This window comes from Bidens hawaiensis, unplaced genomic scaffold, assembly GCF_021521415.1.
Source record: "Bidens hawaiensis isolate Kalapana, Puna unplaced genomic scaffold, B.hawaiensis_p1.1 tig00007641_1, whole genome shotgun sequence".
In the NCBI taxonomy this organism is placed as follows: domain Eukaryota; kingdom Viridiplantae; phylum Streptophyta; class Magnoliopsida; order Asterales; family Asteraceae; genus Bidens; species Bidens hawaiensis.
Window position 1 is genome coordinate 133646 of NW_027491532.1, and position 65035 is coordinate 198680.

At 36.0% G+C, this 65035-nt stretch overlaps 5 protein-coding genes across 5 annotated transcripts; 4 read left to right on the top strand and 1 right to left on the bottom strand.

The window, feature by feature from the left end:
- The first annotated feature begins 12219 nt into the window (after window positions 1–12219).
- LOC143635631 (putative Ufm1-specific protease) lies at window positions 12220–15258 on the top strand. The gene is made up of 5 exons (XM_077103414.1): window positions 12220–12280; window positions 14075–14416; window positions 14602–14828; window positions 14966–15053; window positions 15131–15258. The coding sequence occupies exons 1-5, from the start codon at window positions 12220–12222 to the stop codon at window positions 15256–15258; spliced, it is 846 nt and encodes a 281-aa protein (XP_076959529.1).
- LOC143635632 (putative Ufm1-specific protease) lies at window positions 14950–18032 on the top strand. The gene is made up of 10 exons (XM_077103415.1): window positions 14950–15053; window positions 15131–15299; window positions 15374–15464; window positions 16079–16204; window positions 16280–16327; window positions 16427–16503; window positions 16582–16670; window positions 16738–16849; window positions 16964–17066; window positions 17887–18032. The coding sequence occupies exons 2-10, from the start codon at window positions 15264–15266 to the stop codon at window positions 18030–18032; spliced, it is 828 nt and encodes a 275-aa protein (XP_076959530.1). The 5' UTR covers window positions 14950–15053; window positions 15131–15263.
- A 15007-nt stretch (window positions 18033–33039) lies between these two features.
- On the top strand, window positions 33040–36400 carry LOC143635682 (MA3 DOMAIN-CONTAINING TRANSLATION REGULATORY FACTOR 1-like). The gene is made up of 4 exons (XM_077103451.1): window positions 33040–33362; window positions 34042–34136; window positions 34255–36041; window positions 36175–36400. The coding sequence occupies exons 1-3, from the start codon at window positions 33140–33142 to the stop codon at window positions 36022–36024; spliced, it is 2088 nt and encodes a 695-aa protein (XP_076959566.1). The 5' UTR covers window positions 33040–33139; the 3' UTR covers window positions 36025–36041; window positions 36175–36400.
- LOC143635683 (CBBY-like protein) lies at window positions 36095–39396 on the bottom strand. Its single transcript, XM_077103452.1, has 8 exons — window positions 39070–39396; window positions 38199–38269; window positions 37935–38093; window positions 37775–37841; window positions 37345–37440; window positions 37229–37275; window positions 36904–36984; window positions 36095–36299 (listed from the first exon to the last, which is right to left on the bottom strand). The coding sequence occupies exons 1-8, from the start codon at window positions 39391–39393 to the stop codon at window positions 36179–36181; spliced, it is 966 nt and encodes a 321-aa protein (XP_076959567.1). The 5' UTR covers window positions 39394–39396; the 3' UTR covers window positions 36095–36178.
- A 9648-nt stretch (window positions 39397–49044) lies between these two features.
- Window positions 49045–51204, top strand: LOC143635660 (GDSL esterase/lipase At3g48460-like). Its single transcript, XM_077103433.1, has 2 exons — window positions 49045–49668; window positions 50698–51204. The coding sequence occupies exons 1-2, from the start codon at window positions 49045–49047 to the stop codon at window positions 51202–51204; spliced, it is 1131 nt and encodes a 376-aa protein (XP_076959548.1).
- The last annotated feature ends 13831 nt before the right edge of the window (window positions 51205–65035 follow it).

Here is a 65035-nt window from a genome sequence, read left to right on the forward strand (position 1 = left end):
AAACACCTACGTACACAAGCAACAATGCTAATAAAGAATGTGGATGATCACTATCTTTAAAATAATTAGTACCTATTATATCATAGATTAGTTAGCGACTAAGACTCTTCTAGGATATCTTTGAAACATTTTGTATGAGCACTTATTTAAGGACTTACGGGGTGTTTATATATATCTTTTCCTTTTATAAAACGTGTAGTAAAGTCTTAGCTTGCTTTCTTAATATATGAAGTGTGACACAATAGATGAGAACTAGACCTATAACTACCACATAAACAAATTATAGTGTCTTGAGTGAATGTTAATGTGTCCATGTTATGCAAACTTCTTGGTCTTCACCAATAAATTTTCTCCACATTCGTCCTTGTAAACGATAATAATCACCGAGTATATAATCTTCTCGATAGTAATTAAGGAGGTGATCACCAATTCACTTATGAGTAATACATTGGTAATCATCTTGAACATATCTCCTCTCTAAGATGATAATCTCAATATTTTGTTAGAAATCACCAATACTTTTAGCTAGTTACGTACAATATGAAAGGCATGCACACTAACTTTCAGTTTCTAGACAGTTATTACCTATTACATTTTTTAAAACCGGTTAATGAAATGAATGTTTGTTTGGCTTTGATTTGATTCTATCTTATCTTTATTCTTCTATTGAGATTTGAAGTTCAAATTATCTATAAATCAATCACTCAATAATATGTGTTTGGTGTATTATTTGAATTTCAATTATCTATGAATTAATCACTCAATAATATGTGTTTGGTGTATTATGAATTTTATGTATACAACAGTTGGTTAAAGTATTGAATGGAATGATGTTTAGATACAGGAGATGAAAAATGACGACAAACGCGTGTTAGCTTGAAACACTTTACACTTGGTCACATCTTACTTCGACCGGTGCTTCAATACATAGATTCGCTATGAAAAAAATTTATCTGTATGTTTAAATAACTCAGAATTATTTAAGCCAATATATACTACACTATAATAATATAATTGAAAATTTAAAAGTGGGTTTTGCTTGATAAGAATGGGATGTCACGTCTTTCCTTGTTAAGATTGGTTTAAGTTCTTTCCAAAATATTGGTAACGATTAAGAGAGAAAAGTGAGGTGGTTCCGTAACCATTTTAAGCATCATATTCAAAGCTCTATGTAGAGATGTATATTGTGGTTGTCATAGTTCTTAACATATTATTGTTTTTTTTTATATAACCGCTCATCTCTAATAACTAATGCTATACATAAATGACTTTTCCAGCTTTCCTCATAGTGTTCATTGTGCGGGTTTGTAATTTGTATACCTAATACCTCTTTAAGTTTACTGTTTTAGTAGAACTATGTTAGTACTATTGTTTTACAAAATACTACTTAATGCCAATAATTTCACAATAAACATTTGACAGAAATAAAATTATGCTAATTAGAGAAAAAGGATAATGCAATTGACATTTTCCAAAATAAAAAAGATATTATGTCCCATAATTACTAAGAAAACATTTTCTTAAAGAGGAGATATATGTACAAGATGACAGTAATTCATTACTATACTCTCATATTTTATCTGTTTGTCAATTAAAAGAAAAAAAAATAAAAAAATAAAACACGAACATTTTCATGTTTTGGTTGTAATTTCAAATGTTATTTAAAAAAACAAAACATATTGTCCCGTAACTATTAAATGTAATTTTTTAACGGCTAATCTAGATCATTGATGGGTCACTGACCCATCTAGTATCTCCATTCCGCTATTAGGAGGAAATCCACCTATGGATGAGAAAACCCATTGGCACAACCAATCTTATCATAACCACTTAGACTAGGGATAATTAAATTGCATGTCTAATCAGCATTAAACATTTTCTTTAATAATTCAATTATTCATTAATGGTAATTTAGAGTTTAGACATTCTTTTCAACTTAATTTCTTTTAATAAAATATTAACAGTTTAAGGAAGTTTAATTACTGAATAAATAAGTCATGCTCTCAAGTCTCAACGTACCTGGCAGACATTATATAATGTATAACACTAATTAAATCTTTAACCAATGAAAGTAGTGCCTTGGAGATAAATCATTTTGATGGAAGTTATTCTATAAAATAAGACAAAAATGAGAATTATTTATGATAAAAGAGAGGCTCTTAATAAAATAATAAAAAAAATTATAACTCAAAACAAAAAAAACAAAAAAGTTTCCCTTTGTCTTCCTCGTTATAAAAAAACACAATGTTAAGAAAAAATATCATTGTGTATTTTTATTTATTTTTCTGTTTTTTTTTTTTGGTTCTAATCTTAATGTTTGGCCCATTAAGCCTAAAAACGATTTTTAACATGTTTCCGATATATGTTAAGTGTTTTATGACCTTATGCATGTATGAAATACTTATATGACTTATGTAAATCATTTTGACCGAGGTTCGATCGATAAATGCTTGGTTACTCGCTTAAATGTACTAAACGAAGTTAAACGAGTGTTAGAACATGACTACCTTACTTCCAAGCTATATCAGAACCTAGGGATGATTGGGAATGATAATTTTTAATGCTACTGGAACACTTGATCAACCCTTCAACTTAATCAAAACCTTCTCCTCTTCTTAAACTTGCTTAACCAAACTAAGAATACTAGTTTAACTTGTTTTGGGAGTGCAGAATGATTATGAGATTGTTTGTGCATGAAATGGTCATTGGATGGGAGGTATTTGTAGGCTGAAGATCATGGATGAGTCACAAAACGGGGATCTTTTTTCAACATTTTTGCTAACAGGGTGACAATATAGACCGTGTGAAGATGAGACGGTACATCTCATCAACTTCGATGTTAAGACTTGGTTAGATTGCCTCGTCTTAAAATGGTTGGCGAGTGAGATGCTCCGTCACAAATAAAAACTTAATATCCAAGTCACATTTGATACGAACCGTATCACACTGAGACGGTCTGTCTCATTTGAAATTTTCTTATTTACAGATTAGACTCTGAACTTTAAGTTTGAAAAATGACCAAATTGTCCCTCAACTTCTAAAGTTAGCAAAATGACATGGAAGTTTTCAAGATGTTACAACAATACCAACAAATAGTTCTTTTTGGAATGACTAACTCACAAGTCTTCTAAACATATTCTTAAACGTACATCGATATCTATTAGGCAACTTGGAAATAAATTATCCCACATTTTGTGTCTTGGCCGACCATAATCCCATTTTTAAAAATCACTACCAACGATCCAACTATTCAACTATTTTTGTCTCAATGGACCTCCGCCAAAAAATACTTAACGTTGTTAAGTTTTTTTCGAGTTTCAAACCGATGTTTTATGGCTTTTGATCGGAAGAAGGATACGAGCCCACTAATGTAAAACTTGTCTTGAAACGGTTATTCAAATGGCTTGATATTTGTTGATTGGAAATTCAAACATATGAATTGAAACACTGTTTCATCATTTGGATCACTGTTTCCAAATCAGTTGTACGCTAGTCGACTCATATCCTTCTTCTGATCATAAGCCCTATAAAACATAAGTTTAAAACTCGAAAAAAAGCTCAACGGCGTTAAGTGTTTTTTAACGCATGTCCATTGAGACGAAAATAGTTGTAAGGTTGGATCATTGGTAGCAGGGGTGCGGCTCTTTGGGGACCCTGTTTTTTCAGTTAATAGGGTAAATTTCGTGATTTTTCCTGAAAATTTTTATATGTATTAAGCGCGGTCACCCCGAGATATTTTTCTGAAAAGTTACGGTCACCACTGATTTATAAATATATAATACCCCGTCGTTTGATTTTTTTTTTATAAAACCTCTTAGTTTTATAAACAAAAGTTACAAAATAATAGTCGAATAGTAAAAAGTTTTGTTTTTATAAAACTCAAAATTGTAGGTGCTATTTGTAAAAAAAAAAACTTGTTTAAACAACAACATAAAAAAAAGAGTGGAGATTGATTAGGGTTTGGATTTTGGAAATTAATAAACATGTTACCTCACCTCACATGTGCCCCTGTTCCCACCGGAGAGCACCCGCCATTGTCGTCGGCTGTCCACCGCCTACCGCCCGTTGCTCAGCCCTGTCAGCAAGGTAATACTTCATCTTTGTGTTGTTGTTAAACATTGTATTGCATTTATATTGATTAATGTTCAAGGTTATAATATTAGGGTTTGTAATTGTGGAATTGGGAAATTGATCAATTAAGCTTGTAATTGGTATTGTATAGTGAAATTTTAGTTTAACTCACCCTATTGAATCTTCTTAATTAGGTAAGATGCCAGAAGAGTATCTCGTGAATAGTTTGGTGGTTTATATAGAAAAAGAAATTGCTGAAATATTTTATTTGGAATCCATAATTGAGGAATTCAAAGGTCGTCGAGTTGCTTTGTAATTCTTCTTCTAGGTACTTACTCTTCCCTTCGCATTATTATGAATATTTTAGGTATTTGTTGGTTAAAAAATTATCTAGTTTTTTTCTTCGTCGTTTTTTTTCAAAATAACTCGGGATTTAATCCCATAGAGATGATAAATCTTTCACCTGTCAATTCAATGAATGCATTACCTATCGATGATCTTGAATCGGATCAATATCATGAATAACAATATCTGAGCTATTAAATTAATTCGTCGTCGAGAATTGAATAGTGTAACATACGAACATCTTTTATCCATACTTAATCCAAAATGGGATTCCCAGACCAATCAAAAACCCCTTTACTTTATTTATCCTTCTTTTCTTTATTTTCTATAACCTACCTTCCTTAGGCCTTCCTTATAGAACCATCAAACGAACTCTAACCACCCGCCCGAACTACAAAAGCCCAACAAACAATACAAGCGAAGTGGAAAAAGAGAGGAATTAGGTTCTAAATTTTAATGATCTAAATTTCTTTGGAAGACAAATAAGTATGAGAAAGATGAGTCGCAGGAGAAAAGATGGAATATTCTATCAACTTCACTATTTTAGTTATTTTTTAGTTTAGGGTTTGTTCTTTCTTTGACAGAATCCTGAAAAAAAGAAGGGAAACCCCTTCGGAATTCAATTATGCTCTCCGTCCCTTCTTTCTCAGAAAATCGAGAGGCGAATTGATGTACTTATTGGATCCGTCGGGACTGACAGGGCTCGAACCCGCAACATTTTTGTATTGTAAGAACAATCGTTTGAATGAATGAAAAAAAATAGATATATACATGTCATATTGTTTGATCCGACCCGAACCGGATCACCGACACGAACCGAATCGTCGACCCGAAAATTTTTGGATCTGTGACTTCGGTCACCCCCGTGACGAAGCCCAAGATTCGCCACTGATTGGTAGTGATTTTTAAATGTGAGATTATTATCGGCCAATAAACAAAAGATGACATACTTTCATTCCTTTCGTTTTTGAAAGTCGGTTATCTGTGTATGTGAATTTACTACTTTGGCTAAATAGACTCACTGAACGTTATATGACTTGATAACTATATTAGTTTTTTTTTTTGAAAATTGACTTTCATTAAAAACAAACACAACCAACGACTCTCCCCAAGACGGAGAAAGACGCCGAAATTCAAAAACCAAAAACAACAATCACGTTACATCAAATAAACACCATCTTTTCCAATCCACTACCCCTATCTTAGATCTATTTTTGTACCAAAGAAAACCCAAAGATTTTATATCCGCAACCATTTCTACCACCTTAGTGTTCTTGCCCGAAAAAATCTTTTCATTCCTAGCCCGCCAAATCCTCCAACAAGTAATGATAACTATATTAGTTATTACATGATTAATCAACATTAGTTATTTTAAGAACTAACTGTAATTACATGATTAATCAACATTATGCATTTACTATAACAATCTAACTAATCATTAATGGTAGTTTAGACAACACAATCAATTTTCTAATAGACTTTATATAAAATAATAATATATAATTTTAAATAAAGAAAATATTTCCTTGAAAATAATCCTTTTGATTAGCCCGTAAATCATACCTATTTAATATTTCTTAATTAAGAAACAAGCATTGATTAAGGAGGTTTTAATGTGTTATCAAAATTCAACCCTTTGTGATTATGACACATTTGATCAATTTCCCTTTAGACAAGGGCACATGCTTTCCTCTATAGATTAAAAGTTTCATGGACCCTTTTAACAACCACTTTGCACCTATCATTTTCTTTTTATGGTAAGATTGGGTAGCAAAATTTTAAGAGACCTAAATGTCTTTAGATATTGGTGTAAGTTTTCATGAGCGAAATTTAACAATCGTAGCATGTGGATTATTAGCGTGAGTAATTGCTATTTGATGTTTTAGGTGGGCCTCAAAGCCCCCACGGTGATGTGTGATGACCACCACCCACCACCCATTATCCGTCACATGGATGTTCACTCAAGATTAAACCTTCCACCCAATTATAAATCAAGTTAATCTTAGCCATGTGTTATGAACATTATTCTTAGAACCATATCTTATCTGTTAGTCTATATCAAAAACCATCTAAACAACTGGTTCCGTTGAGTAGTATTAAACCGCCTTCATCTGGGTCGATCGGTTATGGCATTGCCCTATTGAACCAGTGAACTCTTATTTGATAATTCCTTAGTATTTCATACTCTATATTACTTTTATTTCAAACTCTATATTTTGTTAATGTTGGAAAATCCCCACTAAACGATAAAATAATCTCATTTATTGTTTTTATAATTTCAAAACCGCAAGACTATTTGACAACTAAGATTGTCGATGCGATAGCCGGTCAAGTTATTAAAAAAATATTTTTCTTTAAAGTTAAGTTGGCTTCTTTAAGTATCTAGTGATTATGTGATTTGATTGGCTACTAGTCAATGTAAGCTCTCATTGTAGCCGATAATAACATGATAATTCAAAGGTGGACATCATTTTCCAATTGTGCATTAAAGATTAACTATTGGAAAAGGGTCGAGCCATATTAGATGATGGTTTAAGATGGGTGGGTTTTTGGATGGTGATAGGTAAGGTGATGATATTGACATTGCACCAAGTTCATCTACATTGTCCACGTGTCATCCACTTGTTAATGCCACATGGCAGTCACTCTCCACCAATAGCTCTTCCTTCAATTGCACATGGCTTACATAGATGTCTTTCACATCATACACTAAATTTGAAAGTATTCACATTTGACCATTTTGGGATTTTCCACATGATGTTAGCCATTTGTTATTGCATAATTTGTGGCAAAATTAGGTTGATTTACCTTGGGGTTTCAAAACATTTGACCAATTGAAATTACCGCAAGTCAAACAGACAAGAAGTTAAATTTTCAAAGTTTGTTATATAAGTTGAATGTTAGTTGGACTTTATATGTATATCATTGTATTATCAAATATAGTTTTTAGAAGCCAAATGTTAATTCTTTATTTATTTTTAGTTTCACATATTGATCAATACATTTGTATGTGTTGTTATATAACATACTTATCTCTTGATCAAATCACGTTTGGGGATGCATTTGTGTGCATTATAAATAAATACCCATCTCAACCACATAGCTAGGGGCACCAAAATTTGACTCACATCACCCCTATAAAAACGATTTAATAGTATCGGCGTTAAGTTCTATCCTTCTTCCTTATTTCTCTCTCAACTCTCCTCCGAGATCTCTCTCTATATATACATATTTCTATGCATAAGCATTTGATGCTAGAGATATTTGATGCGTAAATACCAACTTTATGTTCAGAGTGTCATCGGTGTTCTAGATCCGATACTTCTACCCAATTGTTGATGTTTGTAGACTTAAATAAGGTTCGTGAAGAGAAGATGCGACTTAGCATCACAATCAATACTACTTCGCACTCTCCATTTTGTATTTCTAATGAGGCCCAAAATAAGCTACTTGTTTAACTAACAATGATTTTTAATTGTCATAGAAGATATGCAAGTTCGAAGTATTTTAGTTTTTGGTTAGTTAATAATAGGACCGACAAGAAATATAAAATGAGGCTATCAAAGTCGAAGTTAATGTGCCAAGAATTAACTTAAAAGGGGCTTAGGTTTCTTTTTATTTTAACGGGCAAAATATATTAAAACACGAACCTTAGCAAGATTCTAGAGACCGTAAAAGATTACAAGAGAAAGAAAGAAACAAGATCTTCAAAACTAAAGTTGCATTAGTGGGACCAATCTGTGTGATTCATTTTACCTTTATGCTTCACCCAAACAAGCAAATTGTTCTTATCTTTTTTATTATAGACGAGGTTGAGCCGTTTATATCGTTAATTACTTTGTTGTTTGAGTACGCCATATGCACCACATGCTATTCATATGATTGCTTGCACCATTTTCCCCCCGCTGAACTTGTTCCTTGCGCCTAACTATGAAAGTCCAAGATGTTCCTTACTGAAAATATGAAAGTCCAAGATGTTCCTTACCGAAAACACGAAAATTGGTTTGAGTTTACATCAATTAGGTTGACCGAAGCACTTTGATCGAACTACATGTGAAGCTTTTAAAAGTTTATAGCAATATGAACTATAATCGCACAAAAAGTTTTGGATATGGTGAAGAAAAAGTATATAAGTTGTGGGGGCTTATGCTTATTAATTAATTAAAAGAATATTCTCGTAAGTCAACTTAAAAAGATAGCATCATCCTTCCACGATATATCTATCTAGCACATAGTCACTAATGCACTTTTGGTTCATAAAAAAGCTAAAATAAATGGTGACAATTGAAATGAGCTGTATTTGAGCATTTTAGTGAAGTATGGGATTAGTCTAATTTCCACTTATTTTATTGCTTATAATATCTTATAACTGACTTGCTTGCTTGGTATAAATTATGTTTTATCTAATCACATTAATCTGGGGCGGCTTAACCGTGTTAGAGGTCTAAAGCTAACTAAAAAATTAAGGCCTTTTCCAAAAGTCATTTTATGAACACTCCTCTTTTACCCAGGTTTGAAACCAATCGTTTTACGTTAGTTGGCTAACTTACTTCTATGATATCATAGAGGCATAAACAAATCAATAATTGTTACAAAGTATTTCTATTTCACACAAATCACATGTTATTGCAAAGTAACAAAAGCCCCTAAAAATATATATATGAAAAAGAAATCAATTATTAATTTGCATAAGCAGATTCCACTAAAGCTTCACTTTTCTTATAAGTCAGCACAATTTAGTAAATTTACAAATATATAATCCAGCCTAATTTACAAATATATAAACCAAAATGAGTTTTAAGATTAAGAGGCCCTGAATGGGTGGAGGCCTAAACCAAAATATTATTTGTATTTCGTAAGTTTTCCAATCATGGATTCTCACTAGAGAAGTGTCACTAGAGTCCACACTTATTATTTTAATTTTCTACCTCAAAAGTCTAGCTTTTATATTATAATCTTACCTATCTGTTGAACGCTATTTAATTTACAAAGGAAAATAAGTTTGATAAAACTTTATAAACTTAGGGATGTTCGTTTCTCCTGCCATCAAGTTACGAAACCAATTGCAACCACAAGAAACTCTCGTGAGAGGACCCGTGAGCTTTCTCTTTGAGGACACTATGACACAAGTTGTATCATCCCAACAACGACAATTATTTACATATATGATGTAAGTATAAAGTTGAGGGAGAGATCCATCCACCATTTGGGCATAACCATAATGGACTTGAGCACTTTACTTAGGCTTTTGCTTGTCTAACTTGTTGGGCTTTTGGTCCAAGTCATCAAATTGTAGAAGGCCTAAACTAACAAAAATAAACACACATCATCTCTAATAGTTTCTGTTTTGAGACGTCAGAGTTTTCATAGTTTTCATGTTTGTATTCATTCATTATCAAAATAAGGTTCTGCATTGCGGCGCGCGGGTATGTCTGGTTCTCTAGTATGTAACGCAATTAGAATGGATAAAAATATTACATACAACAAAGCAAGTAAATAAGTATCCAACATTGCTTTAATTTCTTCGACTTCTTTACCTTTTTCCTGTACTCATTTTCTATAAGTTCCTTTTCAAGCCTAATGCAGCCTCGAAGACTTGTTTAAGCTAAAATAAAAATAGTTTACTATGAAATGTTGAAGCTAAAGTCAATGTGCTACGCTGGATCAACGGGTCTTTAGTGCTACGTAACTTATCTTCCAAGATCAAAGTATTTTACTCGAGATTAGGCTTAGCTAATTTTATTTATTTATTTATTGATTATATGAATGAATAAAATACCATAATACCCTCACATGTGCATATATCATGAATTAACATATAACACTAGCATAGTTAGTGGTAACGAATGAAAAATGATTTTTTTTTGAGAAAAAAAAAAGGAAACGTAAACGGTGTCTAGTTTAATTTTTAAACGTTAAGCATGTAACCTTAAAATAGTTTTTTTTTTTGAACTATAACTTTTATAAACACCACTAAAAAAACAACAACCAAACACCCCTCTCCAAAACATAGAGGTGCCAAATACACCAAAAATTACATCAAATTAAAAGAACACCAATCTAACCATGAGATCGTTCTAAAATTTGACCTATACTTGAATCAAAGGGATCCCTACGATTTTATTTCTCCAATAATGTCTTCAATCTTGATATCTTTATCACGAAACCTGTTCTCGTTCTTGGCTTTCCAAATACTCCAGGAGGTTGTAACCACGATCCCTCGGAAAGCCTCTTTCTTGACTTTCCCAAACCCACTTGATCATGAAGCATAAGTAAATCTCTAACTGAAGAAGCTGCAATCATCGGCACCTTACACCAGTTGCTAACCCACTTCCAAACCTCCGAAGTTGCCGAGCAATCTAAAAAATAATGGTCCACCAATTCAGGCGCCGAGCCACAAAACCCACACCTTCTCAATTGAATTTGAACATCTCTCCTAATTAACGCATCTTGAGTAGGTATTTTGTTCAATTCAGCCCTTTCACACATGGATTTGACACTTAGACGAAACCCGTTTACACCATTTAATAACAAAAAGATTGCTCGCATCCCGACTTGAGGTCATGAATTTCTTATCCGATTTTACCGAAAACTCGCCTGACTTATCTCCCAACCACTTCCAAGAATCAGTGACAGTTTTCCATACCACAGCCACTAACCGTTTCAAACAATCTTCCCATTCTTTTCTCTCGATATCGGATGTCGGTATATGAGACCAATCCCATTACCAGACAATCTGGTTGCCATACCACCAAAATCGCTCCTTAACTTTGCAAGACTTGTTCTTTTCCAACATATAAATATTAGGAAATTCAACTTGAAATTTAGAATTACCACACCAAATGTCTGACCAAAAACATATAGTATAGCCATCCCCAAGTTCTCCTCTAACAAAGTTATGAACTTTCAACCCACCCAAAGACAATTTATTCACCACACCGGCAATGTCCTTCCAAGTCCCGGTAATGCTTTTATTGACCGGAACCGATTCCCATCCCAATCTTTGTCTTTGAAAACCTTCTTTTTCTGTTTTATACCTCCAAGCCCACTTAGTTAAAAGCGAGTAATTGACCGATTTTAATCTAGCGAGGCCAAGACCTCCATTTTCTTTAGGAAGAGACGCTCTATCCCAAGCCAGCCGGTGTATCTTATGCACATTATTAGTCCCTCCCCATAGAAACCTTTTCATGATACTTTCCAACGTGTCGAATACTTTAGCCAGGCTTTAAAAAGCAATAAAAAATAGTTTGGCAAACTTTCAAGCACCGATTTAATCAAGGTCATTCGCCCTCCAATCAATAAAGAATGAGCTTTCCATAAAGATAATCGCTTTTCGAATATATCAACCGCCCTATGCCAGTTGTTACTATTATTCATATTCGCTCCGACCACTATACCGAAATAGTTAAACGGAATGGTACCCTGATTACATCCCAACACCCCCACCATATTAACCACTTCGGTCATCTCCACCTTTTCACTCCCAAAAAGATTCGACTTTAATATATTACTTTTGAGTCCCAAACACAATCTGAAGCACCTCAGAATTGTGACCACCGTTTTAATATTATATAGTGACCATTCTCCAATTATTATGGCGTCGCCCGCATATAGAATGTGGGAAATTAAAGGTCCCCCGCTTGGAACTTAGAAACCACTAAGAATACCCACCCACAAGCCTTATTAAATGTGCTAGAAAGGGCTTTCATTCCTTTAAAATATAGAAATTAACTAAAACTAGCCAAAACCCTCGGCATAAATCATCACGCCAGAGTGAGTCAACCCAGTTCAGGAACAAACGCCATGGCCGATGATATACGAATCCTGACTCGCAAACTCCACTCGATCACCAAATCCGACTCAGGCATACAATGGTTGATCGGTTCTACCAGATTACACAATCGTCTCAACTCTCAGATGCATTCACACTCTCCAATCGGATCCTCTCTCACCCGATTTTTATAAAGAAGCAGGTAAAACCATCCCCCAATTTCATTTCAGTTGTTGTAACTAACTCTGTTCATGATATTATTATTATTATTATTATTGAACGTGTACTTGCTAGTATCGAAGACTTACAGTTGTTTAATTTCTGTGATTCGAGTTAGTGTTAGTGCAATGCGATTTATACTTGCATAATTGATGTTTTATGGCTGTGAATTTGATTAAGCCTTAGGTTATTTTTCAATTATTGTATCTTACTCCGTCTAGTAAATTGATATGGTATTATGAATCTATTATCAAACTTCTACCTACTAATACTATAAAAAGTGTTGTGGTTCGAGTTAATATTAGTGTAATTGATGTTGTATGACACTGAATTTGATATAGAAATGAGGATTGATTCAATATGTTTTAGGCCATGGCCTAGAAATTTGTAAGGAAATTGCAAAACTAAGATGCTGACTCCATTATTTGATTAATATGATACCTCAAAGCGTTATTGTTCCTAATCTATGCAGTTAATGCGGAAAAATATCGGTTTTGAGATATCAGTAATATCATGCAGAATTTACATATGTGGTATTTTAACACTAACAATTTAGTATGCTCTCCTACCATTAACAAATTAACCTTTTGCAACTTACAAAACACTAACAAGTGTAGGAGGTAGGAAAATATTAAGACTTAAAACACTAACATTAAACACTAAAAATTTACAATTAAGACTTAAAAACTGAAACTGGGAAACTTGGTGATATATTGGTCAAATGTCGGTCAATATCGCTGATATTATGGTACCGATATTCTGCTAGAGGTCCGATAACCGCTATAGCACCGATATTGACTGCATAGCTACTAATTTCTGTGATTTGAGTTAATATTAGTGAAATTTGATTTATAATCTGATTACTTACAAGATTGATGCTGTATGACACTGACTCCATTCATAAATTTGATTAATATGATATTATGATTGAACGTCTACCTATCACTATCAAAGAGTTACCCTTCCTAATTTATGTGATTCAAGTTAATATTAGTGTTGTATGATCCATTACTTACATGATTGTTGCTGTATGACACTGAATTTGATATGGACATGAGGATTTATTCAACATTTTTTTAGATCATGACCTAGATTGGGTGTGCATGGTTCAGTTTGGGTCCGTTTTGGGCTAAAACCGAAACTTAGGTTTTTAAGTTTGTGAAAAACGTTTGGTTTCTGTTTTTTCGGTTTCTGGTTTGGGTTCAGTTCGGGTTCGGTTTTTTCAGTTTTGTCATTTGAGCTTGAAAATTTTGGGCCGAAAAAATAATGAATTTGGGCCTAAATAAATTATGTTAATTAATAACTAATTGATTATTATACATTTGGGCTAAATTTTTAGAGTTTCATATTTGTTAACTTGTTATAAATTACTTACAATAATAAATAAAAAATGAAAATCTATAAATTTGGTATGATTTTATTTTTTCGGTTTTTCTTTCATGCAAAACCAAAACCAAACTGTAAGTTCGGTGTTTACAAAAGCATAAAACCAAACTGTCGGTTTTTGTTTCGTTTTGGATTTTTTGGTTTGGTTTTTTCGGTTTTCTGGTTTCGGATTGGTTTTTTGGGCTTCATGCACACCCCTGCCTAGAATTTCAGAAGGGGATTGCAAAATTAGGGTGCTTAATTTGCATGTGTCTTTGATTTGATTTGGATTATTTGTGGCAGATGATATTAGGGCATTGTTACCAAGGGGATTCGAGGTGATTGGGGCTTTGATTGTCGGTACAGCCAGCTCGAGTGTTGAACGGACTGCTAAAGATGCCATAGATGCATCAAGTAGATTGAGGAAAGCTCTCTCACAATCAGAGAATCAAAGTTTAGTTGGAGCTGTTGTGGATCCAAGTTCTGGAGGACTTAGTTTTTTTGTATCGAACTCTGTTATTGAGTTGGTTACTACAGTTGTGTATGAAGAACAGCCTGATAAGTATGTTTGGGAGAGAGGTTGCATATTGTACTGTGAGCTTCCAATCAAGCTGCCTGTTATATATTCTGTGAAAGAGCTAAAAGGTACATCACTTTTATATATATTTTGTACATTTTATTAACATTCATCTTAGATTATCATATACGGATCTATGTCATTGGCTGCATGAAACCTAGAGCTATGAATATACTTAATGTGCATCAATGAGTCAAAATGCGCGTATTCGTAAACTAATACAACATATTAATATGCTGATATTGTTTTTCAGGTGCAGAAGACATGCTAGCACGTGCAATCGAGGCTGTTATTGCTAAATTTAGAGACACTAAGACAACATATGTTCTAGAAACACTTGATGGTTCCATAACTGAGGCACCGCATGCAGTTGTTATTCGTAACAGGGATTTGGATCTTTCAACCGAATCTAATGCAAGTTCTTTATTGTGTTCTCACTTTTGCTTTGAAGATAATAACCACAAATCTCATTCAGCAGAGGTAATTTCACCCTAAAATGCATATATTTGTTTTCATTTGACTTGCTTTGAGGTTTTTCTTGGTTCTTATCAAGCTTCATTAGTTGTATTGTTAGATTATTTCAATGGATACATTTTTGTGATAGATTTTTTACTTAGAATGCAGATAAAATCCTAGTAAGCTTCTTGCTTTCTACTTCAGGAGCTTCTCTAAAACCTGTTGCCCCTGTTGCTGAATACATTCCAGGTATTGCTTGTATTAATATTGGATAAACTTTATCTTTGGTTTATTACCTAAGTGTAAGTTATTTTTTGGAGCTACAGGTGAAGCCAAGCTTCTGGTTGTTGACTATAAACTAAAAGTTATCTGTTATGCAACAAAGGATCTTCGGTTAACAGATGCAGTTTCAAAATTGATTATTCCTGGGTTAGTTGATAGTTACATACTCTGAAGATCATGACCTTACCCAATCTTTTATCACAACGCCCAAAGGTAAAAATGCCATTTGATTCTTTTTTTTATTTTGGTTTTGCTTCAGATCTCTTACTTTTAAACTTGATTTACAGCTACATCCTTATCACTTTAACCCCCCTGGGTTTCTGCATCCAATAATTGCCATTTATGATTCACTGTATGGTGAGACAGAAATGAAGCAAGGTACAGTTTATTTCTGTTATTTATTGGTCATAATAAGCCAGCTTTTACATAAGGATACCTTGTTTCACATGTGACCTATAAAGTTAAGAGGTGCCAAAATGCGTAATTCTTAGTTTGGGTAAAAAACTTCATGTCGGGTTGGGTTAGCCCACTAACATTTTTTGATTGCTATTATCTATTTTAATAAACTGTTTTAATTTTTTATGCTTACAAAAACTTCCTGCTGAACGGTTCATCGAACCTTTGGTTCATTTACAAGCCTAGAAATAGCAATCTGGTTTTTCTGTTAAAAACGATTCAGGTTGTTTTACGCATTTATATATATTCAAATAGGCATTAGTACCAGTTAGCTAGGTCGACTAGTTTTACTAAGTTCCTTTTCAGCTAATTATTTTTTATTTTCCTATTTGACCCATTAGAAAGAAGTCTGACAAAAAAAATCAGCAATTTTTAAGTAAATTGGTTGAAAAACCAGAAATTGCTGCCTTTAAACAATGTTAACCGAGTATAAATATTCTTGAAAAGTTATTCATTTATCTTGTCAATTTTTTTGGTACTTCATTATGAAATATATTCTTGAACCCCGATGTAAATTACTCATTTCTTCTTTTCAGTTGAAGTCAGAAGGTCTCTTCACTCAAGGCTGGGACTACCTTCAGACCAACCTCTTTTAAGAATTGCTAATGCTATGAACTTGTCAAATGCAAAAGATAGCGCAAGTGGCAACACTTTAAAAAAGGGTAACCGAATATTATATCATATGTAGTAATCAACTAATTACTTGTTAACATTTAAAACTATGGCTTAAATGTCAGGAATCCCTTTGCTCAAGGACGTACATATTGGGATCCCAAGTAGTGGAGGTAATATTGTCGCTTCAAGAATCAAATCAACTGTTAATTGAAGTTAGGGGTAGTATGTAATTTTACATCAATCTCAGTGATTGGTTTTCTCTATTGCAGTTAATGGTGGAGATGTATCTCTGATTAAAGGTTCTTATGAATACTATCATTATCTTCAAGATGGTTTCGATGACTCGGTAAATTTCATGTTTTAATTTATATTCAAAAAGAAGAAATCATTTTTTTCTGATTACTGTTATAAAATTTAATTTCAGGGCTGGGGCTGCGCCTACCGATCTTTGCAGACCATAGTTTCATGGTTTAAAATCCAACAATACACGTCAATTGGTGTTCCTTCACACCGGTAAGACTTTAATTATTTAGTTATAATATTTAATGTTGTATTTAATAAACATGCTAAATTGGGGCAGGGAAATACAGCAGGCACTTGTGGAAATTGGAGATAAAGATCCTTTGTTTATTGGGTCACGCGAGTGGATTGGCGCCATTGAACTAAGCTTTGTTTTGGACAAACTTCTTGGTGTAATTTTGCTCGTTCTTTTATTATTCATGATTTTCAACATTCAAGTATTATTAAATCTAATTATGTAATTTTCATTGTAAGATGATGAACATAACTTTTTTGACATGTAACAGGTAAGCTGTAAAGTTATAAACGTGAGATCTGGAGATGAATTACCAGAAAAATGTAGAGAACTCATGATGCATTTTGAGACCCAAGGAACACCCATCATGATCGGTTAGTGAACTCGCTTTAAACGAGTCAATTCGGGTAGTTTTTTTTATCTCAAACAGATCAAATTAAAAATAAGCTTAAATGGGAACATGTCAAATCTGTTTTTAGTGCATACAACCTCATGACTCGTTTTATTTGAAAAAAATGATTACTGTTGTAATATAATACTTGTTTTGTTGATCATAAATAAAATAGGGGTGTAAACACGCCAAGCCGATCATTTAACTTAACAGAGCTCGAGCTTAGCTCGTTTCAAGCTCTATATCTAAAGCTTGGGTTTGGTTGGTTTACTTTCTATTTATTATATTTATATAAATAATTAAATATACAAGTATTTTTGCATATATTTACAATTTGGATATTTATATATAATATAACATGCATTATTTAGGTATATTTATCATATGGATAATATTTATTATGCAATATATATTTCTTGTAAATAATAGTCTCGTTTAGACTCGCAAGTCTAGTCAAGCTTGGTATATGAAAATCTAGCTCAAGCTCGAGCTTGAGCTCGTTAAGCTCGCTTCATTCGAGTTTTTAGAGAGCTAATCTCGAGTAGCTCATGAGCGGCTTTGTTTGTTTATTGAACAAGCTTCAATTTAGGCGTGGGCTCGTTCGAGTTTTTAGCAGTCGATCTTGAGTAGCTCATGGTCGGCTCAGCTTGTTTATTAAACGAGCTTCAATTTAGGCTCAGGCTCGGGCTCGTTTAAGCTTGGCTCGTTCAAGTTTTTAGCAGTCAATCTTGAGTAGCTCATGGGTGGCTCAGCTCGTTTACACTGTATTAATTGCTAATATTTTTGTGATGATACAAACGCAGGGGGTGGGGTTCTTGCATATACCCTTTTGGGAGTTGATTACAATGATACAACGGGAGATTGTGCATTTTTAATACTTGATCCTCATTATACGGGAGGTGAGGATTTAAAGAAAATAGTGAACGGTGGATGGTGTGTGAAGAGGTAGGTCCCAGCAGAGCCTAGTTGGACCCGCAAGACTCACCTCAAACAGAGACGTCTGCGCAGTCGAACCCGCAAGACTCACCTCAGAGGGACGTCTGCGCGGTTGGACCCGCAAGACTCACCTAGAGGGACGTCTGCGCAAAGACCAACTGGATCCGCAGGACCCACCATGCTCAGAGACGCGACGTCCTTACGCGCAGTACGCAAGCTGCTCCCGCAGGAAACGCCTCCCAATGGTCGACCTACTCCGCCTGTTCCCGCAGCCACGGATACTAGCCATCAGGGAAGGCTACCCGCACAGCAAGGCTACACGCACAAGGCACTAACTCTCAAATAATTCAGTAGTCACCTGAAGAAGGAATGAGCAAGCCGGGAACACTCCCGCCCAAAGCCGGGAATACTCCCGCCCAAATGAGCCAGTCCGTACGATACTGGAGAATCTTTTGTACTGTACCTGCCAAGGTATGGACAAAAGATCTGACCAAAGCTGCGACAGCTCACTGACAACAGTACGACGGGCAGCACGCTCTAGTACTTAAAGTCACTATTAGCCGCTGCCTACTCACCAACCCCTGTCTTGCATATACCCTTTTGGGAGTTGATTACAATGATACAACGGGAGATTGTGCATTTTTAATACTTGATCCTCATTATACGGGAGGTGAGGATTTAAAGAAAATAGTGAACGGTGGATGGTGTGTGAAGAGGTAGGTCCCAGCAGAGCCCAGTTGGACCCGCAAGACTCACCTCAAACAGAGACGTCTGCGCAGTCGAACCCGCAAGACTCACCTCAGAGGGACGTCTGCGCGGTTGGACCCGCAAGACTCACCTAGAGGGACGTCTGCGCAAAGACCAACTGGATCCGCAGGACCCACCATGCTCAGAGACGCGACGTCCTTACGCGCAGTACGCAAGCTGCTCCCGCAGGAAACGCCTCCCAATGGTCGACCTACTCCGCCTGTTCCCGCAGCCACGGATACTAGCCATCAGGGAAGGCTACCCGCACAGCAAGGCTACACGCACAAGGCACTAACTCTCAAATAATTCAGTAGTCACCTGAAGAAGGAATGAGCAAGCCGGGAACACTCCCGCCCAAAGCCGGGAATACTCCCGCCCAAATGAGCCAGTCCGTACGATACTGGAGAATCTTTTGTACTGTACCTGCCAAGGTATGGACAAAAGATCCGACCAAAGCTGCGACAGCTCACTGACAACAGTACGACGGGCAGCACGCTCTAGTACTTAAAGTCACTATTAGCCGCTGCCTACTCACCAACCCCTGTCGGGGCACGTCCATAACCTGCAGTTGGTGGAAAAGGAATAGTACACAGCCGGCCTGGTCACTATCAGCCGCTCCCTACCCACCAACCATCAGCATGGCACGTGCGTAGCCCACAGTTGGTAGAACATGAATACTATTCAGCCGGCTGTACCTGCTTGGAAACCTACATTCGGCTATAAATACTCCAACACCTTGGAACGGTATCATATCTTAATATCATCTTCTCTCTAGCTATTTCTTTTAATATACACTTATATTCAAGAGCAATCTAGTCTGATTCTCACGCCGGAGGGTGGTCACAAGGAGGTACCCCCCCTTCTCAGTGACGAGCTCACGGTGTCTGTTTTGCAGGTCATCAGAACAACCATCTTTGCCGGAACTAACCCTCGTGGGAAGCATCTATTTAACCCCCAGATTATCCGTAATCTTCCCGAGGTCGATTAGTGTTTCTTCATTGGCGCCATCCGTGCATAAAAGCTAGAACTTATTTCTTTTTCAGTTTTTTCAAACTTCTGGAAAGATGGTTAAGGTTACTCCGTTGCCAAGGCCAACGAGCGACCAAGAAACCCCGGTAACCACAACCCCAGCTACTGGGGGAAATACCGGCGAGTACACAATATTTACGAACACTACCCCGGTTACCCAAGCCGGGGCAAGTGCAGTAAATTTTACGAACACTACCCCGGTTACCCGAGCCGGGGCAAGTGCAGTAAACAATCATCCCCTGGGATTCATTGATACCCAGGTGGAAAGACAACAGACGAGGCTCCCCCGCCAAACACTTGAACAAGTTAAAGCGTGGGCGGAAGCACGTCAGAAGGAATTCCAAGCTGAGTTGGACGAACACTTACGTTCCATCCAACAGGCTGACGAATTTGGAAGCACTCAACAGCTCAACATGAGTAGTGAGTGCGAATACTCGGAGGAATCCGACACCGACGCAAACCCTCGCCATAGGGCGAAAGGGAAGCGTAAGGAAACGGACTTCCAACCGAGAAGGAATTTCGAAGAAACCTTCAAACCAAGGAACGCGGGGGGAAACCCACGCGACTTCTCCAAAACCTTTAGACCAACTGCTGCAAATGCGGGAACATCCAAGTTTGCAAGGGACATTGCGGAAGCAATCGCCCCGAGAAGTGCCAAACAGATGTCCAACATCGGCACTTATGATGGTATATCCGACCCAGACGATCATTTGAACAGATTCATAGCGGGGGCAACCGTCAGCAATTGGACGGAACCCACGTGGTGTTACATGTTCCAGATGACGCTGGTTGGAGCAGCCAGAGCGTGGTTTGACTGTCTACCGGTCCACCACATCTACGATTGGGCAGACTTCCAACAGAAGTCAGCCAACACTTCAGTCAACAAAGAAAGTACACTGAAGAGCAATAGACGATCCTCAACTGCATCCGAGAGGAAGATGAATCTTTGCTAGACTTCATCACTCGCTTCAACTCAAAGAAGCTGAGTCTGGGCGCTATTAGCGAAGATCTTGTTCGCGCTGCTTTCATCCAGGGCGCGAAAGATCCAGAGCTCATCCGCACCTTAACGGGTAAAGACGGCATGCCATCCACATGGGATGCCATCATGACAGCAGCTAAACGCTTCGCGGAAACGGAAAAGCAACTGGGTAGAGATCTTCCCCAAAGCACAAACCTCTACACCCAGAAAACAAGAGAAAACGTCCTTACCGCCCGACTAAACAAAAAGAGGAAGCTAGGTATTTGGCAGTCAAGGGTAAACTTTGACACCTCATCCGGCTCGCACCCTCGGTTAGGCGAAAAAGGACAACATGCAGTCGAACCGGAACTCCAGATGGACGCCACTCACCAAAAGCGTCACTGACATATTCGCCACTGGGAGGCTCCCATGGCCAGAGGCTCCAATTATCCGACAGCGTCCAAACGCTGATCAAAGCAAATTCTGTGACTTCCACAGGACAAGAGGCCACACCACCGAGGAATGCTTAGACTTGAAGGACATCGTCGAAGCATTTGTCAGAGATGGGACGCTCACGCACCTCGTGGCGTAATGAACGCTGAGCAGGCTAATGCGTGTTGAACCCCAGTTGGGAAAAACACGAATGAAACTGCAGCTTCAATGTTGGAGACTACATACTGCGTAAACAACGAGATTCCGAACCAAGTGCATATCGGCTCGAAAGGCTCGATGACACTCTCATCCCAAGAACATGGAAGGGAGCTCAATTACACAGGCTGCATGTAGATCAATTCCAAACTTGTAAAGAAAAGGCCCAGAGCCACTTCTAATGGAAATGATTCTCCTTATCACATTGACGCTGATGATCTTACATTTATACTTGTAAACTTTCCACACTGATATGCCGGTATTCACCGCATAAATAAATGGGGAAGTAAATCGTGTGTGGACGGCGGCAAAACCCGCATAAACACAAAAAACGGCAAACCTTCACGCAGGTCAGTTATAGGTAAAGTTTGGTCATCCCACTAAATGAAAGTGCCGGTCTTATCCGCACAATCATGATAGAGGAAACTGAACTTTAACCTATTGACAGCCGCGCGTCGAAAGGTGTAACTTATCCAACACTGATATGCCGGTATTCACCGCATAAATAAGTGGGGACGTCGTTGCGTGTGGACGGCGGCAAAACCCGCATAAACACAAAAAACGGCAAACCTTCACGCAGGTCAGTTATAGGTAAAGTTTGGTCATCCCACTAAATGAAAGTGACGGTCCTACCCGCACAATCATGATAAGAGGAAACTAAACACTAACCTATTGACAACCGCGCGTCGAACGGTTAACTTATTCAAAACACTTGGAAAATTGCTGTTAAAGTATGCACGAGCGAATCATGTATTGTTTATGCGGCAAAACAAGTGCCAAATTAAGCTATAATATGCATAAGCAAGTCATATAACGTTTATAAAGCAAGTCATCTAGTGAAATTGGCGGTCCTATCCGCACAAACATTTATATTTCATAAAAATTCAAACATTACAATGGCCGGGTATCTACCCGCCTACAGAAATATAAATTTATCCTAACGGTGGGAAGGGATCTCAAGGTTCAAACTTCAGGACCACTACCTCCAAACCCACTTGTACCCGCACCATCAGTTGGCTGTGGCGGTTCAAGGAAAGTCTTGAGAATGGTTAGCCCATCATCAGCAGCAGCAATCTCGTTCACCTTCTCCACCACCGGATGCGGGAAGGCAGCATACTGGTTCACTGCTTGGTCATAAGCAGCTTCAGTATCCACATCATATAGAGGGAAGTTGGAAGGCGGGATGCCCTTCTCAACAAACCCTAGACCAAGCAGGAAGCCAGCCTTTTTCCCATCCTCATGAGAAGCGTTGAGGGCTGCGCTCATGGCATCGTCATAAGATGTATTCGTGAAGACTCGATGCACAACCTACAAGAAAAAATACGCGTATCAAAACCTTTTCTAAGCACAAAGAAAAGCGTAAAGATATTATGAAGCTACGCATACCTGCGACAACGCTTCTCGTAGAAGCCATTCCTTGGTAATCAGAGCTTCTTGGAGGGCAGCCTGAGCTAGGTCACGGGCGCGTTCGGCTTCATTCTTGTTAAGGTTGGCAAACAACACTTCCTTAGCAGCAGCCTCTTCAACGCCCTTCAGCTTACGTTCAGTATGGTCAAGCATACCCCTCTGATCCAAGATCTCTTGAAGCTTCTTGGCGTCTTCCATAGCCAAAGCATCATGAGCCTGCTGAAGCCTCTCTAGTTTGGCTTTAAGCTCCTCATTTTCGGCGCGCAGAGGTTCAGCAACGGCTTCAGCCTTGGTGGCCCTCTCGGTCGCGTTCCGCGCAGTTTCCTTAGCCAACCGAAACTGTTCGTTAACAGCTTGGGTAGCCTTGGAACGGGCCTCGAGCCGGGCCTGCACTTCAACCTCGAGGGCCTTGAAGGCCTTTTCTTTCTCCGCAGCAATTGCGGAAAGTCTTCTGTTCTCCTCCCGGATAGCCCGCGCCTGAGCCACTTCTTGGATACGCGCAGCCTTTAAATTGTCGTTTTCACTACAAAGCAACTCGACGCGCGGCTGCATCCGGGCAAGGAGAATCCGAAGCTCATTTGTCAGTCTACCCTCCTGGTAGCTAGACATGGCTTCCCCCAACGCGCCACTTGGGGCCGCGTGACGCGCCCACTTGACGCAATCCACAGCCGTTCGAAGGGTTGTTCCCCGGCGGATGTTCCACCGTGGAACATACACCTCATTCGAATCCGACACTGCAAAAACAAAAGGCAGTTAGGAAAAGATGATAAAAATATAAAAAGGCCAAAATAACCCTACGCACCTGTAGGGTCGACAATAGGCCGGTAGCCGCCAAACCCATCACCCGAACCTAACGGATAACCATCCAAGAGGTCAGGCAGATGGGAAGGAGGCAGAGATTGGCTAGAAGCCCCGAACATACCTGCTGAACCGGCCGGGGACGAGATAGTCGCCGGTGCCGGAGGCACGGTTGAAGCCGCCGCGGTAGAGACCATCGGAGGTGAACTCACTGGAGGTGAACTCACAACCGTGGCCGCCGCTGCGGAGGAGCCTGCGGAAACAATCACCGCCGGCTCAGTGAAGGATTCCGTGAAGATCGCACTGACAGCCGGCGGGGATGATGTTACAGTTGGAACAGTTGCCTCAACAGGATGAGCAACTGAACCGATACTGCAAACAGGCGTAGCCGCCTGGGTCATCGCCTCGGGTAGGTTGACCAAACCTACCGTCATGGGTCCAGAACTGCTCCTCCCCGCATCACTTTGGAATGCAGTAGCATCCACGCCTGCATGAAGACAAGATATTAAAGACAATGGCGGAAAGAATTGCGGGTAAGATTAATTTACACTTACGAGTTTTCTTGAGCTTGAAGGTTCTGACAGGCGGGGACGAACCCGATGGAGCCGGCCTCTTCACGCCGGTCACTGTCGTCGCACTGGGCTGCCCGGAGGTGATAGCTGTCTCAACCTCCGGAACAGTGGTCTTACCACCACCAGGGTTCCCCGCCGCCTCCTCGCTCTCGGTCTCCGAGTCAGACCGGTTGCCCTGATCGGCGGAGGCAACCTTCGCCTTGCCTTTCCCGCCAGTAGCCTTCTTCTTTCTCGCGAAGAAAGGACCATCTGCGGATTCCTCATCAGAAGATGACAAAATTAGAGGAATATCAGCAGAGGTTTGAGCATTGAGTGGGCGAGGGTTAAATAATCCCTTACCTGGTCGCGTGGCGCTTAAAATCTCGTGGCCCGGCGGATAGACCTCCACGAACCTATTCGCCGTTTGCTCCAAGATGGGCAACTCGTTCTCGTCGAGAGCACGAGTACCCAGCCGAGCGGGACCACCGCTCTCACGCGGTTGCAGAAGCGACTGCAAATTGTTCCCCTCTGAAAATAAACAGAAAAGCAGTTAGAAGAAAAACCCTAAATCAGCAAAAAGATATGAAGCATACCGTACGGGATAGAGTTCAAACCCTATTTGAGGACGATGGGAATCTGTGGCGCCTCCGCCCCAGCATCCTTCCATACCCGGCTCATCCCAAGCATCACCATCCCAGACTCCGCAAAGCGGTAAACCGGAGTCTGGATCTGGGAGATCTTGGCGAACCATTCCGCCTCTTGGTAATTGGAGGCGTGAAGGCAAGGGAGCGCCCTCCCGTTCCTAAACGTCATCGCAAGGGGGACGACGCGAGCGGAGACATAGAAAAACTCCCGCTTCCAAGAACGAAGACTGCGCTCGGTAGCGCAGATCTTCAAACCCTTGATCCGATTGACCAAGGTATACCAGCCCTGGATGCACCTCCAAGAGTAGAAGGTCATCAGGCGGTCGACGCGGGGCTCAACGCTCAAAATATGGCACACCCATTCAAAATGGCGAACCTTTGTGATCGCCATCGGGTGCACCTCTGTTAGGTGTACACCGTGTCTCTCCAAAACACGGTACACAAACTTCGTCAATGGGAACCTGAGATTCCCATAGATGAAGAATGCAGCATACACCCCTATCTTGCCCTTGGGGGCATCGTACACCGTCTGGTGAGGCTCAGGAAACTCAGGCTCGAAGGGCTCGAGCATGAACTTCCTGACGATGTACTGATAAACGTCGACGTAAAGAGCACACTGGCACTCCCCAGCAGTACTCTTATCGTCCTTGTCAGACGTCGGGTTCTCGATGTACACGTCGGACTCCTCGACAATAGCCTCAGGATCACGAATGGAAGACATGTTTCGGAGGATGGAAAGAACGATTTCAGGAGAATTCTCGACAAAAGTTAGAGGATTCGCCGGAAATCGCTTAGAAGATGAAGTGAAACTGTGAATTGAGATGCATCCTCTCCTCCCTTTATATACTCATCGCAATGAATGCGATGAATTTAATGCGGGAGAGACGGAAAAGCGCAGGTGCAATGAAACAATGACACGTGGAATATGCAAGCTGGCAACAACTGTCGACAGGACGTGCGCCGTAAACTTCGCGGCCACGCGCCCGAAAACTCGCGCCCACGCGCCTGAAAAAGCGTCTGGAATGACCATATACTGTCACGTCGCCATAACTTCATGCACGTCCTGAAACTGTCAGAAGAAACCGTCAGACCACGCTGACGTCCCTTCAACAGTTGGACTGTCCTTATCCTTTCACCAACTCTTCGAATTTCAAAAAGATTCAAAAAGATTCAAAAGTAAGCGGGACTATACCCCCTTACCTTGGCAACCAAGTAACTATAAGACAGGTGCGGGTACAGTGTCAAGACAAAACCCTTCACGTACTTAGCACCTGCAGGGAATTGAAGCCAAGAATACCTCGGCAACCAAGTAACTATAAGACGGGTGCGGGTACAGTGTCAAGGCAAAACCCTTCACATACTTAGCACCTGCAGGGAATTGACGCCAGGAATACCTTGGAAGTAAAGTAACTATAAGACGAGTGCGGGTACAGTGTCAAGGCAAAACCCTTCACATACTTAGCACTCCGCAAGGAATTGAAACCAAGAAGGATCTTCTGGGCCATGCTTGCGGAAACGGAAATAACATTCCCGCATAGCGGGAACGTTGAGAACTAGATTGTTTGAAGCTCCAAGATGGAATTGGTTGTTTAACATAATTGATCACTATGTTCAAAACTACCAAAACCTCATGGAGAATCTACACAAGTGGAACTCAACGCTCCTGACTTGCGAGGAGGTTACAGACCTACCCGCATCATACCCAAAGATCAAGCAGAAAAGTCGGGAATTTCTGCACGTGACATTAGGACTTCCGCGGGAAGAATCCCCATGGAAAACCTTAAAACTAAACCCTTTTCAAAACCCCTTGCTTAAGTCCAAAAGTTCACCTCACTTATTAACAATTCATGAGAAGAACATAGGACTGGGGGGACTTGAAGAGGTAGGTCCCAGCAGAGCCCAGTTGGACCCACAAGACTCACCTCAAACAGAGACGTCTGCGCAGTCGGACCCGCAAGACTCACCTCAGAGGGACGTCTGCGCGGTTGGACCCGCAAGACTCACCTAGAAGGACGTCTGCGCAAAGACCAACTGGATCCGCAGGACCCACCATGCTCAGAGACGCGACGTCCTTACGCGCAGTACGCAAGCTGCTCCCGCAGAAAACGCCTCCCAATGGTCGACGTACTCCGCATGTTCCCGCAGCTACGGATACTAGCCATCAGGGAAGGCTACCCGCACAGCAAGGCTACACGCACAATGCACTAACTCTTAAATAATTCAGTAGTCACCTGAAGAAGGAATGAGCAAGCCGGGAACACTCCCGCCCAAATGAGCCAGTCCGTACGATACTGAAGGATCTTTTGTACTGTACCTGCCAAGGTATAGACAAAAGATCTGACCAAAGCTGCGACAGCTCACTGACAACAGTACGACGGGCAGCACGCTCTAGTACTTAAAGTCACTATTAGCCGCTGCCTACTCACCAACCCCTGTCGGGGCACGTCCATAGCCTGCAGTTGGTGGAAAAGGAATAGTACACAGCCGGCCTGGTCACTATCAGCCGCTCTCTACCCACCAACCATCAGCATGGCACGTGCGTAGCCCACAGTTGGTAGAACATGAATACTATTCAGCCGGCTGTACCTGCTTGGAAACCTACATTTGGCTATAAATACTCCAACACCTTGGAACGGTATCATATCTTAATATCATCTTCTCTCTAGCTATTTCTCTCAATATACACTTATATTCAAGAGCAATCTAGTCTGATTCTCACGCCGGAGGGTGGTCACAAGGAGGTACCCCCCCCCCCTTCTCAGTGACGAGCTCACGGTGTCTGTTTTGCAGGTCATCAGAACAACCATCTTTGCCGGAACTAACCCTCGTGGGAAGCATCTATTTAACCCCCAGATTATCCGTAATCTGCCCGGGGTCGATTAGTGTTTCTTCAGTGTGGATGGAAGAAAGCGATCAACAGCAAGGGGAAACGGTTTTTTCTGCCAAATAAGTTTTACAATCTCTTGCTCCCACAAAGACCAAACATGGTTTGAGTTTAAGATATTGATATAGTTAGGGCATTAGTAACCTTAAAGTTTCCAAAACACAAATGGTACTAAAAGTTTTTCACTTGTTTTGTTGTTGGAATACTGTTTTGGTCAAATGTTTGGTTATTTCTTGTTTTTTCTATAGGGTGTGCAAACTGGTCAGTTTTCTTGACATTTACAAACTTGCTTTGTTTGATGAGGGCCGTTTTGGTCGACGTAATGTGGTTTTTTTTCGTTTTCTGTTGAAGGTCATGTTTTGGAGAACTATACTTGATATGAGTATTTAACAGAACTGCGCGTTTAAACTTCTAAGCCTGTACTTTTTAATCAACTGAATCTGTTTTTTGGGTTTATTTAATCAGCTATCTTATACTTTTAACAAACTGATTTTGTAGGTAACCTTCGGTGTAAAATGAACAATTTAAAAAGTATTATTATGGTTCGGGTTAAAATGAGTTCTGATCGAAATGATCGACCAACCAACCCATATACAACCCGTTTAGGTCAGTTATCACAATCCCTGACTCCTTTATCAAGTAAATAATGTGATTACAACTTGTCAACCCGTTTAACTCGCTTAGATAAGTAGGCTAAAGGGTTGTCTTTGGGCTATTTTTAGTGTGTTCAGATTAGGATTGGACATTGGTGTTTAGGTCACTATTCTACGGTCGTTAACAAGGGTGGATCTCTGTATTTTATTTAATTATGTTCGAGTTAAGGTTAATGTTTCGCTTTTAGAAGGATGCCAATTAGGATATCTGCGACCCGATCTATAGAAAGATCTTAATATCTATATTATACATGGTCCAAGAATAAAAAGTTTATAAACAAATCACTAATAGTTAATCAATTAACTATTAGTGGTTCGTAAGTGATCTAAATTAGTCGTTTAAAAAAAATCACTTAGACCGACACGATTGATGTCCCTAGTTAGCTTTTAATTAATCTCTAGAGTCTAGACAGTTAGACCAACAAGTTTATATTGGAGATGGAATAAATCCTTAGGACCACATGGGAATTGATTTGAGTTGGAGAGGAATGCTGTAATGGATAAGTTCTCGGACCTATCGAAACATATTGGTCATGTGATATTGATGGGACAGCATTATCTACTTTGTTAGTATAAATAAATTAAAAAATATGATTAAATAAAAGGTGGCATTTTATTCACAATGTCCTAGCAAATACTAGAACCAAGTATGGACAAAGAGGACTGGCTTCTATGTTTAAAATTCAAATTTACATCAACTATTCCAATCCACACCCGTTTTCTTCTATCTTGAAACACCCAAAGAAAGCTTTGTATCTTTATGTTTTTAAAAAATTTGAGTCGGACTTGTATTGATGTCATTAAAAATTTTGTCGTTCCTGGCTCTCCATTTGCACCAATTTAAGTTGCATAACTTTTAACCAGTTTTTTGCTTCTCTCTTTTCATTTTACGCATATGTTTTGAGTTTTGACACGATGCATTTATAACTGAAACTAATTGATCAACTAGATCAAGAAGCAAATATACACATGTACGGTTTGAGTTGTTTGAACCTCTTATACTTGAATCAATCGATTATCATGAGGATCGAGTTTTTAACTTTTTGTTCTATATTTTATTTCTTTCTTTGGTATGGCATTTACTCACTCAATTACTACCTCATGCCCCACCTTTTATACTTATATTTAATAATTAATACATCACATTCTATTATATATGCATAAAAACCTTTCTTTCCTTTCATAATCAATATTATGTTACAAAAACAAGAATCTCGTAATACGTTTGTACCTATTGTTTCAAATATGATACACAAGACAAGACTATATGATTAACTATGTTTCTCTCTAGAATTACTTTTGATTATGAAAATTGATGATACTCTTCTCAACGTATTATTAGCTTTGAGACGAATATGTCTATATGTAGATATAATTTTTAAATTATTTACTACGTGATGTAGTTTTAAGACAATTAATTCGGTTACTAAATATTAGGACGCACCATTGTTTTAAAACCAGTTTATACCAGCTGCCACTCATATCTCGATACGTTTCAGCCTGGTAAATTGGCCGAACTGTTTATAGTTTGAACTGCTGAAATTACTGGTAATATCGGTCTTTACCGTTATCAATTTAAGCTCAAGGTAAAATTTTGAATTTAGACTTTAGACCAACGACTTTTAGTGCCCCATCCATGAACCATTACCTCATAATTTTAAGTTTTAACCTAGTGGGGATCAACTTACTATCAACCTTCGATCAATTTACCATCGAATCAAATTGCTCTTAATATTGCCATCGAGCAACTTTTTGATCACTTTTATTACAAAAACACATTCTTTTGGATTGTTTTTGTGTTGAAGGTTTAATTTTATGAAATTACTAGATTTTATCCCCTGTATTACGGGGGTTGTTTTACATTATTCGTTTTTAATATTTATATATGTATATATTTGGATTTTAATTTTAATTATTGCAAGAAAGTTAATAATTAATATACTTGATGTTTGATGATAAAATCGTTTCACAAATAAATAATATTTTATAATCCGATTTAAAAGCTATCTAGGTTTGGTGATACCCATTACCCATTTATTTTTTTTATTATAAAATTATTTCTTAATTATAAATAATATCTTTTTTTAAAATAAAATAGGATATTAATTTTTAATATATCCTTATTTTATAGGATTTTCGTATCAAATAATTTATGAGATTAATTTTTAATTTAATAAGATGTTATAACCCGTTTAAGAGTTATCTGGGTTTGGTGAGACCTTTACCCGTGAATTCGGGTTAAATACGTGAGAAACCTTCATTTATAAATAAAACAATCTGATGGCTTGAGATAATGGTTGTTTTACATTTTTCGTTTTTTAATATATAATTTTTGGATTTTAATTTTCTTTATTGTAAGAAAGTTAATAATATACTTAGGGTTTGATGATGAAAGGATTTTATAAATAAATGATATGTTATAACCCGTTTAAAAACTATCTGGATTTTGTGACCTATGACCCGCTTATATTTTTTTACTATAAAATTGTTTATTTAATTATAAATAATATCTTTTTCTTTTTTAATTGGATATTAAATTTTAGTATATCCCTATTTTATAGGATTTTCATATCAAATAAGTGGTAAGATTAGTTTTTAATTTAATGAGATGTTATAACCCGTTTAAAAGCTATTTGGTTTTGGTAAGACCCATACCCATGAATTTGGGTTAAATCAATGAGATGCCTCCATTTAAAAATCAAGCAATCTGGTGCATTCTATAAAAATGGGGAGCGACACCTAAGATTTTAAGGTTTTTGTTTATATATATTATAAATAAAATTGAATAGTCAACCTGATTAAACCGCTCAGTACAACCCGATTATACTATCTTTAAGCCCAACCCGATAAAATAAAAAAAACCTGTTTTCAAAACACACCAAAAATTCCGGAAAACACAGAATCTTCTAGTGACTCACAAAACTTTACAGTCAAGGTCATTTCCGTCCTTTCACCCAAACCCACAAAACCCTAGACTGTTAGCCCACACAACACACAGTACAACTCACCGTAGCACACCCGCCACGTGTAAATACAGTGACGTGTCCCCTACACAAAAATAATAATAATAATAACCTACTCTCCGTCCTCATCCAATATCATTTAATTTCAATTCTTTCATTTTCTCTCTCATTCAGCACACACACACACTGCGACTGTAAAACAAACACACTTAACTCACACTTAGGGTTTCATATCGCAGTATCACTATTTCGTCTGCTGCTTGATTGCTTACTGCTTTCGTAACGGCTTTCGATTCGTAATCGTGTTGATGTTGTATTAGAGGACCGGAAGAGGATTATTAATCTGTTCGTGAAGTTAATCGTGTACTGTTTGTTGAATCGTATCTATCTTCTCTGTAAGTGAAGAGTTCGTAATCGATAGATCTGTTATTGTGTTATGAACTTATGATTGTGTTATTAAGTTGAGTTTTATTGATGCTGAGATTAGGTTATATTTAATCGTATTTGCTGTTGAGTTACATTTGTTGTCTCTGTAAGTAAACAGTATGTAATTGATAGATCTATTGTGTTATGATTCAGTAGACTGATTTGAACTTGAATTTGAAACAGGTTATTTATTGTGTTTTTAAGTTGAGTTTTATTGATGCTGAAATTAGGTTAAATTTATACACGCATTCACTGTTGAATCGTGTCTATCCTTTCTGTAAGTGATGAGTTTGTAATAGATAGATCTATTATGTGATGATTTAATCAATCGATTTGAATTTGAAGTTGAAATAGGTTATTGTGGTTTTAGTTAGGTTTTATTGATGCTGAGATTAGGTTAAGTTTATTCGTATTCGCTATTGAGTTACATTTGTTGTCTCTGTAAGTTAAGTAGTAATCGATAGATCTATTGTGTTATGGTTTAATTAATCGATTTGAAGTTGAATCTGAAACAGGTTGTTGTGGTTTTAGTTAGGTTTTATTGATGCTGAAGATTAAGTTAAATTTAAACGCATATTCTGTTGAGTCATGTATATTCTCTCGCTAAGTTACGAGTTGTAATTGATAGATCTGTTGTGTTATTGTTTAATCAATCGATTTGAAGTTGAAGTTGAATTTGAAACAGGTTTTTGTGGTTTTAGTTAAGCGTTATTGATGCTGAGTTTAGGTTATCTTTAATCGCATTCGCTGTTGAATCACATATATCCTCTCTGTAAGCAAACAGTCGTAACTTCGTAAACGACAGATCTATTGTTTTTAATCAATGGATTTGAATTTGAATATAAATCAGGTTATTGTGTTTTTAAGTTGAGTTTTATTGATGTTGAGATTAGGTTAAATTTAATCGCATTTGCTGTTGAATCATATCTATCCTCTCTGTAAGTTACGAGCTATAATTTACTGATCTGCCGTGTTGTGATTTAATCACGGATTTGAAGTTGAATTTGATACAAGTTATCGTGTTTTTAGTTAAGTTTAATTGCATTCGCTGTTGAGTCACATCTATGCTCTCTGTATGTTACTAGTTGTAGTTTACAGATCTGTTGTGTTATGATTTAATTAACTGATTTGGACTTGAATTTGATATTAAAACAGGTTATTCTGTTTTTAGTTACGTTTCGTTGATGCTGAGATTAGGTTAAATTTAGTGCATTCTCTGTTGAATCATAGCTATCCTCTCTATGAGTAAACAGTCCTAATTGATAGATCTATTGTGTTATGAACTTATGATTCAATCAACCGATTTGAATTTGATATGGATATTAAAGCAGGTTTATATGTTGTCAGTGAAGTTTCATTGATGCTGAGATTGGGTTTTTGTTAATTTATTACTGTAAGATTTGCGAGAGGAGATGACGTCACCTCGTGAAGGTTTTCTGACTGATGAACAGAGGGAAGTGTTGAAAGTAGCAACTCAGAGTACAGAGATGTTGTCGTCATCGCCAAAATCTCCTTCGTGGTTGATGGCTGAGCGTCCAATTAAAGCTCCGGCTGGAGATAGGGCGCCAAACGTCGGGATTGCTGTGAGGCATGTGCGTCGTTCGCATTCTGGAAAGTTCGTCAGGGTGAAGAAAGGTGCGTGCAATTTTGTGTATTATTAAAAGTGTATGTTTTAGGTTTTGCTGCTTTGCCAAATATTATAAATGAAGTATTGCATAGTTAGGGAATCTGTCATTATTTTGCTTCAAACTTCTCTGCCATGTCTCGTAATTTTGAGTCAATTTGGAATAGACTACTGCACATAATTGAACAAATATGCATGGAACCTCTGATAAGACTATAAGAGTGCTTGTTAGTTTTAGAACTTGTGCAATTAGATCTGGATTGGTAAATAACTAGATATTCACAATTTGATGTTATAAGATGCCCATTCATACTTTCAAGTAGACGCGATAAAGTTTACTCTTTCTTTGCTTCGTTTCATATTCATCTTTATAAATTTGAATTACTTTTATATTGTGTTTCGCTTTAATGTTTAGATTTCGATTGGTACTTTTAGAACCTGTGCATTTAGATCTGGGTTGATTGATAATTAGATATCGACATCTGATGTTTTAAGATGCTCGTTCACTCTGTACTTTTTAGTAGGCGCATTTCCCGGCCAGGTTTTATGACTTTTACTCTCTCTTTGCTTCGTTTTATATGTTTTTATACATTAGAGCTGATTTATACACGGGTGTTCAAGCTTTCTGTTCATTTTGTTAGCTTTTAAATGCTTGATTTATGCTGTTTTGCTAACCAACTCTGAAATCAGATGGCGCTGGTGGTAAGGGTACTTGGGGAAAACTGCTTGACATTGATGGCGAAGCACATATTGACCGCAATGACCCTAATTACGATAGTGGCGAGGTAGTTATTATTTATTGACCTGTTTTCATCTACTATATTTGGTTAATAATTAGATTTTAAACCTTTTTAGCATACTCATGTGATATATTTTGAACGTATTTATGTTATTGAAATCTAGGAGCCATATCAACTTGTCGGGTCCACCGTTTCTGACCCATTAGATGAATACAAAAAGAAAGTAGCATCCATCATTGATGAATACTTCACAAATGATGATGTGGATTTAGCAGCATCTGAACTTAGAGAACTCAGGTCGTCTGAATACCACCCTTATTTCATCAAGAGGCTTGTGTCAATGGCTATGGATAGACATGATAAGGAGAAAGAAATGGCTTCGGTTCTTCTTTCGGCTCTTTATTCTGATGTCATCAGTTCGACACAAATTAAGCAAGGATTTTTTATGCTTCTCGAGTCTGCTGATGACCTGGCTGTTGACATACTCGATGTAGTCGAGATTCTTGCTTTGTTTATTGCCCGTGCTGTGGTTGATGATATCCTTCCACCATCATTTGTCACTCGAGCCAAGAAGTCATTATCAGAGTCATCAAAAGGGTTTCAAGCTCTTCAAATTGCAGAAAAGAGTTATCTTTCAGCACCACATCATGCAGAGCTTGTTGAGCGGCGATGGGGTGGCACCACCCACATCACGGTGGAGGAAGTCAAGAAAAGAATTTCTGATCTGCTGAGAGAATATGTGGAAAGTGGTGATACTTCTGAGGCTTGTAGGTGTATCCGCCAGCTAGGCGTTGCATTCTTTCATCATGAAGTTGTCAAACGGGCCTTGGTTTTAGCCATGGAGAACCGTGCTGCCGAGCCGCTTATTTTGAAGCTACTGAAAGAAGCATCAGAAGAAGGTTTGATAAGTTCGAGCCAAATGGTCAAAGGCTTTGCACGTTTACATGATAGCCTTGATGACCTGGCACTTGACATCCCATCTGCAAAGTCATTGTTTGAGTCGTTAGTCCAGCTTGCGGTTGCTGACAGCTGGCTCGATCCGTCATTCGTGAACTCACAATGGGACGGGCCTGCTACAGAGGTTGAAGATGAGAAATTAAGGCGTTACAAAAAAGAAATCGTGACGATAATTCACGAATATTTTCTTTCAGATGATATTCCTGAACTTATTAGGAGTCTTGAGGATCTCGGGTCACCTGAATACAACCCGATTTTTCTAAAAAAGTTGATAACTCTTGCTATGGATAGAAAAAATCGAGAGAAGGAAATGGCATCGGTTTTACTCTCTGCACTTCACATAGAAATCTTTTCAACTCAAGATATCGTTGACGGTTTTACCCTTCTTCTAGAATCTGCGGAAGACACTGCTCTAGACATACTTGATGCATCAAACGAGCTCGCACTTTTCCTTGCACGCGCTGTTATTGACGACGTCCTGGTCCCATTAAATTTGGAGGAAATAGGGAACCGGTTAGCACCAAACTGCAACGGGAGTGAGACAGTTCATGTGGCTCAGTCACTTATTAATGCTCGTCACGCGGGTGAGAGGTTATTGAGGTGCTGGGGCGGTGGGTCTGGGTGGGCAGTGGAGGATGCCAAGGACAAAATTGTCAAGTTACTTGAAGAGTATGAAACCGGGGGTGTTGTCGGTGAGGCGTGTGAGTGTATTCGTGATCTTGGGATGCCCTTTTTTAACCATGAGGTGGTTAAAAAGGCGTTGGTGATGGCTATGGAGAAGAAGAATGATAGGATGCTGGATTTGTTGAATGAGTCTTTTAGTGAAGGGTTGATTACTACTAATCAGATGACTAAAGGGTTCGGTAGGGTTAAAGACGCACTTGATGACCTGGCACTCGATATACCTGATGCTGTTGAGAAGTTTAAGGTTTACTACGAGCATGCTGTGGTTAGAGGGTGGCTGGTTCCTGTTTAACAGCGGTGCGTCATAAGGTAAACATGAATGAAATTAAAATCCATACATCGTTTTTTACAATTTGTCAATTGAATTCATTCTCTTCGTTTTTTTTGTTACATTACATATGATACGATACAAAATGAGATGAAAATTGTTGCAAACTTGTAGGTGGCTAGACATACTGTTTTTGAAGAAGCTTGGTGCAGAAATCGAGATCAAACCTTTCTTCAGGAGGATCACCAATGCAATCGAAAGCAGCGTCTGCGTTCTCAAAGTCTTCATCTGCAGTGTAACTGTACTCCAAATAAAATAGTTATTAAAAAACCTTTGTAAATTGAACTCAAGGGATTTATTCATACCAGCAGCAATTCGTGGTTTTAATCAGGTTGTGTTTTATTTTTACTTTTAAGAATTAGGCTTGTTTGTAATCCGTTGAAAACCGAAACCAATCGAACCACCCAAAATCAAGGCAAGTCGCCGCTTTGAATTTCGTGTGGTTGGGGTTGGGCGGTTTTACAGCCCGGCAGGTGGTTTAGAACCTTTTTACATATATCCATGAATCCTCTTTTTGTCAATTTTAAACTTTAAATATCAAACATCAAACGAATTTGGAAAAAAAATTGGTTCAAACAGTCGAATTGTTAAAACTGGTTGGTCTTACTGATCCACCTAGCCTTGTCGGTTTGTTTTGTAGCTAACGGTCCGGTCAATAATATTTAGGGTTGATAATTTTTGGTTTAAAAGTGGTTGAATTGGACAGTGAACATTGTTAGTAAGAATGACTGTATTGTTGTATTTTTATTTCTTTTACGCTAAAGTTAGCTATGCCTGTGCATGCCTTCCAAGAGGTCATGGCATTATAGTTAAAAGAAGCGAAAATTGAAAATGGAAACTTACCCACTCTTTGTGACAATGCATGTCATTCCAGCAGCTTTTGCAGCGGCAAGGCCGATGCCACTGTCTTCTACCACCACACATCTGCAAACACCAAAATGACGAAACACGTGACCTTAACTTGCAAGGACAAATGCTCACTTATATTTCTATCATATGTTGGAACATGTGGCTACACCTGTAGCCAGATGCCTAATATGCCCCTTTGGAAACAAGGGGCGGGTGGTCATTGGCCATTGGTCATCATCATAACTGACAAATTAGACAGCGAGGTGTGTTAAGGTTGTTTAACATGTACCAACTAAAAACAAATAGACTGTTTGAATACCTTGATGGTTCAACACCCAAAGTGGTGGCTGCTAAATTGTAAATCGCCTGAAAAAGGTATTATCTTTATGAATATACAGGAATCGAATAATGTAGTTTTTGTAAAAGTTAGGTTACCGGATCAGGCTTTTTACGTGGAACCACATCTCCAGCAAATATTTGGATTTTCGCAGCTCGTTCAGGTCCCAAAAGAAACGAGACTATGGCAGAAACCTGCATTAACGATTAAAATAAAAGGTAGTATTAAAGGTACACTGATCAAAAGAACTAAAAAAACTATTAGTTAAAAAAAGAGCGCAAAATTGTTAACTAAAATTAACAATTCAAAATGCATAAAACCTTGTAACAAGTTCTTGGTGGCCTAACAACCAAGAAGTTCAGGTTTTAAGTCTTGTTTAGGGACGTGAGTATTAAATGCGTGGTGTTCATCTCTTTAACGTTCAATAAAATCCAACTTTTATAATCATATTTGATAAACTAATTATATTACACAAATGTAACAAATTTTCATAAAAGTTATTTTGGTCTTTTCTCAAATAATACATACCGCCTTTTCATTAGAAGTACTGCACACTGCAACCTTGACACCTTTGGCAAAAGCCTGATCTATCAACCTGTAACACCCAAAATTCATAATTTAACTCGAATCCAAAAAAACTTCATAAATTTAATAAAAAAATTATATATAAATAGAAAAAGTTGCCTACTTGGCAACTCCGGGACGTAAAGGCAATAGCTTCTTTTCAATAAGAACCATAAACAAGTCAGTTTTTCGCTTGTGAAGGGAAGCTATAAAGTCCTTCCTTTCTTGTTCGCCTTTTGGAGCATTTTCGGGCCAACCCGTTTTGTTGAAGTATGCTGTCATTCTTATAATAACAAGAAACCGTCACGGTAGTTCAGATACGCACTCTTATAAAACAGTTTGCAAAATTAAAAATATATATATAATATATCACACACATTATGTGTACCTTTCTTTCCCACCACCAATTTTAAGTAATTCACCATACAAGTCCACATCCCATGTCACTCCCAATTCTTTCTGTATAATCAAAACCAAGTATCTGCTAATTAGTTTTGACTTTTGAGGTCAAAATCAGAGTTATGTACTGTGTCAATTGGCATGAAATTTTGACATTTTGAAAGCATTCATGAAATGTATAACATTTTGACTTTTCAGGTTCAAATAAATTTGGAAGCACTGATGAAATTGTATAACAGTTTGACTTTTGAGGTCAAAATCAGAGTAAGTTATACTTTAAACTAGCATGAAATCTTCAAATTAAGAAAGCATTGATGAAATTGTATAACAGTTTGACTTTTGAAGTCAAAATCAGAGTAATTTACAATGAAAATTGGCATGGAATCATCGATTCATAAAAAGCATGATGAAATTGTATACCAGTTTGACTTTTCAAGTCAAAATCGGGGTAACTTACGGTGTAAATTGGCATGGAATCATCAAATTATGAAAGCATTGATGATTTCATTTATTTTATACTATTTATTATTACATGTTTAACAAATATAATTTCGATCATTAAAGAGTAGTGTTTACATCAAAATAGAAGGCAAGCAGGCAACAAGCTTGGTCGCTTGCCCTTTTTGGATATCACAACTACGTCGTTTAAAAATTACACTGATCGATCTTCGGGTCATAACACAACTATTCATAACCCGACTAAGTAGCCCCACAACTAATTTACACTTTAAATTAGCATGAAATCTTTAAATTATGAAAGAATTGGTCTAATTTTTAACAATTGATCTAATAAAATAAATTGACTCAAAATTCAAAATGTATGCCAATAACATTCAATCAAAATCAAAACAAACTCATACTTCCGTAAACGTATCATTAAACGACACGCGATGCCCGTCCTTCTCGGTGTCAACAAGCACACCATCACAATCAAACAACAAAGCCGAGGGCAGAACGGATGCATCTCCAGCAGCGCATTTAAAACCACTCCTCAGTTTTGTTCCACTCAAAGGACTCAACCATTTCGAACCCGAAAACCGAACCAAAGCGTCTGGAAACACTGAGGACCTAAACTGATGGAGTTGAACAACAGACTGCTTATTATTATTGTTATTATTACAAGTGTGGGAGTGAAGAACAGAGGATGTTGAACATGATGATGAATGAATAATAATTGATGCCATATTATTATTTTGTGATGGATTGATTTTAGTTATTTGTTGTTGATGATTTGTTATTATTATTATTGTGGGTCATAAGTTTATCTTGTAGCATGTACAACCACAAACACACATAGCATCTGGTGGCTGTTACATATGGACATATGGTCGTTATCTTCTAAGACCCAACCAATCAAAACGGGTCGGGTTATTAAGTTGATACTAATAATGTTTATATGGGTCCACCGGTTCGGTTCGGTTGGTTTTGATGGAAACGAACAGACAATGTTTTAAAAACCGGTATTTTACTCGTATCAGATTTGGTTTAAAATGGTACAACCGGGATATATCAGGAGGTTCATCCGGGTTGCATAGTTTACTTTGTAATTCCGTATAAATACAATTTCGGCTTAAAAAATAACCAAAAAGTGTATTAAAAACATCATACATGGCCAATGATCGAGTCAAATAGAAACTCTGTACTCTGTATATGAACTGAATCAATTACAAAAGAAGTAAAATAACCAGCCTTGTATTTTCAAGATACAAAATTGGTTGATTAGTGTATTGTCGTTTACAGTGTTTTGTCATTTCAATTTTATCCGTTAGATTTAAAGTCATTTTTAAAAATATGGGCCGTAAAAAAATATCAAAAATCTCTTAGGAAAGAAATGGTTATGCTCTCAAGTTTTATTCCAATTTCTTTTTAAGAAGGGAAAGGAAATGAAATAGAGGGATGGAAAGAAATTGTTTTGTTTCGAAATTCATTAAATGAAAGAAAAAATAAGAAAGGAATAAAAAAAATAGGAGAAAATTCCTTCTATATTGGAAGGAATTGAAAAAAAACAAAGGGGAAAAATAAAGGAAAAGAGATGAGAAGAATAGAAAAGAAAGAAGAATAGAAAAGAAAGAAAAATAAACTAATGAACTCTAGAACGCACTGTAAGAAAGAAAATAACAAAAAGATGTGTTCACGAGTTTTATTAAAGGAAATAAAAGAGAAAAATTAAGAGAAAATGTAAAATAAGAGATTTATTTCCATTCAAATTAAAATGAATTGAAAGAAAAAAAAAGGTAACAGAAAGAGAAGATGGCAAATATAAAAGAAGAGTAATGGAAAGAGAAAAAATTATTTTTCAATTCTATTTTTTTTTCTTTTCATAGATGATCTCAGAAATATTAAAAAAAGAAAAGGAAATGAAAGATTTTCTTTTCTCCACTCTTTCCTTGATCATTTCATTTTCTTTCTTTGCAATTTGGAAAGAAACCAATCATCCAATCCCTTCAAATGCACTCTACTTTTTAATTTCTTTCCTTTAATAAAACTCAGGAATCCCTTCCTTTCTTTCCAACAAAACAAAATAAAAACAAACTCTACAAAACAACAGCTTCTTTCTTTCCATCACTTTTCATTATTTTCCATCCTTAAGTGAACTTGAGAACACAACATTAGGTTTTTTGAAGTTTGAATCATCCACCTCAAGATTGCATAGTATATGTTGGGTTTTGTGAGCAGGTGCAATATACAGTTGTACATTGTGCATCAAGGGTAGTAAAAATCTCAAAATTAGGAGTTTTTATGAAATGACATTTTTGCCCATCATATATGTATATTTATCTCCTTATGACTATAACTTATAAGTTACAAGGCGTTTGAAGTTAAACTTTGTGAGTGCATAAGTCATAAGTTACAACTTTGTAACTTATAATTTATGACTTATACAAGTCATAAGGAGGTAAAATACGAAATTCCAAACAACCCCTAAGTATAGATTTGTGGCATCCCACATCGGTTGGGGAGGAGAATGAAGCCTTCTTTATAAGGAGGTGGATTCTTTCCCCAATTATAACGTGTTTTGGGAGTTTAATGGTAATGGATGAGAGGAGAACTCCACGGTTAAGCATGCTCAAGTGAAAGTAGTATCAAGATGAGTAACCTCCTGAGAAATATTTACAAGGGCAACCAAAAGCAAATTCTTGAGGCGATGACGGTACGTCCCGACCAAAACAGACAATATTATGGTGCAGAAGATTACAAATATAACCCTAACTATTGGATAATGACGGCTTAGTTCCTCTACTATTGAAAACCTAACAATATACAACAACTACAGGCTCTAAGGTTTTCAAACTACAGAAGTGACCCTCGGGTCAAACTAAAAAAATTCCGAGTCTTGCCTACCTAAAAACTACCCATTTCTTGTTTCTTTTTACCCAAAATTTCTTTTAAAATGGTTCAATTGTTGCAATACAAGGGTAATTCTTGAATTGGGATAAATTTTTGCCTCTTTTGTGTATGCTGATTCTAATTAGTTGTTGCCAACTTTCATGATTCATTTTAATGATTTTCATTTATTTATGCTTTGCCAAACTTTAGACTAGATTTATCAATAACCCATCCTAACCCAATCCAACATTTTAATAAAAAACTAATTTCTCTTTTTTTCATATACACAACCCAACCTAACCTAATTTTTCACTTTCATTCCCAACCCAACCGAACCCAATTATTTTAATACATATATTTATTTAGGTTTCAATTTATTCTATAAAATTTATTAAATTAAAAAAATGTTTATTTTTTAAATTGTATTATTTTAAATATAAAAAATATTAAATATTTTTTACAAGTAACAAAACTAATTTTACATATAATAATATTATAAAAAATACATGTTTTTAAAAGTGCTCCATTTCTAACAAAATTTATATCGAAATACTCATAAAATAAACTAAACAAGACTGTGTTTTTAAAATTTTAAAATAAGTTAAATAATATAGATTATTAAAAAACATCAAATTATATACAAAAGAAATTGTTTGAAAGAAAAGAATGAAAAAAGGAATATTTAAATGAAGTTGAGTTATGGCCTAGGTTGATCTCATGGCTTGGGTTGTGCATATATCAAATGATATGTACACATTTTCATTTTCTTTTCAGGTACACATTTTCATTTTCTTTTCATGTAATTTACACGTGCATATATCAAATGATATGTACCGACTTAGTTTAACAACTCGTGAACTTAAGCAAAGATGATGATTCATGTTGACATGGTGAAACCAAGTTATCACAATTGTTTCTTGATTTATAATTTCATGGTATATGTTGGTACTTGGTAGTTGGATATGAAATGAATAAACCATGTGTTTAATGCTCTTAAATAAAATAATAAAATAGATCGATGTTCGATTTTGTGTAGGTATGTTTACAAGAGTGGCAATATGTCTATATCACAACTTAGGATAGTTTGAATTTGTTTCATGAAGTTGTGTGACACGTTTAAAACATTTGGAGGATAAAAATCAAATAGAAGTTAAGGATATTCATGAACAAAAAGCCATTTTCTTTCATATTATTACTCCTAATGAACACACATCACACAAAAGTAGCTATGTTTTGTTGTATGTTAGTAGTCATTAACGTAGCAATGATTTGTAATAATTAAATTATTACCTCATAATATTTCTTAGATGAAAAAGATGGTATGTAAACATTGAAGCTAAGCTTTTAGTGTGCATAAGCAAAATAATTATTGGGACCTATACTATTCCACAATTAAATTGAATTTAAATAGAAAATTAAAGAAGGGTAAAATGGTTTCTAGAAGAGAGAAAGAGTTGTAATGGTTTCTATGAGACCCGTCATTTGAAATGGCGGATCTCAGATTGTATATAAGGCATGTCAGTTTGTGTCGGGTGAGGTGGACAATTATCTGGTGTTTCGTCATTTGAAATTGCGGATGTGGTACTTTTATTGTGTGTTCCGTCATTTCAAATGGCGGATGCCACTTTTTATAATCTGCCACTTTGACTGGTGGTTCACGTTTCTCAAAGTAGCATGCCCCTATATGTAAAAACGACATTTGTCATTTGAAATGGCAAGTGTCTTCTTGACATCCGCTATTTCAAATGGCAGATGTGAACAGTACATGTACTACCACTAGATTTGACTATTGATGATTGATAAGTCCAATGTTTATTTTTCTTTTTATATTTATTAAAAAGACATTATTTATAAAATAATATAATATTAAAAAATAATTTCTATTATCAAAAGGACTAATCAGTTTTTATTTTTATCTATTATACTTTTATATTTTAATTATTAAAAATTAATTAGTATTATTAAAAAGCTAATAATTAATAATAATAATTATATTATTATATAATATAATTTAGAACTTTGGTGTCGCCAAGCCCCGCGTATATAACAATTAGAAACTTTTGTGCCGCAAGTCTCGATTGGGCCCATTCGCGGCACCTTATTGGTGGTATTTTTTTAATTAGTTCTTTTTGTTTTGTTGTAGTTCCGGTACGTATCGAAAACCAACCGAATGCCGACTTATTTTTTATTTTTTGTTTTAATTCCGGTGTTATCACGATCGTGATAGAAACTGACCGAATAAACTCAACGCGTTTTGTTTTAGTTCCGGTTGAGTAACAAATGTAATGAAAACCAACCGAATGTTGATTTTGTTTTAGTTCCGGCATCGTAAACGTGACGAAAACCGACCAAATTCGCATAGACTGACCACCTAAACACCGGAGATTGACAACGATCGGGTTTTACCAATGATCGAGTTTTACTTATCAACGCCACCCTATTGGTCCCCCTCAACTTTTATAATCTTTTTTGTTTTACTTCAGATACAATAACGCACGTAATCGAAACGACCGCCTCAACGCTTGGGACCGACAACGTTTGGGTTTACCATTGCCTAGATTTTACTAACATGTTCCGATGCAACACGACGGGTAAAACACTAGTTATTACATTAAAAAGCTAATAAAACAAAAGTAACTCGATTTTTATATTTATTAGCTTTTAAATTTTAATTAATAATACTAATTATTAGCTTTTTAGTAATACTAATTAATTATTAAAAATTAATAAATAAAAATAAAAAAAACAAAAACAGATTAATACAAATTATTTTTTAATAATTAATTATATTATTTTATAATTATTGTCTTTTATAAAAAATAAAAGTAAAAAACATATATCAATAAATATAAAAAGAAAAATGACATTGACTTGTCAATCATCAAAGGTCAAATCTAGTGGTAGTACATGTACTGTTCAAATCTGCCATTTGAAATGGCGGATGTCAAGAAGACACTTGCCATTTCAAATAACAGATGTCGTTTTTACATATAGGGGCATGCTACTTTGGGAAACATGAACCACCAGTCAAAGTGACGGATCAGAAAAAGTGACATCTGCCATTTAAATGGCGGAACATGCAATAAAAGTACCACATCTGGCATTTCAAATGACGGAACACCAGATAATTGTCCACTTCACCCGACACAAACTGACATGCCCTATATATAATCTGAGATCCGCCATTTCAAATGACGGATCTCCTATAAACTATTACAACTCTTTCTCTCTCCTAGAAATTATTTTACCCTTCTTTAATTTCCTATTTTGAAAAAAAAAATTCCAATTAAATTATTTTTCAAGTCTTTTTCAAAATTTAGAATGTTACAAAATTACTTTGCAAATACATCCATTCAATACAATAAAATTTAGGATGTTAGCTTGATCTAGTAACAAAGATATACAACCTTCAACTGAAAGATTGTGAGTTTTAGTCTCATTTCAGACATGATAGAAACATTAGTTTTTCAAAAAAATTATATATGACGTCGTAAGCTATAACATCGGGGCCTTCAACCTTTGGGACGAAGGAAATGAATGAGCATTAATATATAGCAAAACTGTACAATGAAATTGAATGTGAAGCCATCCAGGTCGGTGACTATTCATTACCACAACACTATACAACCTCTCGAATTTCTTCCACAGTGAATCTAGAGATCAAGGATGGGCCTTCGAAGGATTTAATATTTTGAATCTTTAGTTATTAGTTTTGTCTTTCAGAAAATGACTCATTGAATTTATGATGAAACTATCGTTTTGCTTCCTCTTTAATGGAATTTGGGTCTGCTCCCTACAACCCGTTTATAGTCAAGCCATTAACACGAAATGATAAAAAACGACCAAACAATTATTAAATGTGGTGACAATGTTTTTATCATATCAATTAATCATTTTCAGGACCCGCTATTATATAAATGTCTTAGGTTAAATTTTATTTCTAACAACGTTTTGGTTTTATTGTCATTCACATTCCAGGGGATTTAAACCATTACTTTTAGAACGATAAAACAAACATCATACAACTCAACTCCTTGATACCACTAGCTTAAAGGCCCTTGGCTTTAGGTTATTAACTATTTAAATTATTTTTAAAATATAATTATTAAGTCAGCTAAGCCCAATATATGGCCCGGATTGGCATTTCTTAGTTGTACTTATAAAATTATTTAATTAACGAAACAACAATTTCATAAAAGAGTGATTGATATACCAACTTAAAAATGATAAGAAAAGAGAGCCCCATGTGGAGTTAAATGCATTAGACATGGGTAGTCTTAAATGGCCATTTGTTTGTCCCACTATAATTTTTCATTCTCACAAACTTTCCTACAATTAGATAGGAAAATTATATATACAAGAGCGTATGAGAAAACTTCGAAAAAAACATTTCAAACAATTTTTTTCATTCTTTCCATACTAATTAATATTTAAAAAAAATAATAAAAAAAACAATATATATAGTTTACAAGTTACATATACGTAACTAGTATAAGATACGTAGCTTCATGGGTTACATATATGTAATTTTATGAACTATTTACCTTTTTACTATACTAACCTTATAAATCTAATCTAATCTAACTACTATATTAAAGCAATACAAATATCCACATGGCATTTAATTAAGCTATCTATATAAGATTCTATCTCAACAATTTCCAAAATTATAATTTACACCTAATAAGCTATTTAATTTTAATATTATTATCATTTATATAATTACTAACAAAGTTACAAATATAACTTTAAATGTTGTATTAAATGAGGTTTTTATAAATTTATAAATTATAAACTTTTATTTATCATCATTTATATCTTATGAATCCATGATGTATGCTATTATATCTATTATTAAATTTAATTTTTTTTGTTGCATTTTTTAACCACCCGTGTATTACACGGGCTATATCCTAGTTATAATTAAAACAATCTAACTACTATATTAAAGCAATACAAAGATCCACATGACATTTAATTAAGCTATCCACATAGGATTCCACTTTAACAATTTCCAAAATTATAATTTACACCTAATAAGTTATTTAATTTTAATACTATTATCATTTATATAATTACTAACAAAGTTACAAATATAACTTTAAATGTTGTGTTAAATGAGGTTTTTATAAATTTATGAATTATAAATTTGTATGTATCATTATTTATATCTTATGAATCCATGATGTATGCTATTATATCTATTATTAAATTTAATTTTTTTGTTGCATTTTCTAACCACCCGTGTATTACAAGGGCTATATCCTAGTTATAATTAAAACAAACGAAAAATATAAACAAAAATAAGTGACTGATTGATAGTAGTTTTCTCGTTTTTCTCACAATTTGTTGGCTTTTTTAGACTGAGTGCAGTGAGACAGCAAAATGGGCGATTTTATTTAGACCCCCCCCCTCCCGGGCGCCTCTGTGTGATAAGAGGGGCGCAAGGGGGGGGGGGCGAATATTTGTCGTCTGCCATTGTTTGAAAATATTATTATTTTATTATCATGTATGTATGTATGTGTATGTGTATGTATGTGTGTGTGTGTATAGGACTATAACACCACCATACCCCTAAAACAAAAATCCCATCTTTGCTGACTGGATGCTACATGTTACTTATACCCCCAAATTTGTAACCCCCACTACTCATAGCCTTATGAACCCTCTTGTATAGACAAGTACAAACGGTGTTAGTTAAGCAGACTAAAATTTTTCAGAAATGTAAACAACATTTACTTTGCCAATGCAAGATTCAAACCTCTAGATAAAAATGGCAATTTTCGCTAAAACGCATAGGCGAAAAGTAGACTTACATTTTTTACATAGTATTTCACGTCAAAAGGAGAATCTTATCATCTAATCGAGTTTCTTTTATTGGACGACAAATTAATATCTCATTTTATCTATTATGAGACTTGTACCTTTACTATTTAGAACACATTTCATCTTAACAGACATCTTGATATCGTTAAACTACAAATCTATTGGTTATATGAATTAATAAAATATATATGTAAGATGGACAAAATGAATAACCAACCAATAAACAACCGACTAAGGTAGGTGGATCAGGAAATGAGAACCATAGATCATTTATATCTTTATTGCAAACTTCATCAACCACCCTCTCATCATCCTAAATTATTACTCCCAACCCCCTCTATAATAATATCAAATGACATAAATACAAACTATAAAAATGGAATATGAGGCAATTTATACTCTCAACCTCCTCTATATTAAATGGTAAATGACATAAGTTCAAACTATACATGGAATATGAGGCTTGATTTGGTTCTAGAACTATTTGGAAAGCAGGGAAAGTTGTAATGATCATTTTGTTATGGATATTTTAAAGAAGCAAGCCAGTATTAAATTAAGTTTCAAACCTTTATACAACTAGAATAAAAATCTTTAAAAAGTTGAGTAGTTCAACTCACAAGAATCAAGTGCAAGTACAAACATTAAGCATGAGTTGGTCACTAGATGTATAGTAATTGATGGAATGAAAACTACATTTTAGCTTTGCTAACATGCACAACTTCATTCTACATTAAACTACCACGTACATTCCAAGCAATGTTAGGCTATACACTCAATTGTATTGTAATATTTTGGGTGTTCTATGTGTGAGAACTTGTGTGTGACTATGATGTGTACATAGATATTTTGTAAAAAAAATAATCATAGTTTTTCAATTAATGAAGATGTTGAATTAGAATATGCCTTAAGTGTTCAAATTTATTTCGAGTATTAAATTTGATATACATCCATAACTTATTTTGATATACACCCATAACTTGTTTTATTATTTCTTTTAGCGATCATATTTATTTCTCTTTTTAGAATTTGTATGTCAAATCTACCCTACATCACCGTAATATAACTTGAAATTTAGTTGTAATAAAACTTAATTTAATAATAAATGTAACTAACTATAACTACAGTACTTTTATTTCACCTACTTATAGCGACTATTATGACTCTTAAATGTCACCATTTAGTTTAAAAAATACACCAGAAGCACTAGTTTAATTGCATATAAATACTCCTTTTAGCCTGGTGAAACCAAAATATTGGTTAAATCTTTTTATTTTTTAACAGTGAAGATTCAAGTCAAATATTCGATAAACACGTGTTTAAGTAAATATACATTTAATTAAGAAATGATTCAATCACAATAAAAAGGCTGGCAAATGAGCGACAATACACGTTTAATATTCAATAAACATGTCTTTAAGTTGTTTTGAAAAACTACAACCAAGTTTATTATCATTCTTGTTCTCAAATGACATCTTATTTTAACCATGTCATCAAAATCTTGAAATTAATATCATATTAGCTCTCAAACAGTTTTCACCAACCCAACTTTTAACCGAAACATTACTATGTACATATTTAGTCCACTTTGACTATAATTTCCATAAAGGCTAAAACAGTCTTTACACACAACCTCTCACTATATAACCATGTAGCACCCTCCAAACATAAAGACGTTAATAACCATGACAATCTCCACCGTCGTCGCTACCACTACCATCACCTTCCTCCTCTTTCTTACCCTAACTTCCGCTACCCCTCTCCCACACTCCTTCACCAAAATCTATGCCTTCGGCGACTCCTACACCGACACGGGCAATACCGCCTCTGACACGGGCCCTAGCGGCTTTAGCCACGTGTCCAACCTCCCATACGGCCGTACATATTTCCACCGCCCAACCAACCGCTATTCAGACGGCCGTTTAGTCATTGACTTCATAACACAATCCCTCAAATTACCTTTCCTCCCACCCTATCTTAACCGAAAAGCCGACACCTCGGTCGGCATTAACTACGCGGTCGCGGGGTCCACCGCGATCCGACACGCGTTTTTTTTCAAAAATAACCTTACATTATCTATAACAACACAATCATTACAAACACAACTAAATTGGTTTATTAAAACATTAGAGGGGTTGAAATGTAAAAATGCAATATTAACACCAAGAGAATGTGGTAATGTGTTTAAGGATGCCTTGGTTTGGGTTGGTGAGATCGGAGCTAATGACTATGCGTACACCATTGGTTCAAGCGTCACCGGAGACACCATTCGCAGGCGAGCTATTCGCAGTGTGACAGGGTTTGTTGAGGTAACTATTATTATTATTATTATTATTATTTATGAGAAAATAAGTAGGCATTATTTTTATGGTTGGGTAGGTGGCAAATGCAAATTTTGTTGGACATTTTTTTAAAATAAATAATTACGCGTAAGTAAAATAAATTAGAAATTAATTTAAAGAGAACTGTGGTTTTTGTCCTTATGGTTTGACCAAATTTACGGTTTTAGTCAAATAGTTTCAAATTAAAGGTTTTTGTCCAATAGTTTTGTTTTCTCACTTGTAAATAAACCCGACCCAACTAACCTTGTTAACTCTTGTTGTTAACAGTAAAACCCATCAGTGTGTCCCTCACGTGAGGGGCAATTTTGTTCTTTAGTTGTGTAATCGTTTGACATGTTTATCTACCAAATGTGTCATGATCGAAGCCGCCATAGATGAATCGCAATCATCGTTTGTTGGTGTAAGGTTTGTGGAAGATGAAGGAAAAAACGACGAAGATGTAAATGGGAATTGGGAATTAGAGTTGGGGTTTATGTATGGAGATAAAGAACAAAATTGGCCATCACGCTGATGGGTTAACGACTAGAGTTAATAGGGTTAGTTAGGTCGGGTTTAATTGCAAGTGAAAACAAAACTATTGAACGAAAAACGCAAATTTGAAACTAATGAACTAAAATCGTAAAATTGGTCAAACAACAAGGACGAAAACCGCAGTTCTTTCATTAATTTATAGTCTTATATAAATTTTTGAATATTAATAAAAAGTTAAAGATGGCTATGTTTTCATAAACGGATTAATTTGACTATCGATTTACTGATCAAACCGGTTGGACGGTGGATCGTATTCAAAAACGGATACTAGTATGTTTACACCGCTAGTTATATGCACGTAAATTATTTTACATCAAGTTACGTTAATATATGTCAAATTATTTTTTTAATAACAATTGCTTGAAGTTTTGAATCCATTCTGTGTTCATGTTGTAACAGAAATATTTCTCTTTATTTATTTTATAATATGTTCAAAAGATGAACAGTTAAATATTCTTTTGCTAGGCATTGCTGAATAAAGGTGCAAAATATTTGGTGGTACAAGGCCTCCCTCCTACGGGTTGCCTAACGCTAGCCATGTACCTTTCACCCGAGACTGACCGTGACGACATGGGTTGTGTAGGCACGATCAACAACCAAAGCCATATTCATAACACCATTCTCCAAGCCAACATTAAAAACTTAAGAACAAAATATCCAAAAGCAATTATTGTCTATGCCGATTATTGGAACGCTTATCGTTATGTAATGAAGAACGCACCAAAGCTGGGGTTCCGCGAGCTTTACAAAGTATGTTGTGGACATATTGGTGAATCCTACAACTTTGACGTTGCTGCTACCTGTGGGTCCCGAGCTGCAAGCTCGTGTCAAAACCCCTCTCAGTATATCAATTGGGATGGAGTTCATCTTACTGAAGCTATGTATAAAGTAGTTTCTAATATGTTTCTTAATGGTCCTTACACTCGGCCACCATTTAAGTACTTGTTAAGAAGTAAACAAAAATCAGGCTAGATGACAATAAATGTCAGTTTGTAATGTTTATTCATTTAGCAACGACTTCATAAGTGGATTGATTTGACTATTTGAGTAATGTCTATCATTTGCGGGTCAATTAATTAAAATTAATGACATTCAAGGATCATTCGTCGAAGAGCATGCGAAATCAACTCTTTTGACAAAGCGTAGATCACTTGACAAAATAAGACACATATTTGAAACATCGGTGTGCCATAACTGCCTAGACGTATTATTCCTATTGTAACCAGTTATACGGTTAATAATTATGCTTATACGGTTAATAAGACCTTTTCTCTTTTATCAAGTACTTAGGTAACTTGTAATAGAAAATCGTTAAAATCGTAGTTAATAGAAAATGCACCATACTACTTGCAGGGCCGTCTTCGAGAATCGCCATAAAAATTTGAGCTGAAGAAGAGTATAAATTCGGGCATTAAGTAAATAACAATCAAAAAATTAACCCTAAATTTTATAGAACTAAACATATAAATAACCCTTAATTTACTAAAACTAAGCATATAAATAGCAATTAACTATTAGTTTAATGACATTCATATTCAGTATTTCAGTGAAAATCTCAAAAACCTAACTGTGGAGTGGCGACTGGCATACTTGCGGAGGCCGGATCCAGCGGCTGAGGACTAGAGGGTGTTCGGTTCGGCATTCGCTGTTTGTCTGAAGTCTGATTGCCCTATTATCTTTATCCCGCCTCAGTATTTTGCAAAGATTTTAAACAGGCTATTGGGCTGGTTGATGGTTATGAAATTTTGGGCAAATCAGATATAAATTCAAATGGACTCAATTTGAATTGGACTTATAACTAATAATTTATAATTTTACACTTCTTTTTGAAAAAAAAATGCATATATGCATAGAAGATGGATCAAATACAAATAGAATATCCGTACTAAACTACGAACTGAATAAAACCACAAACCCCATCTCCACTTTCTTCCTCATCCAACCACCAGACCCATCTCCATCTTCTTCCTCATCCACCACAAAACCACCGGATTCCGATCACTCCGCCGCCAACCTCCGCCACCTTTCCTTCAACCAATGTTCTGTTGCCTCGTCGCTGACACCAACCACAGCTTCCGTATCTACAGCAGCTACAACTCCGGCGAGACTTTTGATTCTGGTGGCGGCGGCGCCTTCATTTTCTGCTGCAACATGCTCGCTCTAATAGGCGGCGGCCGACCACCAGAGCCGATGTATCGTTCCGATCGGAAGCTAAATCCCTACGTCTTGCCGGGTTATTATTGTGACACCCCGTTGAGCGATTTGCGGAAGCGTAAAACGGAAATGTAACAGACACCTCTGGTATCAACCACATTGCTTATAACGAACAATACAAACTAGTTTACAATATTTTACATCGATCTAACTTTGTTTACAACTAGGTGATACAAACTAAAACCAGTCCGTTAAGCGACTTTACTTCTTACTAGCACACTTGCATCAATTCACCCAGTATTGATCGCAAGTCAAACACGTAGCACATTGACTTTCTAGTCCAAGTCTGGTATACCTGAAAAACATGTTAAAACGGGTCAACTACAAATAGTTGGTGAGTTTCACAAGTTTCAAGAAATCAGTTGTGCGTACAACAATCACAGTTGTAAATACGCAAGTATGTATGTATGTACGTTCACAAGTACGTTTGTTTGTATGTTTATGATGTAATTATGCTAAGCTACAGTGAAGTCTTGACTGTTCGTACTGCGTGCCTCCATTTCCCACGCTCAATCAACCACTGTGGCCCCCTTTCCACCCACAACATGCCCCGAGTAGCTATGTCTAACACTACATAGCGTGTTTGTATAATTATGGTCATGTGCAAACGGTTTTGTGTCTTGGCAAACCGTGCCGGCTCCGTTTGGGTTTGTCAAACCAATATTACTATTCACAAGCCATCGGCTCGAAGTTAATCACTGTGTTAGTAGGGACTTTTGTGTGTTAGCACTTAGATAATTCCCATCATCAAACAGTTCAGAATATATATAGATATGTAACAACATGTTTTTCACCCCAAAAGTTCGTAAAAACAGTTTAAAAGTGGGGTCATGAAACTCACGGTTTAATAGGGATTCAGTACAGCGTCAACTTGTAGTTCGTTTGACTCGTATCACTAACCCCTTAGCGGTTTTGGTTCGTTTTCGCCCTTCTAATCAAGTTTTCGAGTTCTTGTGCTTCTATACAGGCTAGGTACAGGTCCTTAGGTTTTGTGTGGTTTGTGTGAAATTCCATAGAAAAGCAGATAGGAATGTTGAAGAAAGTGAAAAAATATCTAAGATACAATATAAAATGTGTAGGAAACTTAAGGGGGGGGGGGGGTTATCCCCTTATTAACGTACAGAATGAATTTTGGGCCCTTTTGGGCCCATTTTGACCTGCATTTGCAAGCCCATACGTGAAATGTCGAGTCCAAATTTATTTCGGGTTCGGTTTTTGGCGTGAAAAATCTATCGGGTACAACAAACAGCGTGAAAACGAGTGTTTTTCGGCTATGTTTGTATAAATTTATAAAAACACAGTATACGTTTGTAAAATTCGAAAATATTTTCACGGATCGCTTAAAACATTTCAAATAAGTGTTTGGTAAGTCTTTTTCGGCTTAATGGATGATACAATGCTTGGTTTGTAACTATCTTTCGTGTTTAAATCTATAGCGGGTAGTTAAACGAGCATGTTTTCGTTTAACTTGTTTGCTATCGAACTAAGGCCATAATACTTATATATTAGCTTATATTAAACGTATATCACTTATAGATGCCCCCTCCCCCGAGATATCTGGGTCATAATCAGACCCGCTCGGTTAATCGTTCGTTCGTTACGTAATAAGCGTTTAATCGTTAAATCGGTAACTGTATATTAGGGTGTACCTAGTTTTGGCTCAAATGTCACATTCTCCCCCCGTTAGAAAATTTCGTCCCCGAAATTCGATTATGCCAACTTTACGCTCCCTAGGGACAACCAGGAGTATTTGTTTTCCTTTTCAAATATATATAATTTCCCGTTAAGGCATTTTACCGAACTTTAACCATTGAAATTCTGTTGAGTCGTAACTGTTTGACTTTCCCGCCTGTTATTTTTATGGGTTCTTTACAAAATTTAGTTATTTGTGACTTTTCAAGTGGTACTATCTTCGCCTCGTCAATAAGGCATTTGGTTGTTTCGGCATATAAGAAATTTGTCCGTAGAATTAAAATCGAGAGTAGACTCGATTCTTGAGATAGTTTATTCATTATGTTACGGGTTTAATTTTTGAGACAACCTTGTACAGTTCTATGTATGTTGATGTCAATGTATTAGTTTCCTCAACTCGAATAACACTTTTCAAAGGTCAAAAATTCATTACGTACATCGGTATAGTTCTTTTATTAGTCTTATACGGCTTTCAGTTTGTTTTTGAATCTTACGAGCCTAATCGGTGGTTTCCGGAATCAAATCAGATTTTGCAATTTAAATGTTGCCAATTTTCAAACTAATAAAGTATCAATTCATGTTCTTGCTCGTATTGTACCGATTACTGTGCCGCTCGTATAATATTATATAACTATTAGTATTCGAGGATTAGATCAGTGAAAATGTTGGTCCTAAATTTCTCTAAGGTTTGGTAATTCTTTCAGTGTTTGTATAGTTTGTCCAAATCATTCGTTTGTTTGGGAACAACAGGTCGTGGTTAAACCGATTCGGTTTCTTAAGTTTGTCAAAACATAAGAGACGAAATGACTATCTCAGTCCGAAGTAATTGAATTAGACATACTATATCGAGGTATGATTTTGTTGACATAATTGTAGGCGTGCCTTTCAATCGTGTAGTTGTTATGGATCGGGAGAGAGTATGAAAATTAAGTTAGTGGGTCAACCAGTACCCGGACTATACTGCATTTTAGGGATGATTTATGAAAGGGTGTTACGAGGCTCATATTAATCTGTTCCCACTTCTACCGTGTGTTTCCGGTTGTTATAACGTTACTGAGGGTTCTTGATACTCTGTTTTAATTTTAAACTGAGTCAGGCATTTACCGACATGTGTAGTTACACCTCTCTCCATACTGGACCACCAGTAACATTCATTTAAATATTAGTACTCTTTATCGGTTTCTGAATGATTGGAATCATGCCTCGTAAGTTACCAAGATTTTAATTCTAGACTCGGTTTGTTTAAGGTATAAAATTTCATTGGCTTTCTTTTCAAAGTTATGCTCGTTCTCGTGCAGGATTTTGTTTTCTAAATGTTAGGTTCTTGGGGTTTTCTTTTGGGCTATATGAATTTGCTCGATAAGGTTTGTCTAAACAATCATTTCAAATACCCGTACTTTCTAATGTTTAACTTTATCCCTTCATCTTGAGGCATCGGTTTTCACAATTACACTTATTTCACAACTCTACTCGATTTCCTTATCCCATATTTAGTTTAATTAATTCAGTTTTTGCGATTCCTGTAATTGTGCGTTTGATGGTATAATAGTAGCATGCCATGCATTAGATGCAAAATAATCATCCCATACACCGGGTTAAGGATAGTAAAATTTTCTCGTGCATTTTTTATTGTCGGGAAGCATATGCTATACCTTGTTTCTATGCGTTAGTACGCATTCTAAATCTTTTCGGGATGTATCACGATAGATTTCAAGATCATCAGTTCCTTCTGGGAGACTTCGCATAGGAGTTTGATAAATTTTCCGTCTCATCAATTGAGAAGCCATCTCTTGTTCTTCCCCCAGTCATAAACTCAGTTCTTTTCGGGTTAGGAGGGTTAAAGGTTGGGATATACTGGATTGTCAATAAAGCATCGGTAATACCCAACTAATTCCAAAATTTAACAAAATTCTCTTGGTGACTATGGTGTTTACCAGTTTTGCTCGGCTGTATGTGAATTCCGTGTCAACTAATAACATGTTCTAAGAATCGTACTCCTTGTAACTAAAATTCACACTTGGACATCTTAATATACCATTCCTCCTGCCTCAACATCTCCAAGATTGTTCGTGAATATTGCTCATGTTCCTTCTTGGTTTTCAAGATATCAAGAGGTCATCAATAGGGTTATAAAGAATTTGTCGAGGTACAATTTACTAACTCGGTTCGTGAGATTCATGAAAAACTTCAGGTGCATTAGTTGGTCTGAAAGGCATAACTAAGGGTTCATAGTGGCCATACTGAGCTCGACACTCCGTTTTAGAAACATCTTTCTCTTGGATTTTAACTTGACGATAGCCGGTTCAGAGGTCGATTTTTGAGAAGTAATTCGCGTCTTGGAGCTGATTGAACAAATCGTCTAACTATGGGAGGGAATATTGGTCTTAACGGTAATTCGTGTAGTTCCCAGTAATCAACGCATATCCTAAGATTTCATCCTTCTTCTTTACCAACAACACCGGTGCTCCCCAATGATGATAGCTAGGTCCCATAAAGCCCTTATCTAATACTTCTTGTAGCTGTATAATTAGTTTTACATTTTGGAGAATGTCAGAAAATAAGGTGCCTTGGTAATAGTAGTTGCCCTAAGGTTAGGCCAGTTCGGAGTTCAATTTGTCGGATAGTGGAATTTCGGGTAATTCATCAATAAGGATATGGGAGTATTCGAGTATTACGGGGATATTCCCTATATGTTTCATTAGGGTTTTTCATGGTTATGTTCTCTAGAAATGCCATACATCCTTGGCGTAAGAGTTTTAATATTTTAAGATGAGACACGAGAGGGGATATCAAACCAAACTCCTCTCCTTGTACCATAATTGCTTCATCATCCAAGAGAGAAATTTTAACTATTTAGTCATCACCCACAATTTCTGCCTTGTATTTAGCTAACCAGTCCATACGGTCAATTACATCGATGCTTCCCAACTAGACCGGGAGTAGGTAAATAAAAATGGTTGGTTGTTTAGGATAATAGGAAAGCTTTGGAGTATTTGGTTAACAGTTCTAGGTTTTCTGTTAGTGAAGTCCATAGCATAAGGATCTATTAGTTCACTAATCCATACATATATCAAGTGAATTCGAAGCATATAGTCAGGAATTACAGATGTACTCTTCACCACATTTAATTCTTGTCATAGTCTATCTGATTCAATCACTAAACTCGGCCTCCAGCCGAGTTAGACGTCAATGTTTGTTCTTGTTTTTAACTTGGGATAGTTCCTTTTGGAGCGTTTCGTACTTCCACACTCATAGCAAGGAAGAGGGTTTGTCATAGGTTGTGATTGAATTGGTTATAATTGAGATAACTGTGAATGATGAGGATAGAACTATCAGTTTATAGTGCTTATAATGATTCCACAGCTACAGGCATAGTATCTAATCTTCCCGCTTTTATGACATACCTTTATTCAACATTCCTTTATAATAATTACATAATCACACGTTGGCGAATGTGCACTGTATATTTTTCGTTCAGGACTAAAGTTGACCGCCTTACCATTTTCAGTTGTTGGACGCGCACATTTAATTTATTGTAGCTCTTGTACCCCTATTTCGTAATTTGTTCGTTTTGTACGGATGAATCCTCAGTTTTCTCAACAGTTAAGTGGTTAACTGAATTAATTAAAGTTCCTACTTCTGGGCTACTAACTATGGCACCAGTCAGGCCAAATCGTTAAAACGGTTCATGTATTCCAATTAGTACGCACCTTTTTTTCAGTTTCCCGGGTTTGTATTCTGATTTCTAGATTTTATTCTTGGGGTGAAAAAGTGTCGGTATAAGGTTATAAGTTTTGCCCAGGTCATACGATTGGTTGCCTCTTGTTCTTGAATTTGTACAATCGTTATCTATTACATATGTGATGATCAATTTCTGGTATTGACAACAGATTTTCTTGTTTCAATTCCTTTTACCAACGCATTTATTCTTTTAGTACCACTAGAATTCATAGGTTTGCACAATGTAATTTGTTTAAATGAGTGTTCTCGATGTGAAAGATCACGGTTTTTACGACCAGCATTCATGTTCGGTAAGAGATTTTTGTTACTAAAGGCATTTAGTAGGGGAAATTATCATTATCGGTAGTAGCATTAGTGCTCAGTGGGGGAGTATTATTCGTGACAATCTTCGTATTTACCAGGAGAATAATATTTGTAACTGTATTAGTATTGGGCGGAGAAATAATATCCGTGGCCATATTAGTGTTTGGCATCTGATTTGTATTCATTGCCATGTTAATGCCAGCAGCGAATCGTGCTGCTATTGTTGGAATTATTATCTGCAGTTGCCGAACAATAATCTCGGCCACAACTACCTCAAATCACGTGTTTGTTTTCTTCAGGGCCATTCTATAATGATAAACAACTAAAATTCACATAATAGTAATTTTCCCTATAACTCATTGCACAGGGAATCACATTGGCTAACAGTCAAGTAATTCAAATAGCAGACACGTATTACACATACTAAATCATGTATCCATATACTCAAGATAGCACATAACTTTAGCCTAACAAGGCCATTGTTTGAATATATATATCGAAAATTTTCATCCCATGACAAGTAATTTTAACCCGGTGAGGGTCAATGTTTGGATTATTAGATCCAAATCGTTTCCCATATCAGCATAGCACACTACCAAATGCTTGCATGGGGTATCGAAACTATACACAACAATGTCATACTATCCTTGTCTATCCGAGAACACATTATAACAATCACGAATAGTTCACAACTTGTACAACAATTATTCAGATGAAATCCCACCATTGGGTAACTGTTTTATCATGTCTCTCTCGTAAGTAGACATTTGTTCGTTATGAGTTTAAATAGTATGTTGTAGTCGGGAGGCATTTGTATATTCCTCTTGACCTTTGGATGTTATTAAATATAATTAGAAAATATTCTTTCACCGGATTATTCGGTACCCGTAAGTATCTTGGGTCTACCACAAATGATGATTTATTAGTTGGCAGTAAGTATGTTCTCTACAAGACAAGACACGTCATTGGTCCGCAAGCGTGGGGTCTCTCTTCTATGATAAATCGATCGGAGTGGCAACAATATAGGAGTGGTTGGAAATACTCGTACACAGGTGTTTTGATAAGTTTATTAGTTAAGGAGGGTTAATCAAGGTCGATGATACTAGTGAGATATAAAGGAATTATTATTTTTATAGTTGGTGTATGATATATGTAGGGGGTCACGGTTTGTTATATTATTGAAAATTCAATAAGATAGTTATTATATTTATAATTTGATAAACCATATACTTTACTAGGTATTTTCTTAGAAGTAGTGTTTATTTTTGAACAACGGAAGTGAAAAGATGACTAGAAAATAGTTCAGTTTACTGTTAGAATCTGGTATATGAGATAAAAATTAGGCCCGAATCGAGAAATGTTGTGTTCCCTTGAGATAAACATATGTAGATCACACCTTCCACGGTTTCTTTCTGGGCCTTGAATTTACTCACGGTCTGTGGTTCGATCACACAATAAGATTCACTTTGGACTCGATAAAGCTTTATCAAAATTCTCGCTTATAGGTAACACTGGTTCTTCATCCGATATGAGGCTACCAGATCTCGAAAACTTTCAGTTCAACAGGAATCATAGTAGAGAATATTATAAAAACAATATTTTTCGACAACAGGAATCATAGTAGAGAATATTATTACTTATGGCAAAATAAAATATTTTATTTGTTATGATCAGATATAATATTAATTACGATAAAATATAATATTATTTTTAATAAAATACAATTTTAAATTAATATTGATTATAATCGAATATAATATTTGTTACACAGAGACTTAGTATTATCGACAGTATAGTACGTATACGTATACGTACTCGTACACCTTGTTCCAGATAAGCACGTATGTATGTTATATACACACACACACACACACATACTCAGCATTACCTTTTATACACATATGTTGCCATTTTTACCTACCCGTACGTTCCGCGACTTCTCCCCGAATTCCCTTGTACAAACAAATCTGTTATTATGTTCCAGACCATAATAACTTACTTGCCCTACAAGTTCATCCCGGCATCCATCAGTATATAATATTAAATTATTATTTAATTATTTTCCCAGAGTTAATCGAGCCTACGGTTATATTTTAGGTATCCTAAAGGGACAGCCTAATCCTTTATAACAAATGGCTCTGATACCAACTTCTGTCACACCTCGTTGAGCGATTTGCGGAAGCGTAAAACGGAAATGTAACAGACACCTCTGGTATCAACCACATTGCTTATAAAAAACAATACAAACTAGTTTACAATATTTTACATCGATCTAACTTTGTTTACAACTAGGTGATACAAACTAAAACCAGTCCGTTAAGCGACTTACTTCTTACTAGCACAATTGCATCAATTCACCCAGCATTGATCGCAAGTCAAACACGTAGCACATTGACTTTCTAGTCCAAGTCTGGTATACCTGAAAAACATGTTAAAACGGGTCAACTACAAATAGTTGGTGAGTTTCACAAGTTTCAAGAAATCAGTTGTGCCTACAACAATCACAGTTGTAAATACGCAAGTATGTATGTATGTACGTTCACAAGTAAGTTTGTTTGTATGTTTATGATGTAATTATGCTAAGCTACAGTGAAGTCATGACTGTTCGTGCTGCATGCCTCCATTTCCCATGCTCAATCAACCACTGTGGCCCCCTTTCCGCCCACAACATGCCCCGAGTAGCTATGTCTAACACTACATAGCGTGTTTGTATAATTATGGTCATGTGCAAACGGTTTTGTGTCTCGGCAAACCGTGCCGGCTCCGTTTGGTTTTGTCAAACCAATATTACTATTCATAAGCCACCGGCTCGAAGTTAATCACTGTGTTAGTAGGGACTTTTGTGTGTTAGCACTTAGATAATTCCCATCATCAAACAGTTCAGAGTATATATAGATATGTAACAACATGTTTTTCACCCCAAAAGTTCGTAAAAACAGTTTAAAAGTGGGGTCATGAAACTCACGGTTTAATAGGGATTCAATACAGCGTCAGCTTGTAGTTCGTTTGACTCGTATCACTAACCCCTTAGCGGTTTTGGTTCGTTTTCGCCCTTCTAATCAAGTTTTCGGGTTCTTGTGCTTCTATACAGGCTAGGTACAGGTCCTTAGGTTTTGTGTGGTTTGTGTGAAATTCCATAGAAAAGCATATAGGAATGTTGAAGAAAGTGAAAAAATATCTAACATACAATATAAAATGTGTAGGAAACTTAGGGGAGGGGGGTTATCCCCTTATTAACGTACAGAATGAATTTTGGGCCTTTTTGGTCCCATTTTGGCCCAACTCCTGTATTTGCAAGCCCATACATGAAATGTCGAGTCCAAATTTATTTCGAGTTCGGTTTTTGGCGCGAAAAATCTATCGGGTACCACAAACAGCGTGAAAACGGGTGTTTTTCGGCTATTTTTGTATAAATTTATAAAAACATAGTATACGTTTGTTAAATTTGAAAATATTTTCACGGATCGCTTAAAACATTTCAAATAAGTGTTTGGTAAGTCTTTTTCGGCTTAATGGATGATACAATGCTTGGTTTGTAACTATCTTTCGTGTTTAAATCTATAGCGGGTAGTTAAACGAGCATGTTTTCGTTTAAATTGTTTGCTATCGAACTAAGGCCATAATACTTATATATTAGCTTATATTAAACGTATATCATTTATAGATGCCCCCCCCCCCCCGAGATATCTGGGTCATAACCAGACCCGTTCGGTTAATCGTTCGTTCATTACGTAATAAGCCTTTAATCGTTAAATCGGTAACCGTATATTAGGGTGTATTTGGTTTTGGCTCAAATGTCACAATTATGATGATATTAGAGAAGATATGTGTTTACAATTTCGTCGATTTGAAGCACTTTATAACATATTGAAATAATAAAAACGTGCGATTCGCCAATCAATTTTGTAGTTACATGGGTGTTTTTGAAACAGACAGTTTGAGAAAGAAGAAGAAGCAGATTCAATAATTACTCTACTAATAAAATAATTACTCTAGTTGAAACAAGTAGAGTAATAAAATTACTCTATCTAGTTTACAAATAGAGTAATAAAATAACTCTATTTGTAAACTATAATTACTCTATTTGTAAACTGTATAGAATAATTAAATTACACTACAAACATGATTTTCATTTATTTCCCAAAATACCACCGCCTCCAATTTTGTTCTAGTTCATACGCATCGCACATTTTTTCTATTTTTATGTTATCTTTACCCTATATATATTGGAAAATTGGAAATAAATAATCCCACCTTTTTTGTATTGGCCGATAATAATCCCACATTTAAAAATCACTACCAATGGTCCCACCTTTCAACTATTTTTGTCACAATGGTCCTTCGTTAAAAAATACTTAACGTCGTTAAGTTTCTTCCTAGTTTCAAATTGATGTTTTAGGGCTTTTGATCGGAAGAAGGATACGAGTTGACCAATGTAAAACTTATCTCGAAATGGTGATTCAAACGACAAAACAATGTTTCAATTCGGGTGCTTGAATTTCCAATTAACAAAAATCAAACCATTTGAATCACTGTTTCGAGATAAATTTTACATCAGTAGACTCATATCGTTCTTCCGATCAAAAGCCCTAAAACATCGGTTTGAAACTAGGGAAAAAACATAACGATGTTAAGTATTTTTTAACGGATGACCAGTGAGACAAAAATAGTTAAAAGGTGGGATTATTATCGGCCAATACATAAAAGGTGGGATTATTTATTTCCAATTTTTCTATATATATATATATATGGGTGAGTTATTGTACAATAATGGCCTATCGTACATTATGCACACGACCTTCCAGAGCGTTGGATTAATAAACACGCGGTGGCAGTTTCGTAAATAACCCAAGCTAGTTCATGAACAAATTCATCGATTATAAATCCATTCTAATCCAAATCTGAACTCGTCGCTCTATCTCATCCAATTTCTAAACCCTAATCAGAGCTTAAAGTATGAAATCTCTAAAGTAAAAAACCAAAATCAAATGAAACGTCATTGAACATCAAGAAATTTCAAAATTGATCAAAAGATGACGATTTAATCAATCAAATTGATGTGTAGGAGGATTAGGTTCATCAATCGATTATGAAATTACTATATACTATTCTTAATTGAGCTCTGATTACGGTTCAAAATATTACGTTTAAACGTTCTAATCAAACTGAAAACACTAAAACGTTCTGACCAAGACGAACAGCTTTAAACGTTCTGACAAAAAACGAACATCTTTAAACGTTCTAAACAAAATTAAACGTTCTGACCAAAACGAACACCTTTAAACGTTCAATTTTAGAAGTTCAGAACAAAAGGTTTAGAAGTTTAGAAGTTCAGAACCCTAATCAGAGCTTATATTTGAAATTAAACGTTCCAGACAAACCTTTAAACGCTCAGAAGCTCAAATATGAAATTAAACTATCTATAACATGAAATTGAACGCTTAAATCACTTCATATAATCTAGTAATCATCAAGAAATCATCAATCGACCATCGATTTAATCATCAATTTCGTCATATGAACAAATCTGAAACGTATTTAAAGTTCTGCAAATGTGTGTTTGCAAATGGTGTATTTCAATTCAATTCAATTAAAGTGTTGATGGTGAAGAAGGTGTGCAAATGCCGGCGAGTGGTGGTGGAGACGGATTGAGGGAGAGGGACGGGCAGATGAGTGTAACTGTGATTTAGGGTTTCTGAAAATCAACATTTTGAAGTATCGCGTACTTAATGTACGATAAAGGATTATTCTATTGGATCCTTTTATCTATATATCTGTATGTTTATATATATATATATATATATATATATATATATATATATATATATCTACCTATACTAATAAAAGAAAATATTATTGACACATGACATTCTGAAGTTAATCCTCACTATCAAATTCCCGCCTAAATCACTTCTCTTCTATTGATGGAAAACAAAAAAAATATCTTTGTTCTAAATATAGTATTGATTATAAATTCAACATACCGTATTCATTGGTCAATCTCTATTAATTGAATTATTAATGCTATAAATTATATTGTAAGTATACTTAATATAAAAAAATATTAATATATATAATAATTACGTGTCATAAAGATAATAAAATTAAAATGTATATAAAAGAATTTGTGTTTAAAGAATACACTAACATTTAATTTTTGAAACATAATCTTCATACTGAAGAAAACTATAATAATTTTGTTTACTTTTTACAAATATCCAATGTTTAATAAGTCTTAAAAATCATAGACAAATTTTCTATGTTTTTATATTTAATATAAGACTATTGTGACAGCTGAACGACAGTGAGTTTATAAGGATATCATGAAAGCTGTTCAAAAAGGAAAATCTAGTGTCTTTTTTGTTTATGATTTAGGGTTTACGGTATGAAGTGAAAAACATTTTTATGAAAGGCTTTAACTACATCCTTCAGATCTAAAGGCCTCATTGTTTTAAATGTTGCTTCCAGTGGTATTATTTTTTACATTAATTATCTTTTATTTTATTGTTATTAAATTATTCATTGTAATTTATACATTAAATTATAACGTGTAATACACAGGTTATAAAGCTAGTGTGTGTGTGTGTGTGTGTATATATATATCTACCTATTCTAATAAATGTGGACACGTATCAATTTATGGTTAAACCTCATAACTTTTTTCCCTCCAAACTAATAATTATGTCATAGATCAATAATTATTCACTTTAGTTTTACACTTTATTTATATTATATTTATAACATGATTAAATTATTAACTTTTCTTTAAACTCTATTTTATTATATATACTATACATTTTTATAAAAATAAATATTCTTATAAATTATAAATATATGTTTTAAATCTATCATT

Excerpts from the sequence above, each read along its gene's own strand:
- LOC143635631 (XM_077103414.1), top strand. The coding sequence starts at position 12,220 with ATGGCCGATGATATACGAATCCTGACTCGCAAACTCCACTCGATCACC. Across the intron at positions 12,281-14,074 it reads GATCACCAAATCCGACTCAG|ATGATATTAGGGCATTGTTA; the intron begins GCATACAATGGT and ends TATTTGTGGCAG. Across the intron at positions 14,829-14,965 it reads ACAAATCTCATTCAGCAGAG|AATGCAGATAAAATCCTAGT; the intron begins GTAATTTCACCC and ends TTTTTTACTTAG.
- LOC143635632 (XM_077103415.1), top strand. The coding sequence starts at position 15,264 with ATGACCTTACCCAATCTTTTATCACAACGCCCAAAG. Across the intron at positions 16,504-16,581 it reads AAGATGGTTTCGATGACTCG|GGCTGGGGCTGCGCCTACCG; the intron begins GTAAATTTCATG and ends ATTTAATTTCAG. Across the intron at positions 16,850-16,963 it reads TTTTGGACAAACTTCTTGGT|GTAAGCTGTAAAGTTATAAA; the intron begins GTAATTTTGCTC and ends GACATGTAACAG.
- LOC143635682 (XM_077103451.1), top strand. The coding sequence starts at position 33,140 with ATGACGTCACCTCGTGAAGGTTTTCTGACTGATGAACAGAGGGAAGTG. Across the intron at positions 33,363-34,041 it reads GTTCGTCAGGGTGAAGAAAG|ATGGCGCTGGTGGTAAGGGT; the intron begins GTGCGTGCAATT and ends CTCTGAAATCAG. Across the intron at positions 34,137-34,254 it reads CTAATTACGATAGTGGCGAG|GAGCCATATCAACTTGTCGG; the intron begins GTAGTTATTATT and ends ATTGAAATCTAG.
- LOC143635683 (XM_077103452.1), bottom strand. The coding sequence starts at position 39,393 with ATGGCATCAATTATTATTCATTCATCATCATGTTCAACATCCTCTGTT. Across the intron at positions 38,270-39,069 it reads TTAATGATACGTTTACGGAA|AAAGAATTGGGAGTGACATG; the intron begins GTATGAGTTTGT and ends TTGATTATACAG. Across the intron at positions 36,300-36,903 it reads TGCATTGTCACAAAGAGTGG|TTACACTGCAGATGAAGACT; the intron begins GTAAGTTTCCAT and ends TTTGGAGTACAG.
- LOC143635660 (XM_077103433.1), top strand. The coding sequence starts at position 49,045 with ATGACAATCTCCACCGTCGTCGCTACCACTACCATCACCTTCCTCCTC. Across the intron at positions 49,669-50,697 it reads GTGTGACAGGGTTTGTTGAG|GCATTGCTGAATAAAGGTGC; the intron begins GTAACTATTATT and ends TTCTTTTGCTAG.